Genomic DNA, 66,200 nt, shown 5'->3' with positions numbered 1-66,200 from the left:
ATCTCTTGACCGCCGTAGGAATAGGAAGAAGCCTGTGCCGATGTCAGAGCTACCGGAGGAGGCCCAGAGACTGAAGAGGGCGGCCTGGAGGGCGGCTTCCAGACGCTATTATGCCCGGAAAGTGGCCCGTCAGCAGGCAGACCCTTCACACTCCAGCCCCTTTCCCCACATCCCAGCTTCTCACTATTCACCGCCCATGTCGCTTCTGGAGAGAAGGAGGAGGTCGCTCATCTCTGAGCTGCCTGAAGAGTCTCAGATGCTGCAGAGGGAGGCGTGGAGAGCTGCGTCCAAGAGATACTATGCCCGAAAAATCGCTCGCCACCGACCTGAGTACGGACACCTGCTGCAGCACAAAGAGGCATCAGGGGAAACGCCTAAGACAGGAGGATCCCACACCAACAGTGGAGGAATAATGTGCAGTTGATTCCTGCAGACACTAAACTAAATGTGTAAATGTTTGTATTTTGGTTATTAGCTACTCATAATACAATAAAAACAAGTTCTAGGCTTTTTTCAGGTTTTATGATGTGACGCCCAATAGTTTCGACCTAGTGTTTACATTTGAAACTTCCAAAGTTAAATCATGCAGCTATTACCTGAGAACACTGCATTCACATCATGCAACCAACTCCGGATTCTTCTTTGTTACAGTGACATTGAATACATTGAATGTAGTTGAAGACGCTAAGCTTTTGAACGAGGTAATAAAGAGCTAGAGTGGAAATGCAGCGCCCCTTCAGTCCAACACATGTAACTACAACCCGCATCTAATCCAATGCTCATTCATTCGTTGCTATTTTTTAAATGCATTTGATCAAAAATTAAATCCGATTGTTTTGGTTTTCCTATTAATGGATGCCAACATTTGGCTCTAGTTATTTCTTAAACAAATGCACCAACATTTATTTTCTGTTTGGTAAAATTTGAGTTGATGAACGTGACGATGTATTTTACCTGGAAGTTACAATAAACAAACAGTATTTCAATTTCTCACGCTTCGTTTGTAACTGATGATTCTGCGATGTCTCACAGACGTTAACAGATTTGTGAAGCAATTTTAGAGATAAAGACGAGGGGTTTTACTTCATTAAAGCTTCGTCTATATTAAGATGTTTCATTTGCACACGTCTCTGCCTCTGAGCGTCGATGCTTTACTTGGAACCTGAACCTCTCCTTTTGCCCCCAGTTAGAAAAGGAATCCACACAAGGACGTTTTGCAACAGAGGCTGTTTGTCGGGACACTATACATTAAGCATCACGACCGCAGCTCGACCCACAGCTGATCTTGCACAAGTGTAGTCCAGTAGTATCATATAGGACTTAACATACATGGCTCATAGACTCCAGCATGAAACCTGATCTGTCTGACAGCTGCTGCGGCAAATGCGCAGCGAGGACACGCGTGCGTCCGGTTGGAGCTCCGGCTGTGATGTGGCGCTAAATAAAGGCTGCACATGCGCCCATGTGCGGCGTCAACAGCCGCTTTTGAGCACAGAACGGGCACTTTGTCGTTTCCGACAGACAATCGGCTCATTCACTCCTGTTTTTCCACCACAGACAGCACAGATCTCCTCGTGAGTTTCTGCCGCCCGCGGCTGGGTATTTCTGACGGGGGTCGTTGACCTGCTCAGGACTCAGGTCTGGACACGACAGGAAGGCAAACGCCCTTTGTTTAAGTGCTGTTGTAACACAGGACGTAAACATCCGACCTCAGTTTGGCTGTGAACGGAGCAGGATCCTTTAACGGCAGCTGCCAACACAATTTGCATGGAGGTTTATTATGAGGGAAACCGCGTCAACCGTCGGCGCAGTTACTCCCTCACACAGACGCAGTGAGTCGGTTTGCAGGTGTTTTCGTGGTAATAACGTTTTATATTTTAACGCTAGAGTCGTAGGAATCCATGTTTAATCAACGCTTGATAAGGACTAGACTGGAGGAAGGACCGGCCGGCTGTGGCGCACTGGAAGGGGTGCGTTTTTGTCCGCTTTATGTCTAATTGACGGCCAATTAAACGGGCATTATTTATTCTACGCGACTTTCAGGATGAATAAATATCTATTTGAGCGTAGCATGTTTTAAAAATTATAAAATAGAAACTTACGTCTATGTAGTTCCTTTGCGCCAATTGGTACTCCTTCACACCCGTTGCGTTAAAACGACATTTTTTGATAGCAGTTTTAATTTTTTTGCTATAGCTGGTAAATTTAAGGTCGGATTGTTATTAAAAATACAATTTAAGCTGGACACGCTCTTCTTTTTTGCTCTTGGAGCCTTTGGAAAGCTCTTTGTGTCTTTGGATACACCTGTGCACATTTGGAGATGTCCGTTTGGATCCATAAGTTTCCCGTCGCGTCGCTGGATTTTGCGCTTATTTAAATATTTTTCGTCGAGCTATTTTGGTCAATTCCTCAAGAAAGCAGCCTCTCGGACGCCCAAATCCCTTCAACAGGATGTGTGCAGTCTCCCAGATATTCTCCAGAGTTCAGGAAACGCGCAAAAGGAAACAAAAAGTCTCCGAGAGTTCAGCTGCGCACTGACGGGCGACAGCGGTGCAGTATCAACTGTATGACTACTGAATGGACCAAAATAAGTAGAAATCATAGGGGTAGCATCAAGTATCTATGGGGAGGGGGTTTGCTGTTTAAGACTATTCACATGTCATTTAACCAACGCATTTTGGCGAGTAGGTTTGTCTAAGGCCCAAACGGCTATATTCGGGTTTTGGGGCCTTTCGGGGCTCTTTAGAATCAATTCAGTCCAATTTGATCACCCCCACATATTCATCTTACATGGACGTGTCCTTTTTGCAGGGATTGCTGGGAAGAAGAAGGAGGCTGTCGAGGTTGGGACTTTGGGGAAGGAGGTACTGTACAGACTGAGCCACTGTCAAAAGGTAAGAAATCCTCTGTTCTGGCGCCGCCAATAGAGCCCAATGGCGGCTGAGAGGCCGATGGAGACGGTATATTCCGCATTTAGTGGCAGAAGCGGAGGTCGTCAGGTGTATTTTGGGTTCTTTTAGGAGTGGTTGAACAGGGAGGGTCAGGGCAGTATGGTGTGCATTAACGAGGAAGCACGGACGGACGGCTAGGGGGAGCCATAGCTGCGCTGCCAGGCTCCAGCTGGGCCCCAGCCTTTCCTGCGTGCAATACTCACGGACGGAACGTCACACGACGCTCGGTGGCTCCGTGCCTTCGTTTGTGTGCGCATATTTGAACTCCCTTCGCCTCCAAGGTGAACCTCCACAGCATCTGCCACTCAGCATGGGGCCTGTGGATACAGAGAGCAAAGCGACACGTTGCGTCAGGAAACGGCGGAAACGTAAGAAACGTGTCACAATAAGAGAATGAATGCAGTTTAGGGACGATTCTGGTGGAATATGATGCGCACATTTGGATTCGCCAGACGTGCTGTAGTCATAGCAAACATTCAAGATGGCCGCCCCACAGCGGGGAGACAGGTGAGAGCAGCAGACACTTCCTGGTGAGACACAGCTGCTGCAAACAACAGTCCAAAGCCGAGTCTCAGTAGGAAGAAAGTAAAGTCATGTTTGTAAAAACACGCAGTCATTTAGAAGCTCACACACTCAGTGTCTACTATGTATCTCTTTCTAAGCTCTGATTAGAATTGCCAGCTCTAAAGGCCACAGACATATTAACTCAGGTTCTGACTTAATATAGACCTAATATAGTTTGTTCTTTTAAATTTTTTAGCTTATATTATATTTAATTTATAACCCCCATATTTATTAAATAATCAGTTTTTGTAAAACTGATTAAGATCACACAATATCACGATATCTTTCAAAATAAAAACAATTTTATTTACATGAGGTGGTAAATTAATTAAATTACTGTTAAAAAATTAAATCTACATAGGAATTGATCCTAAAGGTTCAGTGTGGGATCAGTAAAGCTCAGACAGCCTCCCAGTGCAGAAGAAAATCTTACATTTAATATTAAATAACGGAATGTGGAGCAGAAGCTTCTGATGTTTTAGTCAAACATCTTGTGAACTGATTCACCAAAGTGAGTCTCATGAAACAAGCAAGATTTTACAGGCCAAATCTTGTCAGGAGCCTTAGTATTTAAACACATCAGTGAATATTACCCTGAAGATAAAGGGTTAAATCCTCGTGCCGTCAGTCCACAGTGGTGGTGCTGAAATCACTAACGTGCTGTGGGTGTTGGAGGTAGAAGACGGCCCCCTCTAGTGGACAAGAGAATTCAACAGGAAAGAAAAGCAAAACTAAATAGATTTAATGACGTAAGTGTCTGAGGCGTGTTTCACCTCGCTCGGCCTCGTGGGCCGCTGGTTTCAGCCACCGTGACAATGTCAGAGTGGGCTGTGTCCACACATCTAGGCCACGTCAGTCACCGAGGTGCAGGACCAGACAGCCCCCCCCCCCCCCCCCCGACCCCGTTTGTCGCTGAAGCCACTGTGCTCTAAAATCACATTATCACATTATAAAGCTCACTCTTCTGTCCTTCAGTTGATCACAATTTTAACTGCAAGCATTTAATTACAACCTCCACGCGGCTTTGAATCCCATAGACGGCCACTCGTTCCGTTTGTTTTCCCACTGAGCGCCTCCGTCCCCACCCAGTCTCATGCCTCTCCCATTCAGCTCGCTGCCGCTGCTGAGGAGCTATCGGCTGCATCCATAGAAACGCGCACAGAGCGAGCTGGTGCTGAAAGGCTGCAGTGCTGAACTGGGCTGTGTCACAGGAGAGGCTGTTAACTCCTTCACTGCTGAGTGAAGTCAGCAACCCGTTCTTCCTGTTCACCTCCTGCTCCAGAGACTAGATGTGCCTGCTGTGTTTGACATTGTGGGAATAAAGGGAAATAATGTTTCTATTTTCTATAAGTAGCAGAAAATCTCATTAAGACTAACCAAACAAAAGCAAGTAGGCCAAACTAGAACCATAAATAAAGCACCTTGTGTTTTATCATTGCTCACAATGGAACAGAAACATCTAATGTGCTGTAAATTCTACCACTTATTGTTGAAATAACCGAGTGGCCTGTTTTACACAGACATCTGATCATCTGCGACACCACGATGGACGAGGAGATCATCGAGGACCACAGCAAAGTGAAGCAGAACGTGGTCAAAGTGCTCCACTGCGTAGCCACCATCTCCTCGGCGGCGGCTGTGATCAACCCCATTTTCGGCGTCGTCGGGTCTCTCATCCGGGTGGTGCTGCACCAGATCGACGACGAAGACATCCGGAAGCTGAAGCGCGAGTTCAGCTCGGTCAACAGCGCCCTGGACAAGATCTCGCGGCAGAATCGCGACACGCTGGCGCAGATCGAGAAGGGAACGGTGGACAACCAGTTCAGCCAGGTGGAGCGGAACCTCAAGAACCAGTTCAGGAAGTTCATGCAGATGGTGGAGGCGCGGCCGGAGCTCCGCGAGCGCAAGCGGGCGGACTTTGAGGAGAGCTATATGAACGACCTGGACGACCAGAACCTGCACACGCTGTATGACGGCGTGGTGGGAAAACCCAAGCTCTTCGGCAAACCCATCCTGCAGGTGTACCTGAAGCACTCAGACCGAGACCGCCACACCATGGAGCGGCTGTGCACGCACCTCACCTACCTGTTCTGCATCGGCCTCATCGCTCTCATGGCCCACAGGGCCATCATTGGAGACGACGAGGAGAGTCTGAGCGAGGAGTGGGCCGAGAGGATGGAGGAGGTGCAGGAGAAGATGCAGGAGGCGCTTCGCAAATGCAAATAAGGACGCCCTCCCTCACTCTGCTGCTGCTGCTTTCCCGTCACATCCAGCTCCATATTCCCTTCGCTTCTTCTTCTTCTGCACTTTTCCTCTATTTTGCAATCATCTTTGCTGATTTGCTTGAAATTCCAGTGATACAACACTATTGGTCCAAGCTGGTGGACACGAGCTTTGTACTGCAGGCGTGTATATATGTCCATGCAGATTAAGATGAAGACAGCTCTTTAGCATCAATTGGCTCAACGTTTGCTGTAAGTCTGGTCAGCACTTAATGTTTCAACTGAAATCAGCCACAGGCTCATTCCAGTAAATGATAAATAATGTTGTTACTGTGAAATTTTACAATGTGTCTCATAATAGCCACATTGAGTTAATATTTGCAGTTCTTTGCAGACCGTGTTACACTACAGGAATGGTAGGATGTAAAGAACTGTTGTGTATTTACCAACAGATCGCCACCAGAGGGCGACATATAGAAGCTGAAAATGAGGGTGTGTTGTATTTTTGTTGAGGCTAATTTGTCATTCGAGGTAGAAATGGATTATATTTCTAACTCTACAGTTAAATGCATATATATATATATAACCTGTAATATTGTAAAGGAAAATTTAACCAAAGCAAGTAACAAAACCGAGTACTAAGGAAAGAATGTGTCCATCATTGCATGTCCCACCAAGTTTTACCAAAGGTTGCACTAATAATTCTGACGCTGCTGGTCAGAACTCTTATCAACAATGAACATATCCAGTTAAAAGACAAAACACTAAAACCAACCTCTCTCAAACCTCAATTCTGTAACACTACAACAAAACACATATGAAATATTATCTGGGATGAAGTTAAATAATCAAATAATGTTTGTTCCTTTTATGATAATATAATTTGATAATATTTTCGTTTTGAAACAGGTGGTTTTTGGGGGGGTTAAATGTCACTTTGCAGTTATGTCAACACTTTCTACTTTCTGTTTCTATTTTCTGTTTTTCCCCACAGGAGATGCACCAAGTGCTGCTATAATATGGATGAAATGATCAAAGTTTTAACAACATTTTACAGCCTTTAACATATTTTGTATCCATTATTAGATTGTTTTTTAACCTTAAGCTCCAAATAATTTTTGGCTAGATGTTTTTTTTCATGCACTTCCTCATCTGACCAACAGTGCCTAAATGAGTTACATGTTTTATTATAGGATTTTGGCCAATCAATGTATGTTCTTCATGCTAAACTGTAAATGTGTCATTAGTGGGACTGAACATCGCAGTAAAATATGTCAGCAAGCATGTGATCACTGCACCTCATCGGTTTTTGTATTTACCCAGGTGAGATCATTCAATCAGTGGTTTATTGGGTTGGGGGCAGTTTCACAAATCTCTTATTGCTATAACTGTTTCATTATCCTCTATAAATATTTAGGCTAAAATGCTGTTGAGATGGGAAACGTTTGTACAAAACTCTTAAGGCTTGTTTAAAAAGTCATATGTCAGTAAGTTGCTTTTTTGATATATGCACCAGTCTAAATAAACATGAGTGAAATAAACAAGTGTGTTTTATTGTTGTGTAGAGCTCCAACTTCCAGTAGTTGTTCACCTCAGTTCTGTTTTTTTTTTATTATAGTAGAATAATTTAGTGTCTGGTAAAATTATTTGTACTGTTTGTGATCACAAACCATTTTATTGGCATATCTTTAATCTGTTTAATATTTATTAATACATGTTTTATTAGAATGCTTAAAAGATTACATAGCCGTTTGTAATTAGATTAGAGTGTCTGCATTCTATCTGAGGCGCCGGTGTCTTGGATTGAAGTTACATTTTAAGGATATCGCAAACACGGTAAAAAAAGAACATAATACATTACAAACGTACATCTGCGAATTTCGTTAATTAAAGAAAATTACCTGATAATATAAGAGATAATTACATTCTTAATTTGATGTGGTTTTCTGATCCACTTTTACGGCGCATCAGGAAACTCATGACAATTTCCAGACGCGGCCGCCAGAGGGCGCCAGGCCATCAACTGCCTCACTGTTACAGGTTTTATTCTTTGGGGGCCACGGTCGCCACGTCTGCGTTTCTGAACTGATGAGCCAATAACGCTTTTCCTGGACAAGCCAATGTGCGAGAACGCAATAAGCAATAAAATTGCGCTAAAAGAGGCGGCTTTTTACCATAGAATACCTGTGATTAACGTTTGCATTGTGCTGGTGTGGCCCTCATCCATCAATTTCCAGCTTAACAGGTTTGCAATTACGACAGACCGAAGGACGTCCAACAGGAAAATAAGCATTTCAAGCATATGAAACGCAGATTACAGCGATACAAGGGTTTTAGGCGCTTACCTGCCCTGCAGGCACGAGCCAGAGCCAGTGACGCACGTCGTCTGCTTCGTGCTCATTCTTCTCGTGACATGAGCGCGTTTCGGGGATTTTACTTTCACCTGAAAACATGGACAGAATTAGTAAATTGTCTTAAGCAGTTTCCATCTGCCAATAACTCCCAGACATGCGGGATTTCGAACGATTTGCATAATGAGCGTGTTTTAGTAATAGTCATCTTGGGCGCGTCCTGTGCGGGAGGTGGCGACGTTTGCTTTGATTCCTTACAAATGATCATTTCGCTTCCAAATGACAGTTTCAACCTAATATTTATATTCGTGACAATCATTCAGAGGATGGGTGACGCACGCCACTGCTGTGGTTATAAATAAACACAGTGTGGTTGGCAAATTCGCCTCCTGCACACTAACATCTAATCTATTATGGATTTTACCGCAGTCTAAATATTTAGGACGTTTCACGTAGCAAGTGGAACACGAAGATCACTTTGTGATTTGGAATCAGCTGTGATAAAGATAAAAACCGCCACAATTTTATCAAACATTAAAAGACAAACATTAACAAACAAAAGTCAAATGCTGTATTTTTCATGTCAGACCTCACCTCACGTTTGTATCCTTGAATATCCTCAACTGCTGAAGCGCATTGACGCGGTGAGGCATTTGCGCCAAGTGCGCAGGGGACCTCGATCGGAAAAAAACATGGTAAATGAGTGGAAAAAACATTTATGGCTCATGTATTTAAAGGTAGCTCCGTTGTTCCCTATGGGAAGCTGACTCGCGCTTTCACCGTGACATGAACACAGAAAAGAAAATGGAACCCACCTGCATTTTGCGCGCTGGGTCTCCACTCTCGGCGTCTCCCCTCCCTCTCTCTCCCCCTGTCTCTCTCTCCTTTGCAGATATTAAGTGCGTGTGTTTTCTATGGACCTTGCCTTTGGACCCCTCTCTAGTTTCACAGTGGATTCGAGAACCGTGGGAATTTGTTCAAGCTCGGGGGAAAAAACAAGTTGTTTGCAGCTGTTGGTGCTCATTAGGCGTGAAGGAGCAGCAGGGCCATTTATCTGAGGTACAGAAAAAGGAAATCTGTTATTACATTAACGCCAGCATCCGCATGTCCCATCAGAAGGGCTTGAGCTGCTGTAAGGTGTGGCCGGTGCTCTCAGGGGACTGTGCGTAAAAATGCGCTTTTATTTTGGGTGCGCATGACAGGTGCAGTGACGCGGCGTGGAAACTAGTCTTCTATTTATGCATTTCTTAAAGTTACATTATGAACTTGTATGTAATTTCTTTCCTCGCTATTAATAGAACAATTCAAAGTCTAGTCGAAAAAAATAAATACCCGCTTTAAGCGGAGGCGGTCGGTGACGCAGCATCTTCCATACACACGTCTGAATAGAAATAATTTGTGTTTCTAGTGGATCAACGACAATCAGATATTTAAATGTATTTAAATACGGTAGTTTGGTCTTCTTCTGGTTTGAAACGAGTCATACAGACACAGGGGCATTTATTCCAATTCATCCAAATATGTCAGGTCCCCATTTTGTTTACATGACATCATAGCCGGCAGAGCGCTCAGTGCTGCATGATCACATTTAAGTAGCGTTGAACTCAATGCTTCAGGGATAGAAGTTAATGATTAACCTAAAGACGGAGGGAAACTACTTTTTAGTAGAACTGCAGCACGTCCCTTTTTCAACAATGCAGCTCAAAGACCAATGCCACCGTCGCGTGTGTCTGACCAGTTCTGTGCCTTCTGTGTCTCAGAACATGTCCCACTCACTGGAGAGAGTTGTGGCCCAGAAGAAGGAGGCCATCGAGGCAGCGATGGACATGTTCGAGCGGGGGGCGGAGGTGCTGGCGAGCGCCGTGGGCGAGCTCTTCCCTCTGTGCGAGGCCGCCGCCCCGGTCGTGCGTCTGGCTTTGGACAACGTGGAGAGCAAAGAGGTGTTTTACGTCAAGGAGCAGTTCCTGACGGTGAAGAACAAGCTGGACGTGCTCTCCACCCAACTGGAAGACATCGAATGTGAAATCAAGAAGGGAAGACTGGACTCACAGTATTTTGCGGTGGAGGAGAACATTAGGAACCAGTTCCGGAAGTACATGGACATCTTGGAGGCAAAGCAGCAGTTCAGGGAGGTGAAGAAAAGGCTTTTCCTGGAACATTTTGCAAAAACAGGAGGAGAGAAAAACCTGCTGGTGTTGTTTGATGCTTTGATGGGGGCTAACACCTTTGGAGACTCTGTTTTAGAGCTGGTTGAAAGGTAATAATGCATCATATTTATATAAGTGAATATTCCTGTGGAGCCACCAGGTGAAGACCTTGGTGCAGTAAATGGCCGCTCTGCTTCGCAGGTACGTGTCGAGGAACCGCCGGCTCCTCGAGGACTTCTGTGTGCGGATGAAGGAGCTCTTCTGTTTGGGCCTGATCGCTCTGCTGGGTCACTGCGCTTTAACCCAGGGTCCGGACGAAGAGGAGGAGAAAGTACAGGAGTGGAGCAGCAGAATCGCAGAGGTGGAGTCCAGGATGAAGGCAGCCATCGCGTCGTGTGTGGCGGCGTTCCCACAGCAAGCGAAGCTGGATGCACAGCACCTCCTGCAAGAAAGTAAGCAGGAGAGTCTGCAGGACACCACTCAGCAGCTTCTACACTTCCTGGTCAAGAAGTACGACTGGGTCAGCTGGTCCGTGCGCCTCATCAACCACTCCGGCAGCACCTACCGCAACTGGAGGGCGGGCGAGCGCTTCCACCACGTGTCGGGACGCAACTGGTTCGAGGTGCTGCAGGTCAACAACATCAACCTGGTGGTGTCCTTCAGCAGCCGGCCGCAGCCGGTGCCGCGCGGCGCCGTCCGGCAGGCCATGGAGGCCCAGGCCAGGAGGGCCAACGCGCCCGCCGCGGTGGAGGCGCTGGAGAAGCAGCTGCGCGGGTTCGTGGTTCACGCCGTGAGTCGCCACAAGGAGTCTGCAGCCGCCTGGAGCTTCCCAGAGGACTGTCACTACTGGGAGAGACACAGGAACGTGGCCGTGTGCGTTCACTCAGAGTAAAGACCACGCAGCAGCAACAGGGGTGTGTGTGTGTGTGTGTGTGTGTGTGTGGGGCCTGTTCACCTCTGGACAACACGGCTCAGAAATGCATTTATGCACTGATGGAGTCAGTCCATCCATTACTCCTTATCACTCCTTCGCGGGTCACATTTAACAAAGACATGCAAAAATGACCTGGTCCTGAAATAAGAGAAGAATCTGTGAAAACCATCATCCTGAATCTAGAGAGCATTTGTATCAGCTCTTAGACAAAAATCCTCATACACTAAATATTTAATATGACCTGATATTTCTTGGCTTTTATGTTTATTTAACTGTTTGGATGTAATTGTTGTATCATGACGTTCACCACTATATATTTCACATTTATTTATAAACTATAAACTACTTTAACCTCAGACGTCATGTACAGTGTAGGCAGCATATGAACGTATACAGCCGTGTGTCTTGTGCTGCTGCTCCGCTGCCACATCGCGTCTCCCCTGACGAACGCCTTCTGCACCCACTGCTCTGGGCGCTGGTTCTGCTGAGGCTGCATGTGCACGGGCCCGCTCCCCTTTTTGGCCTACATCACTCTGACAGAGCGAGGGGCAGCCTCAGGCGTGACAAAACAAGAGGCTCGGCGTTTGGCACCGGAGTCGCCAGCGTTAAACACTCGATGCTGAGCAGCGGTGCAGGAGCGGTGTCACACTTTGTGATGGTTCCGCCTGGGTGAGAGTGATGTCATCACTGACCCAAAGCCTTTACACTGCTAACGGCCCACCTCACACTCAGCCTTTAATAAGCAGTTACAGCCCGTGGCTGCACCTAGTGGTGACGTACATGTGGATCAGAAGAACAGGAATTTATCCATATCAAAAGTCATGTGTTCAAATACATTAACTTCTACATTCCAGAATAAAATCAGTGCACGATCGATGGGACCATTCTTTGATTCCTTATGACAACTAACGACCAACTACAAATTGTTAATGGTGTAAACAAGTCTAATCTAATATCTGCGTCTGTCGTCTGGTCTAAATGTGATTTATGCAGCACTGTTAGTGCCTGTGCCCATTAAAGCAAGGTAGTGCACCCTCAGCAACAGGGACGTCCTAATTAAATTGATATTTACACGTAAGTCAGCATTTCCAGACCGCAGCGCTGCTTTGAATAACCTTTGGCTGAGCTAATATCCTGCAGAACGGCAGCAAAGTGCTGGGCTTAGCGAGATGCTATCAGCCTGGTGTCGGTGCGGAGGCTGGACATCCTCTTACATCCCAGTGGACGGTCTTTAGCTGATTGGTCTGTCTGTCGTAAATCAAAGATGTCAGAATCCATCAAGTATTATCTGTAGAACACATCGCAGGGTGGGAGGGAGTGGACTGAATCTGCAGAGGTTTCTGTGTTTGCAGGGGAAAAGCTGCAGGTTGTTCAGTTAAAAACAGTCTCAAACAAGAACGGAAATAGAAATAGTGATTATTTTACATTTTGATTTCCTCGTGATGCTGGTTTCGAGGGTGTTTACGGGGGTCAATGATCAAATATCATGAGTGTAAAAGTCATCACTGCTTGGTCCTTAAATAAATACGTAACCCAAACAATGTGTCACAGTCCAGTTATGTCTGGGCTGCATTGAAACAAACAGCAACGCACCTGCTGGAATCCCAGACAGGTGACTAACACGAGCTTCCACCTTTCACATATCAATACTTTAATCCTAGGTTGAAAAGGCAGAAATCGTGCTACAGACAGACACTTGGGCGTGCCAGACTTCAAACACAGCACACAACCCAGACAACAGACAAACAGCAGAAACTCGCCGGCGTGACGCGTTAGTCAACAGCTTGGTTATTTTCTATGATACTTTTGCTTTTACACTTAAGTGATGCTTTGGCCTGACTCTTCTGGTTTCTAAACTGCTCTAAGGAGGATTCAGAGCTGAGGTTTCTCCTCAGGCAGCTTGTGCCGGAGGCCAGTGGATTCATTAGTGGTTCTGTGGGCTTTGCCTCGGTAACAACTATTGATCCAGCAGGCGCTTCGCTGCATAAAAGGCTCTGCCTGCGGGAGCCTGTCAATCCTTACTGTCATTAAAGGGAGGCCAAAGCCTCTGCTCACTGACAGATCCACTGCATCCATCTGATGCCGCAGGAGCTGGAGTTATGCTGTTCTGCGGTTAAGGGCAGGTTAAAGTAAGGTTTTCCCATTGAATGAGTGAAATCTGGTGGTGCCAGACGTGATCTGCAGAAAGAGGGCGCTGTCAACATACGGATCAGTTTGCTGATCTGGACTGAAGAGCTGCTTCTGAAGCGTTTCTATCCAATTATGAATGGAGGAAAACTATGACTGAGTTCAATCATTACCTTAAATTCTATTTAAAAAAACTGGTAAATGTGATGTTTTATTCTTTAGTTTTGAAGATTATAACAAGACAATGCTGTAAAATATTAATCAATAAAAGCATGCTGTAATTCTGGGAATAATAAACCAATTACATTTAAAATGTCTAAACCCTCTTCTTTCTGTCAAACTGTATCTCCTCTTCTCCAAGAGGAGATAGAAGCCAATATCAATATTTCATAAACAAATGAAAGACTGGGTGGAGGAGAGCAGCAGAGTGGCCCTGGAGGAGAGAGTGGATCAATGGTAGGAGAGCTCCGTCTGCTTGTGTCTGCCAATCCTGGCCCACGCAGAATGATGCCATTACCCATCAGGACGAGTGGACCATCGACCAGCCTGCTGCTGCTTGAGTGGGCTAATTCAATAAAGCGCATTAAAACATTTGTTCAGTGACACACCGGCTGCAGGTCCACGCGCTCAGCGGATGCTTTTAAGGTCTCGGCTTGGAGGGTTCTGAGATTCAGGACGTTCATACTGTCGTTGATTTGCTGAATCTGTTGCAGTTGGCTCATGAATTATAATGGACATAGGAAGCTCGCACACATGTTGAATTCACTCACTAACAGCAGGGGGTAAAATAGTCACCACCACACATTAACTTATTCGTTGGCAGTTGTTAAGACCAGTACAGTTAAATGGTTCCCAGCTCAATGACTGGGCCCCACGGATGGAAAATATACAGCCTGCGTATAATACAGTCCTATCTTTATACACAAATACTGAAGTAAAGGATGAAAAACAGAGGATGAGGATGGTCAAAATCAAGCAATGATTATTATTAAGCAGCATAAGTTGAGAGGGGATAAAATTGGTTCCATTGAGTCCCAGTCCGCACAGTCCCAGCTAAGCTAGTTACTAGCCTATCTTAGCTTAGCTTAGCTTAGAATACTTAGCAGGCACTAGCTAACATTAGCTGACATGTTTAAAGCCTCCTTAATGCACAGTCATGACTGCTGAGTGTTGGGTTTTACCTGTTTGCAGGTGAAATCATCCAGCGTGAACGTTACTGTACATGATGCAACATAAACAACTTAGCAGAGCTGAACAACTGGATGTAGAATCATTCTAGTTGTAGTAGGTTCAGCAGCAGAAGCAACGCGACAGGTCCTCTGCAGGAGACGCTACAGAAGTAAAGTCACACAGTCCTTATAAACTCCTACAACAAGATGGCCGCCTGCCTCAATTACCCAATGAGATCCGCTAATGAGGAGGAGGAGCTTGTTGGAGACTGTAACCTTCATTAATTATAAATAGATAAAAGTTTATTTAATTTTTTAGGTTGTTTTTACACAGATACATTTATTAAGTAAAAAACAGAACACATACAAAATGCACAAGATCATCAGTGGAAACAAACACAACCACAGTAAAGCATCTAGTGTTGAGTTTGTGAATTGTTCATATTGTTGGTAAATGCTAATAATCCTAATGGTTTGACAGCTTTGGAATGTGCAGACCCACATCAGCTGTAGCGGCAGATTTACCTGCTGCATGAAGCAGAAACCAGTCTGGAATGTCTGGGGAATCAATCTGTCAGTAAAGCGTCTAAGTGGAAACCCAGCGGCTGGTAAACACGTGGCCATCTGCTGTTCTTCCCCTGCGCCTCTGATGCCATCACTGTCTGGGTTCCTGCTTCCAGAGTCCAAACGTCAGACGTCAGCCCTGAAACCCAGCCGTAAAGGAAAATACACATTCCTGTTGTTTGCCCATCAATACAGACTCATAATTATGATTCCTTCTGTTGACCAATTGTGGACTTACTGTAAATGATTTAAAAAAAGAGCTGTTGACTTCATCACTAAAAGTCACAAGTCTCATTGTGCAACATGAACATATTGAGGTTAGTGTGATTGAGGACAATCACCCTGAGGGAGTGGGAGGTTTATGAGTTGGATGCACCAGAAAGAGGAAATGAAAGGAAGAACGACCAGTGCAATGTCTCATTATCCCAGACCCAACATCTGCATCATATCCCTGCAGATACAGGAGTGGATCAAATTAATTCAAGGAGTTTCCTCAGAGTTTCTGCTCGCAGACACTTCCGCCAAAGTATTTGGGAAAAAAAAAAGACTGACAACGGGACTTTGCTGTTGGAGGTCTGACTGACTGTTGATTTGAGTCTCGCCTGTAACCCCCACAGTGCGCTTCACCAGCGGTCTGATACTGGGAGGCTGGGACTCACTGGGAGCTGCCACCTTAATGAGAGTGCATGTACATAAATTCCCCCAGACGCGTCTGCACATTAGCAAATTACAACAGTAATTTCCTCTTTGATCTTCAGTTTCCTGCTTCATCTTTTCTGTGTGATCACTTTGATGTCATGTATCGGATGTGTGAGCATGTAGCCACACCTAAACCTGGTCTAAACATAATCTCTGACTTTATATAGTTAATTATTTTAATGGTGTTTTAACTTCTATCTGTGTTTAGTCTGAGAAACACAGAGTAAATACCGGTTATCATCATGGAAGCACAACACAACATGGAACTGTCTCTTCAGAAAGTCCAGATGCTGTGACTCAGCTTCCAGAGGTCACAAACAGCATGATTAAACACAGTCTCTGCCAGCATGAGTAATTGCATTTCCAATTTACTATTTTGTGAAGGGGCAAAGATGGACTTCAGAATTGGCGTCCAATCAATAATTTGCCTTCCAGTCGTTCCTGCCAGTTTCAAAACCTTTATCTATTTCCTCAGATCTAAGTCAAACCTGTATCGATCTGTTTCAGTGACAGATGGGCCTGTTTCGAGGCAGACTCCAGCCTCTCGCTGGAATCACTGCTGTTTGTAAAAACCGATGGTGAAGAGATGAGACAAGGAAGAGATGAGTGATCATATGATATTGTGGTCAGGCAAAAAATCAGTGTAGAGGAACTGACAGCAGTGAAGTCACCAGCCTTGAAATGAAGGAAGCTCCCTTCACTCCTTTTAGCCTGTCACTGAATTCGCCGCTCTCTGTGACCTGGAAACATCTGCACAGCGCAGAGGGAAGTGGTACCAGTGCTACGCAGAGTGAAAACACCACCGTCAAACCAAAACTAGAAACACTCCCATCAAACTACACTGTAAGTTAACATTCAGGTAAGAATGAGGTCATCACTGAAATCCAGAAAGCAGAAATGTCATGTTAAAATGCTAAAGCAGGTCAAATGGACCTTTGGCTGTGAACAGATACATGAAAGAGGCAAACAGATGTTATACAGATGTGTTATTCCTGCTACGTTATGTTGGAGTCTTAAGGTCCGGCTTTTCCTTGTTTTAGTTGCTGATGTGTGATGTAGGAGGATTCGTCTCTGGGTTCATTGGACAGATGATGGTGTAGGAGATCCCCAGTGACTCTGCAGCGCACTGCGAAGCAGATAACCACAGAAGAGCGTTGACCATGATGTGCAACCACAGAACGAGCGGAGTGATGAGAAGAGGAGCAGGCAGCAGCAGCAGACTGTTGTCATATTTTACCATTTAAATGCTGTAGCTGGTGATTTAGTGGGCGACTTGCTGCCTGTTGTTTCACTGTCGACTATTCATTAGAGCAGGAAAAGCTTTTCATGTTTACAGTTCAGCTCTGTTCAAAGAACCTGTCTGTCCTGCCCACATTTGTTTTCCCACGGGATTCATCCAAATCCAGCCTGACGGGTATTAAATCCCTCCTTTCCCACCAAACAACTTTCTATTTATGGAGAAATCCCCTGATGCAGGTGGAACACGGGACAACATGCGATTACAAAAAGCTTTGTACAGTTAATCGCACAGCATCAATAAAACTCATTTGATGCTACTGACACAAGCCTTTCCAGAAAATGTTCTGACATGAACCACGAGGAGCGTTTCCTGAGCTGAGGAGACATCTTGTGGTGAGGAGAAAATAACCACCGGTCAAGGTCACGCAGATAAAACCTGTTCAATAGCTTCCTGGGATAAGAGACCATCCATCATTTCAGCTTCCAAGGACAAAAAACAAAAGTTCATGAGCATTATGCTTCATTCTGTCATTTATTATTATGGGACAGCTCAAAGGTAAAAATACGCTCACTCTCTATGATCAATTCTTTTACAATTATTTATTTGAAACTGGAAATATTGGTTTCAGCTCCAGTCTAATAAGAGCAGTACTGTCCAACAGTGGCTCACACACCCCTCACACACTAAACCTCTCAGCTGGATTTGATTAGCTCAATATTCCACTCACCTGGTGAGTCTAAGAACAACAAAGACTTCAACCTTTCCATTGATGCTGCAGCCAAAGCATCTTTAACAGCCTGTGTTAGTTCAGTTACAAGCTCCAAATGTGGGGACCTCATGTGTGTGTTTGTTTTGCACATAAAAGAAACGCCGCTCGTTAGAAATATTTGTCTGGGGAACAAACACTCACGGGACGGCGTCCGGTGCCCGGCGCAGGGTGTGTTTACCGTCCTCAGCCCGTTCCGCCCATCACGGCACCGCCTGCCGGCAGCACGTGAGCCGAGTGTGAGAGCTGTCATTGGGCCGAGACCGGAGCAGAGGCGCGCTGGGCTGACCTCCACCTCCACCAGCACAAACCGGACCCGCTCCTCGTGTTCCGCCTCTTTAGGTCAGTGACGAGAGGTCGCGTGCGTCACGGTCTGGGTTCTTTTTTTTTTTAAACACGTGGAAACTGAGTGAGATCTGTTGGGCACGGTGAAACACAGACAGTCTTTCAGTGGCTGGCGCTGAGACGGGCTGATTCTGTTGGTTCTGGCCCTGCAGGCTTTTGTATTCGCAGCGCTTTGCGGCTCTAATTGCTACAGTTTAGAAGTTTTTTAGTAAACTTAGTTTAGGAAAGTTCTAGATAAAACTTGTTGCAAACGCATGCGCCTGGATCTGGCTGTAAAGCATGTGCAGTCTCACATTAGCTACATGAACCAGTGCGGTAACCATGGCAACCGTGTTCGCCACAACAAGAGGGGTTTTGTCCCGATGTGCTACTTCTGAGTCCCACTGTGACTGCTCTCCTTTTACTTCTCAGTCTCAGTCTCATTATCTGTCCTTCTTTGTGTCTGCATCACACACACACACACACACACACACACACACACACACACACACACACACACACACACAGAAGAAACCGGTCTACGTATTTATTTTCCCAGGGTGCGTGGTGTCCCTGCATGGAGAGTGTTTACAGGATGTTATCTCTGTCAATGCCGGCCCCTCATCCCTCTGAGTGGGTTCCTAAGGAATGCTGAAACGAGATGGAGGAGTTCCAATGGGGGAGTGACAAGAGAGAGAAAGGCAGACGGATACAGGGAGAGAGAGAGAGAGAGAGAGAGAGAGAGTGAGAGAGCCGGTGGGGAGGGGGGAGTCTATATATGCATCCCAAAGAGGCTGGTGCTCACAGGCACAGCTGGACTACTGGATAACTGGACTCTGTGGATATTTAGCTGAGAAGGTGAGTAGATCTTTTATGTTGAACTATTTCCCTTCTGATTCTTAATTATTAGGAAAGAAAGAAAGAAAGAAAGAAAGAAAGAAAGAAAGAAAGAAAGAAAGAAAGAAAGAAAGAAAGAAAGAAAGAAAGAAAGAAAGAAAGAAAGAAAGAAAGAAAGAAAGAAAGAAAGAAAGAAAGAAAGAAAGAAAGAAAGAAAGAAAGAAAGAAAGAAAGAAAGAGAAAAGCGTCATATTTCGTCTTTTTATGATTTTCTATTTTCACAATAGTGGAAGCTGTTGGTTGGAAGCTGAGAGGAACTACATCCAGTTTTCTCTGTTCAGCTATTTTCTGTGACAGAGGTAGGCTGAGTGTCGGGGGGATGTGGCCTTGCTAAAAACTTGCGTATGTCTCTGTTCAGGCTTTGCAGTTGAGCGTCTCACACTCAGAGGGGAGACGAGCTTCAATCACTCCTGTGTCGCCTTTATTGGTTTTTACTTTTGATCTTATTACACAAGATTTGAAAATTGAAGTAAGAAGCTTACGAAAAGATAATTGCTCTGTAAGTATTATTCTTTCCCAGTTTTGATCATTTAGAACGGAACTGTTGCGTAATAATAGGTTGATCATTTAGGTTATTTCATTAGCTGGTTCAGTGGTTTAGAGCTCCGGTGACATGCGCCTGAAGTCAATCCAATTAGTGGATTTATAGGAAAAGCTGAAAAATGACACCATGACTGCAGAAAGCATTAGCGAGGAGACACTCCTGCCTGTTTAATTCTGACCAAACTGTCAAAAACAGAAGATTTGCCTGTTTCTGGTTTGAGCTGGATGATGATGGAATCATGATTGCATTAGTGAACAAGTGTGTTGGAGGGTTTTCTTCTCTGTGGCCGGGGTGTGCCTATTCCTGAAACGGGCTCCAGGGAGCGAGGAGCGCCTTAGGTCATCTCTGACTATTTGACATCATAAACTGTAGCGTCGTTACTCAAGTGAAGCCCCTGCATTCTATTTTGCCAACATCTGTGTTTGCTTTGGGTCTTGGCTATTGTCAGGGCAGTAAAAACATGACATCCCAAAGGGCCAGCGCCGCAGCGTTGCACAATACCTCATGTCATAATTCGTGAGCACACACAGTCTGTTTGATATTTGCCATCTACGTGTTCCTCGTTCGTGTACTTTGAAAAGCTTTTTTGATATGCATCAATGCCACCAGGGCTTAATAACGAGTCGCTGTCGTTAGCAGAGGCTCCGAGGGTGCGGCATGAAACTGGATGCCTACATGTGCTAACACGACCTGCCGTTTGCTTTATGGTAGGGTTTGTTTGTCAGGAAAACGTCCTGTGAGAAAATAATGACTCTGTGTCAGCTGATTGCATGCGTTTGCCAAATCTAGCAACGTAAAAGGAAGAGGAAAGAGGAGAAAATGTTCAGTTCATCTTTACAAGGGTGTCATTTTTCTTATTCTTACAGGAACCAGCACATTATCTGGCTGTGGAAAATTAATTAGGCTAGTTTGTGCAAAACACCCAAAGCAAAGATGAACAGTGTGGCAGACTGGCTCGTGCAGAACAGGGACAAGATCGAGAAAGGTGTGGAGATCATGGGGCAGGCGTCCGAAGTGCTGGCGGCCACCGTGGGCCAGCTTCACCCCGTGCTGGAGGCCGTGTTCGTGGCTTCGGCCGAGCTCCTGAGCAACCCGGAGGGAAAGGAGGCGCGCTACCTGACTCAACAGTTCGAGCTCGTCAACCAGAAGCTGGAGGGAATCCAGGACGAGATTGATAAACTCGCGCTGGAGCTGCAAAAGACGTCCATGAACAAGCAGAACTTTGACCGAGAGGCGCAGATGCTCAGTCAGTACGAAAAGTTCCAGGACTTCGTCAACGCCAAGCCAAAGTTCAGGGAGAAGAAGATGGAGAAGTTCCTCATCCATTACGAGAACACAGACGGGGACTTGAACCTGGACGCCCTCTACAACTCGGTCACTGGGGAGAACGTGTCAGGAGACCCGATGCTGGACACCGTGGTTGCCACGGAGCAGAGGAGCAGGCGGGCGGTGGAGGACTTCTGTGCACGCCTCAAGAAGCTGTTCGTGGTGGGCATCATCGCCGTCATGGGTCACGCCGCTCTCAAGGAAGGAGCGGTCGGCGAGGAGATGGTGAAGAAGTGGCAGGGGCGGATGGAGGACGTGGAGAAGAGGATGAAGGCCGCCGTGGACGACTGCACGCAGAACTTCGCTCAACAAGCCAAGCTGGACATGGAGCAGCAGCTGCAGGAGAGCCCCCGCGCTGTGGACCAAGACTTCACCAAATCCCTTCTGGACTCACTGGTTAAGAAATACGACTGGGTGAACTGGTCCATCAGGGCCTTCAGCGACAGGGAGCGCATTTTCTTTTTCAACTGGCTGGCGGGAAAAAAGTACCAAGGGAGCGGAGGAGCCAACTGGTTTGACATTTTGACCAGTAACAAGGTTAAGGTGGTGATCTCGTTCTGTGTCAACCCCAAGCCCATCAACAAGAGTCAGATCCGGGAGCAGATAGAGCAGCAGAAGCTAAAGGGGAACATGATGGCAGTGGCTCTGGCTCTGAACAAGAGCTTTCCCAACTGCTTGGTCCACGCTGTGAGTCACTACAAGGAGGTGGTGGAGATAAACAACTTCCACGAGGATTGTTACTACTACGGGAAACACAAGCGTGCCTACCTGTGTATCCACCCTGAGTAGCTGCAGTGTGAATGTCTTCACCACAGACCTGGAAACATATAGAAATCAGTGTCTTTGTTGATACGTCAATGTATGCAATCTTTTGTGGCTCTGTAATTCATATCACAGCGTATCTGTCTTTGGCACATGTTGCTACGTGCTCACACTCCAAGGCTGATCCCACACTTTATCCCTTCAGATTCTGGCTGTGGACAATGCTGAGAACCAGTAACTGGCTTTTTGGCTTTATTAGATGTTTAAATCAGCAGATTGTTGCATTCATATGGTCTATAAAGAAATATATAAAGTATTTGGCCACAACACAAAAACGCATATAATGGATAGTGTTTCATTTATATAATCCATCCTTAGAGAGAAATACAACTTAGATTATTATATTATTTCTATAGCTAAAAACCTTAGTCCAACATCTTGAGACGGCTGTACGTATATCTTACTCTTATTTGTAATAAACAAATGATATGAATGCGTTTGTCACTGCTGGTCGTTTCTACAGTCGAATTAAAGGCTCGGTGTGAGCGGATTCCTCTGTTACTACGCGATAACACCAGTTTATCGACTGGGTGGAGGTGACTATCGTTGCGGCAGCGGCCCATTATGATGTGAACTCGGTTTTTTTCGTCTGACTGGGTGTGTCTCCGCTTCACGAGCGCCACATGACCGACGGGAGGACAAACAGTCTGGAAGTTTCGTATCCGCCAGATTGTTGAAGGTGAGTTTGCGTCGGTCATTAGCTTTAATCAGTGGACGGGCTGTTTTAGGGCAGTTGCGCGGTGGCGTCAGATCACTTTAATGGGAAGCGATCGACTGAACTCGACCCGCTTCGCTCCGCGTCTTTTGCCTTTTTCCGCAGCGTTGTACCAATAAAACCCCACGTGCGCGTGAACCAGGCTGCTTTTAGCAAAGTGACGCGGGTGGTTCGATGAAAACGGACTCGCTGAAGCCGTTTGGAGAAAGACCTTCGACTCCTGGGCGTTGTTTGCGCCGCGGTGCCACCGCCGCACTTTTTCCAGGAAGTGTCAAACTTTTTAAAGGCGTAATGCGAATTTATTTAGCCCGTAACAAAAAGCCAATCTGCGGCGTTAACGCGCGATGTTTGTTCCACTCTGTTCCTCGGCTGTGAAATGATACAATTAGACCCTCGGACACGGTGTGATCGATAGGCTTCCCATTAGCAGGACGCATTAACACGAGCCTGAGCGGTCAGCTGCTGCCGGAGGGCTGGGTCCACTCAACTTTAACGGAGCCGCTGGGTTCTGAGTGACAGCCTTTATCTGATGCCTTCACTTTTATCCCAAACACAAACTCTGTCAAGTGTAAATATTTATTATAAAACCAAACATTTTAATCATGTGGCCGCTGGATGCTGTTAATTAAAGTTACCAGGCTCCAGATAAATACATGTAAGACAGCACATACAAATATCTTACAACTGCACAATTGTCTTTTGTAGTATTGTACTACTGTATTATCTTGTATTCTTAGTCAACGGCACCCTCCTTGCTGTTATTTGAGCTGTAGCAGCTCTTTGGCTCTGAAAATGTGATTTCTTCAGGTACATTTTTGTGTAAATTGACTGTGAGGGTGCTCCGCGTGCACTCAGACTGCAGTTACACAACCCATGGGACTCTGGGAAAAAAGCAGAGAACATTAGTGGAAAACACGAATCACAGGTTTACGAAGGTCAAATCAAATGAGTTATGTTAACTGAACATTCTCCAACGTCCTGGAATGTCCTGCACTCAGCACCTGGTTCTCAGCACTTACAGTACACGAGCTTGTTTTACGTTATGGTTCTACACATTTCAGCATCATCATGAATTATGCTCATTATTCTTATATGTGTGTGTGTGTTCTCTCTAAGTCTCAAATGAGAAGTCTGTCTGGGCACATTAATTTCCTCGGCTGTTGACGTCTGCAGATGTGTGTAACATCTGCAGAGCTACACAGTGACTCAGGCTGAGAAATGGGTGCTGTCCTCTCAGTTCGGTTAGATAACCCCCCTTGAGACACAGCAGGCCTCAGCACAGAGACAAATGAGCTGACAGATTATTTTCCATTCTCTTGTTGCCGTGGCAACTTGCTGAGTTTCACTAGAAAGCGCTCCCTTGCCCAGCAAGTCTAACCTCTTATACTTAATCACTTCCCACGCCTGCTGCTTCGGTATTGAGTGGACTGGCTGGGCGAGAACCAGCAGCGCTGCTTCTGCTTCAGCCCACACTCAAAAACCAAAGGCCGGACGACGACCGGCTTGAATTAACCAAAAATTACAGCTAAACGTGATACTCTCCAAACTGCACATTTCCAGTTTTGCAGCAGAACAAGTCTGAACATGCCTGCGACGTACTCTACTCACACACTCAGTCAGACCTCTGGACTTTGGAGGAGTTGTTTGTATTGGATGAATACTTTCCAGATTCTGCACATGTCCTGTGTTGAAGCTGAATAGGTGCAATATGTACAGTATTCCCCTTCGTATCAGGAATTCACACATGCTTTTTTAGTTTTAGTTAGATCCACTGGCAGCAACAGCCATCCCAATGCAAAGACCACAGGCTTCCAGCTTCATTTTAAGGAATAATTGAAAAGAATGTATAATTTAAAATAATATATTATGTATAATATATATTTTTTGATCACACTACTAGTTGAGTGTTTTGACACACTAGTGTCAGATGATATGTTACTGTGTTGATCCACATACTACTAACATACAAACAGTTGAGCCCATATGTTTTCTTTGGAGCATTGGCTCATTGCTCGCTGGGTGTGACCTGCAGCCAGCGCCAGAGCTCACTGGGCCGTTTCTCTCTGTTCTTATCAGTTTTTGCTGTTGTAAGAGAAGCCAGAGAGGAGGTTACAGTCCAACACTGGAACAGGACTGTAAGTAGATCTACAAAAGTCTTTGAAGTCAAATGGTGGATTAAATCTGCTGCAGCTGCGATTGTAGTTAATGTCCCTAAAAGGCTTTAATCTAACTAACGTCCTTCATTTTTTCTGTCTCCTTAGACTCAATCTAATCATGGCAAACCAGCTACAGACGCTTGTAGCAGAAAAGAAGGACATGGTGGAGACTGTGATGGAGCTGTTGGAGCAGGGGGCCGAAGTAGTGGCCAGCTTTGCGGGTGACTTCTTTCCTTTTGTCTCCATCGCTGCTCCAATTGTTAAACTTGCTTTTGACAACGTGGAAAGCAGTGAAGCTAAATTCATGAGGGAGCAGTTTCAGAAGGTGCGGGACCATCTGGAGGTGGTCTCTGAGGAGATTCAGAGGATCAACGATGAGATCAAGAAGAGCGGAGTGGACACTACGTATTTCCCAGTGGAAGAGAACATCACCAACCAGTTCAGGAAGTACATGGAAATCCTCAACGCCAAGCCCAAGTACAGGGAGGCTAAGAAGAAGCTTTTCCTGGACCATTTTGACAAGACCGGTGGTGAGAAGAACCTGGAGACCCTCTACGATGCTGTGACGGGGAAGCAGATGTTTGGCGAATCTGTGCTTGAAATCATTCTCAACTGCGAAGAGAAAAGCCGCCGGACCATGGAGGACTTCTGCGCCAGGTTGAAGAGGCTGTTCTGCATCGGGCTGATCGCGCTGTTGGGCCACGCCGCTCTGAAGGAATACGGCGAGGAGGAGGACCTCCTGAAGGTCTGGGGCGAGAAGATGCAGGATGTCCAGGCTAAAATACACAGCGTGATCGAAGACTGCATCGTCAGCTTCCCTACGCAGGCTGCACTGGATTGCCAGCGACTGGTCAGAGACCAGCCACATTTAACCAACCAGCAGTTAGCCGACGCGCTGCTTGAGAAGCTAAAGAAGAAGTACGACTGGGTGTCCTGGTCCGTGCGCGTATTCAAGCCTTTCAGGGTTTGGTTTCCTGGCAACAAGGACCCCCACTGCGTGACGGGGAAGAGCCGCTTCCAGGTCCCCTCATCAAATAAGACACTTGTGTGGGTGTCCTACAGCTCCTCACCTGAGCCTGTGGATAAGAACCACATCCAGCAGCTGATCCAGAGTCAGAAGAAAGTCACGGCGACAAGCGTAGCAGAGTTCCTGTTTGAGAAGTTGCCTGGTAACTGCGTGGTCCACGCTATCAAATCCAAAGACCCGGCCTGCTCCTCGAGCTTCAGCGACGAGCTCCACTACTGGGAGGTTCACAATGAATTCTCCGTGTGCGTCCACTCGTCCTGAAGCTCTCAGCTGTCGCTGGACCATTTTAGGATTGAACAGATAATCACCACTTCTGTTGCTGCTTCTGTCCTTTTTTTAATTACTGTCTTACAGACACAAGTGATTTTCTTACTTCTAAAACACACAATCACCTGCTATCTTATTAAACGTTGATCTTATGACTCATTGATGTTATAAACATGTGGTGGTTGTGTTACTTTGGGACGAGCGGGGTATTTGTAGCTTTAAAGCGCCTGGTGTCAGAGAGAGATAACGTTTTGCTGGTGGTGATAAGCAGTGACCTCGCCCACCTGAGGTCACATAGATCGAAGTCTTCACAAGCATTTTTATAGAAATCTTTGATTTTACTTTTTGTACTCATCTGACAAAAAACCTTAAACCAATAAAACTTTATTCACACAGCTTGTCATGAACATGCTGAGACGAAGTGATGTTTACATATGTAGAAGCCTTAAATAGTAGAACGACAGAAAGCTACTCTTCAGTGGAAATAAGAGATAAGGGTTTAAGATATTTTGTGATTTTAAAAGGTCCTTTGACCAAAGCAGAGACACTAGGCTGAACCAAAGGAACGTCTGCAGAAACACCTGCAGACCACTAATCTGTATTTGTCTGTGTTAATGTAAACCAATGTTTCATGGGTGTGTTCTTTGTTCGTGTCCAGTATGGTTCCTATGTTATTGCAATAGTTTAATTCATTGCTTTAAAGATCTCCTCTGACCAAAACATGCTTCATATTTAATGCTGGGGTTTAATGTTGCACTAATGTTTTTCTACATTGTATGATGGGGTATCACTGTCTCACAGTTCTGTTGAAACACCAAAGCAACAAATGTAATAAAAATTTAAATAAACTTCCTCAATAACACACGTTTGTAGTTTTTTTAGTCTTGTGAATAATTATTAACAAGTGCTTTTTTGACCTACTCTTCTGAAGCATCGGCGAATGAGGAATTTACCACCGATCTGCGCAGCTCAAGACTCGGCTTGGACAAAAGAAGGAAATGGTTAGTTACGCTGGAAACACCCATGGTGCTCTGTGATTATGTGGTTGTGGGGTTTCTATCTTGGGCACATGAAGACTCATGTTCCTGCAGAACGTCACACTGTCGAGTCAAATGCCCAAAAGCAACGAGCAAGTGCAATGAGAAACAACCGGGTCAAGGATTACAGTCCCAACACCAGGATAGTCTGTGTGAAGGAAACTTCCTCGATAAATAATTTACTTAAAACTTAATTTGACCTCTGACCTTTCATGAAGACACAAACCTTAAATAAAAGAGGGCTTTATTAATAACGATAACAATGGTTTCTTTTGTCTAGTTTTCTCTCTACAATGGAAAATATAATAAAATCCTAGAAAATGTCTGCCTATATGACAAGAAAGTTTGAAAAGCTTACCATTTGCTGTCATGTGACCTGATATGGTTTCAGAAAACATTTAATAATGAAGCTGACATTGAAAAACAAGGAGAAGGAGCCAGTATTCTTCATTTTCCAATACTTAAAAAACTCAGCCCTCAAAACGTCACAACATTCTCTTATTTGTCTTGTGTTGTTTACCTGTTGCTCTCGTGTAGTGGGCTGATGAGCGCCACCTTCCGACTGGGAGGGCTAATGCATCCCCTGAGAACTTTGTCTCTGTAAAAGCTGTGTCGCTCACTTAAATAGCCAGTTTTAGGAGACGATGTTTGATTATTTAGGCTTCACTTATGTTTTGTACTGTGAAACACTGGAGCTTGTACATCAACATTCCACTGATTTTAGATCATATCATCACCTTGACCTTGACCTTGAGGCTTTACAGTCAGATAAAGAGAATGAAGAGAACTAATACAAATTATTATGCACAACACAAGCTGTGACATCTGCAAAGCATAAAACAAGAAGCAAATATAGGCTTTTTTATAGCAGCAAAGGTTTTTGGTAGCAGAGCCAAGGAAAAGGCCGGTCCGGGCTCTGTCCATGTCAGGTAGATTACAGGGTTGCTGACACCAGACTGTGGAATAGACAAAGTGGTGCGTTAATCACACCAAAATTACTCCTCCATGAAAATGATTTGGCCACACAGTCCCGCATTGAACCCGGCCCATCAGGTGACCTCAGGAACGCAGGAAAACATCACGAGGCCGCGAAGAGATTCGCCCGTCGTGCAGAAATACATTGTAGTGCGTTCCATCGCCTCAGTGCAACCTCAACCCTGATTTAATTCACTTTTTTGGAATTAGCATTGATTTTAGTTTAAGGCCACCACATATTTTTGTCAGTCACTGTGTGAGTGGGAGGAGGAGGCCTTCGGAGCAGCTTCGACTTCAAATGCTTCTGTTGAAGACTAAGAAACAAGTATGTGACTTTGGAGAATCTGAACTATATCACAAAGAGAAGGAGGCGTTAGGAAAATTATATACAGTACTAGCTATGTCTGCGAGTCTGTCAACCTTCTGCAAAGGCGACAACCGCATTCATTAATACTCTTCCTAGTGTTCCAGCATTGTGCTTAAAATATTTCATGTACAGTAGCTTCTGACAATCTGTGTGTAACTAACTTTCTAGTTTCCAGTGTGAATTATATCAGCTTTTCACAACAGTGTCCTCCTATTGTGCACATCTGGAATAAGCCAAGAAGAAGCACATCACAGAGACGTCTCGTCAGAGTTCCACAGCTACATGTGAAGCTAATCGAATGAGTAATATTAAACACTCAACAACGTTTGTTACCCAACTTGCAGCTGTACCAAAATAACTGAGCATTTCTGTGGGAGAAACCTGTCGTGGGACACCACCTACCAACGGCTGGTCCCCTGCTCCACCTCCTCACTTCGTCCCCCTGCCTACATACCGAAGCAAGGCAAGACGCAGCAGGCCCGTGTGGCACCACGCTAAAAGACACAGTGGAGGTGGCAGTGTTGTAGTAAGAGCGGGTGTTGTTGCCTAAATGTAACCTGAGGCGTCTTTCAGATCCTTCATTACCTCTCACCCTTTTTAAACACTGTGCCTCCAACATGTGTAAAAGAAAACAATGACACCAGCACAAACTATGCAGACGGTCAGAATTTAAAATAGCTCCAGACTGCTTCTCCCCCAAGTTACCAAACAAAACCATGTGACAGAATGAGGTAGAGCTTTAACCTCCAGCACATTCAAACATACATACATTCTTCTAGTATCTGCTCCCGGATACGTTTCCTGTGGTGACCCTGACCCTCCTACATGTAACCCCTGGGACCTGTAGGTCGTCACTGAATGCAGAACTGCAGAAAGAGAATGTTGAGTCAAATGAACAAATCGGGCAGATCTGTCACATTTATGACATATAATATATTCACACGTAATGATTCACTCTTTGAACAATGTGAACGCTGTCGTCCAACTGAGTGAAACCAGCTGCTCATACGTGGACGTCTTCGTCCAGTCAGAGGTGATAATACATTAAACACAGACATACCTGCGGCTTTGCCCTAATCTGCTCCGTATGTTTGTGACTGTGTTGAGCAACAGGAATTCATGAATCAGCTCGTGCATCGTGGCACCTGCTCTAATATTAAAGCTCACAGATACTCAGACAGGTGCCTCTTAGTGTCTGCTGTTTGTTTAGTGGCCGACAACCTAAACCTTTGAAAAGGTATTTGGACTTTCAGCTCACAACAGATTTCATGTAGGTATTTTATAAAAGTCAGACTAAAGGTGCATGTTTACTGTACATAAGATATATCAAAACATTTTAAACCACATTGAAACGTGTTAGCGGGCCACATAAAACATAAAACAGTTGGATGGTTTATGACGCAGGAACATGTGACTTTAAGAGAATGTACACCACCAAGTGGTCAATCATGTCATCACAGACAGAGCTATTGAAAACAGTTATTGGATATTATGTCTTTAAAAGCAGAGTCAAAGAAAAAACAATACATCCTAAATATGCAGATGCATCATGGTTGTGTTATAATAACCAGTAAAATCAATCAAGTCAACTCTATTAGATCCTTAGATAGTTTCCTGTTTATTTAAACTATAAAACATAACGGACACGCTGAAAGATCATTTACGGAAAAAGCAATATCAATCACACCAAATGACACCAGAGTTAATACTTAACATATAAACATGCGTCTGATTCCGTTCAGCAGTTACAATAAATGATTACAGCTTCTGTGTCTCATGCAGAACATTGTTGTGTTTTGATTCACTGGTTCTGGTCCTCACACATCGGCTGGAAATCGTCTTCAACCTGCTCATACAGAACAAAGTCAACTTTTTTAAGTTCAGAAATAAAATTCAGAATTCAAATCCAGCTGTTTCACTGTCCTTCTGCCTCCAAGGTGAATATACTGGTAGCACAGAGCCAATAGTAAAACTTCATACCTCTTCTTCCTCCAATCCGACCAAAGCCCTGATGCACAGAACAGCCATGCTAATGCAGACACACAGCTGGAGCACAGCCAGGACGATCAAGGTGATGTCCATGGCTGTCAACAAACTCTGACAACAAGCAGAAGGCACAAATCATTGGATTAGACTGAACTTCACATATAAAGACAAACAAGAAATACGATCTGACACAGAGAATCTGGTAAGGTTTATAATGTTACCAATACCTGGGCAAAATGTGCCACATACACACAGCTGCCATCATGATCATGAAGACTGCGGCCGCTCAGGTTACAGATCCAGACAAGAGAAGCGTCTCCCAGGTCGATGACGTACAGCACAACGCCAACGATGGCAAAGATGGCTGCCACAATGTTCACCAAGGCCGTGAAGCCGACCTGAGGGGAAAGATTCATCAACACTGCGGTTTGTGTAGAATGTATTATTATTTACTGTAACGGTGCATGGCTTACTGTACGCACCCAGCAGGCGGCAGCAAACTGTCCAGAAATAAGTGATACGATTCCAGCAATGATGTACTAAAGACAGGACAGAAGAGCTCAGGTAGCTTCACTTTGTGCATGGAGCAGAGACGCTGCTTCCTTTTAATCTATAATCTAATATTAAATTACCACAGCGCCGAGCCAGTAGGCAGCTCTCAGATCAGCCAAATCTCCAGGTCGTGTGCTTGTCCGTCCCGACCCCAGACCAGCGTTAAACAGTCCCACCAAGACCTGTATCGTCTGCAGCATCATCACGCGTCATCCTCTACTAATGATCTACCAACCTTCATCCTGATTCCATTCAATTTATTTCCTCTCACCCCAAGAGCTGCCATCACGTCCGTCTGCATCGGGCTCTTGAACACAGTGGAGCCAATGGGACCAAAGCGAAGGGCAGCCAGGACCTGGTCCAGTGGAAACATGCTCACACCGACCACAGTCCCCTCTGGGTCCTTAGCGACGGGTCCAGGCATCCTTTACACCCCTGCAGGTAAAACAAGTGGAATATTCTAAACTGCACAACTCTGGTGAAAAATCAGAAACTCGCTACAGAGAGAAAACATCTGAAACGAACCGCAGATACGTCTTCATAGAAACCAGCTAATATTAACTTTATTGTGATGGTTGTTTCTCTGAGACGGTGAGTCACATTCACAGCTGTATCAGCAGCTCCTCCTGAAGGAATTCCAGGCCTGTGATAAGGTTTCTGTTCATTGGTTATGAAATTGATCAAACAAAACCGTTTTGTAGGTTTGAGGTTTAACGAAAGGTTCGGACATTTAATGTGATCGTTCATCACTGTTTTGAAGAAGGTGCTTCCAATTCCCTTTATACATCCTCAAACTCTTAAGCCTCTTGAAAACATATGATGAAAAGAGTTGAGTTTACTCTCAAACTACCCCTTTAAGCCTGTGGACGCGAGGATCACCCTCAGTCATCTCATATTAAACTCAAACTGGTCCTCACCCTCTGAATGAACCCAGTAAACACACACGAGCTGTAGAAAATGATGGAATCAAGCTCACAACACATTTAATTGTTGCTGCAGATGACACAAAGTGAAGCGAACTCACCTGCTCTGCTGAACTACCTGCAACTACAGCAGTGATGTGACTATGAGGAGTTCAAGTAGCAGCAACGTGTTTCCGTTGCGCTGATTCCTTCAAAATAAAAGCACCTTGACAAAAAATCCCCTTAAAATGCATTTTATACTGTTAGGGAAATCGTTAGTTCCCTTTGTAAATCTGAAATAAAGCAGACACAATCAGTTGAGACCTTCTTAGGGATTTTACTTGCAAGGAGTGAGCAGTTTACAGCAAAGGCAACTTCCTCTCACTGAAGAGAAGAAAAGGATTCAGCTCATAATATGTATTGCATTCTGGGAGGTGCATAGTCACACAGAACGTGGGAAATATTTCCTGCACAAAGCATTAGGCTCATCAGATAAGGATGCTACACACCGGTACTCCCTATTTCTTGCAGAGCAGAAGGGAGGAAACGTCAAGGACATAGCACAGCTAACGAGGCTTCAGCAAAATATGTTTCAATGATTAAATGCAGTATTTTTCCAACATATACAAAAAGCAAATCTTCCTCACAACCTTTAAAATAGCAGCAATAAAGTCCATTTTTTCATCTTTCATCTTGCAACTAATGCTGCATAGTTAGATTATGAAATCTCCTGACCAGTACAGAGAGATGAGATGTTTTATTTCCATAACATTTTATATGTGTTGAATCAGACAGTTCATATTTAGAGCAACAGAAGTAAAACTGATGCAGAAACAAGCAGGCAGTTTGAAATAAAATGCTGTTAAGTCATTGCATACATGACAATGACTTAAGCACCAGGACTGGACACGACTTCCTTCATCAACTCCTTTTCTCCAACCTGCTGACACACAACACAGTCAACAAAGCTGAGAATGGGACAGTGCAGGCACAGAGCTGTAATGCACAGAATGCGCTCGTACCGCTCCCTCCTCCCAGGCGCCTGAAGCCACGATGTGAGACAGAGCCACGCTGCTGCTGGCCCACAGCTGGAGCGCACTCATCACGGCTAAAGCGATGTCCAGGTCCCTCAACAGCTTCTACAGCATGAGAACACACGAGCTCAGGCTCATCGCGGCCCACGTGGTCCAAAGCTCAGTAAAACAGCTGAAAGCTCACTAACCTGGGCGAACTGTGCCACGAGGAAACAGTCGTGATCATAAACATCAACGGCGCTGCTGGTCTGGTTACACATGGAGTAAACTGGAGGTCCGTTCAGGTCGGTGACGTACAGCACAATGCCAACGATGGAGAAAATGGCCGCCACTATGTTCACGATAGCCGAGAGCTGAGAGGAAGGAGTCCTTCCATTAAAACTGGACGAGACCGAATAAACACAGGGCTCCGGACTTCACTTACCCAGCAACAACGATTGAACACAAGGGAAACTATTCCAGAGGTGACGAACTGAGGACAGGACAACACACAGTGAGTGAGTGATTCATCTCTTAATTTGATCATTGTGGCTTCAGTGACGTCACTAATGGAGGCTGAGCTGCTCGCCCTGTTCCCCGAGGCTTCGTTACGGTATTCCACCACCGTAGCCTTACCACAGCACCCAGCCAGTAGGCTGCTCCCAGGTCAGTCAGGTCCTCAGGGTGCGTGCTCGTTCGTCCCGGACCCAGGCTGATGTTGAACAGACCCACCATGATCTGCAGAGTCTGTGGGAGACTCAGGTCAGTCACGTGGCATCAGATAGACCCTTCACTCCGCTCATACGTGAGTTCATCCTCCTCTCACCCCAAGAGCCGCAGTGAAGTCGATCCCCATCAGCCTGTTGAGCACCGTGCAGAACCTCTGGCTGCAGAAATGGGCCCCCAGGATGTGGTTCAGCGGTGGAAACATGAGCAGCTCTTACTGAAATCCTTCAGACGATCGACGGCTCACACCTGCAAATAAAATGATCTATTTTTTTTCCAGTCACATCAAAAAAACTTCCAAAGATCACTGTTGATCACTGATCACTATTTACTGTATATAAACTATATTATAAAACCTCCTTAACCTCCTAACCTATACTGCAGAACCCTTCTGACTGCTGGTGCTGTAGACTTGTCCCTGCAGGTTTCTAGTCCCACCCACTGCCAATCAAACCACAACACAAAAAGCATAGTCATCATAAATTTTACATTATTTTGCTGATCAGTCTTTTGTCACTTTAAGCAAAAACACCACTGTCTAGTTTCACTTGATTTTATGTGGTCACTTTTTTTCTTCTTCAGTTGCTCAATCAAAGGGAACCGTCAGATTTAATTCTCTTTCTCTCTGGAAAACCTTTGTGGTCGCTTCCTGCTTCTTGTGTAAAACTCACTGAAGTAGTGTCAGCAGCACATTCAAAGTGCCTGACCCCTGAGAGACATAGATCACATGATGATCAGATTTCTTTGGGCTTTTCCCTGTCAGCGGACGAAACAGTGAATGATGGTTGTTATTGGCAAGTTTGCACAAGGCAGAGACAAGGATCAGATGCTGGAGCTTCATACACAGGTTCTTTTACTTCTAGTGGTGTAATGAGTGGTTACCGAAAGTGAAGCTACTTCCTGGTTTGCATTGTGATACATTATATTAAACCTAACCTGGACCTGGACCTGGACCTGGACCCTAAAACAAAGTCCTGACCTCCAAAGAACCGTTTTTACAGGTGAGACATGTGAGGATCATCCTCTGCCAAAACCCTCACAGGTTCAGATTAAACTCAAACTCTTGTAATGTAAACAAAGTGAAGACCTCACCGTGGCTGTAGTCAGTGTGACAGTCTGTTCTGGCAGCAGCAACAAAACACATGTTTCCTGTTGCCCTTTTGATTCTTTCAAAGTAAAGTCACCATGTTTAAACATGCCAAAACTTTACTTTCACGCCAGACTCCTATTTTTGTCTGCCCACTTCCTGTTGTGTTCCTTCAGTATCCAGTTTCTTAAAGATTGAATAACGAAAAGGTTATATTTCAGTGAATCAAACCAACTATTTATTAAGTGCAAAAACAGCCTCAATGAAACAAACAGAACCCCATAAAATTGCCCTACAGTTGTGTACAAAAACACGTCCAAGTCGTCCAAAGTGTCCTTTTGTAAATTTTGGGAATATTGTGAGAAGAATATTCATCACACATATAATAGCTTTCTTTGTTGATGTTTATTTCTACAAAAGTGTCACTAGTTTAGTGACTAAACAAAAAGTGTCCTAATAGAAGATGGAAAGCCTGAGCTTCAGTGACTTGAGATTTGTGATATTGTGATTGTGGGAAATTTTGTTGTTGAATTGAAGTTGTAGGTTCCTTAAATCTCAACACAGCAGTAAATCCAGCATTGGCACTTTTACAGAATAGTAGTTAGACTCTAAAATCTCTAACCCAGTAGAGCTGAAGTGGATGAGTTTATTTCTGATGTTATTTCTGAACATCAAAAGTACAGCGAATACAAACCAGCAACACACTCAGAAGCAGAGAAACCGTGAATCCAGATTTACACATGGACAAAAGTCACTGTGATGTTCTGTGGAAACATTTCGGCTTGAAGGCATTAAAGCAGGAGCATCTGCAGAACGTAGTGATATCTCACTTTTAGGCACTCATTAGTTAAGCAATGGGCTGGTCATGGCTTCCTTTGGCGCCTCAGAATCTTCTTCAACCTGCTGAAACAGAACAATGTCAAATTGTTTCAGTTCACAAACTTTACAAACACTAGAAAGTACTGTATATACTCTCAACTGTTAGTTTAGTAGCAGTAAGACTAGTATTAATAAGTTTGTGTTGTGTTTGTCTGGTACCTCTTCTTTCTCCCTGCGGATCATATCCCTGATGCAAATCACAGCCAAACTAATGCAGATGCACATCTGAACAACAGTCAGGACGATGGAAAAAATGTCCAAGCGATTCAAAAACACCTGAAGGATGTGAAAAAAACATGAAGGGTTCAATTAAAGGAAGAGTTAAGCTTGACCTCGCTTTTAAATGTTCATTATCTACTACAATTCATAAATGGTGATTTAAGAGAAGCTCACGGTGAAACACCTGAAATATGATGGTAAAGTGGTCAATTTAATAGCAACACACTAGTGATTTACTGAAGGTTTAACTCACCTGGGCCGTGGAGCTCAACGCCACGACATAAAATATAATTCCAACAGTGGTCCAGGCCACAGTGACCAAGTTCATAAAGGCAGTGAAGGCAACCTGGAAATTTTAATTTAATATTTGATTGATCAGATAAAATGCATATATTATTTTAGACCCCACTCGTACTTTACTTACCCACCAGATAGAGGGATGCAACAATAATGGAACAATTCCACATGTGATGTACTGAAGATAGGACAACAGAGGTCAGTTCAGAATTCAATTCATCAGTTTTTCAAATGTTATTTAATAAAATTCTCCTGAAAAAAGTAACATTGTTGTGTCATTACCATTTAATCTAACCTTTATTTCTTTTTAGTGACACCGGAGATGAGGTTATGTTGATAGTAATAAAAGTTTCTGCTCTCTTTTTTTCCTAATTAAAATGTTTATGTTTTTATTGTCTACTTTAAATGATTTAAATCTGTTCAGGGGTTCCACAAGGATAATTTCTGGGGCCAGTACTTTTTAGTTTCTACATGCAAGTTTCTTCCTGGCAGATTCAATTAGTCTGTATTACTGTATATATCCTTTAAACATACATCTAAACATATTAAACATATATGACAGACAGGTGTGTTTCTACAGTCTGGGATCTTCACCACATTAGAAGCTCAGGAGAACTGTACCAGAACTGGATCTTTAACACCTTCATGTATGGAAAGTGCTTTGCAAATTTTTTTTTCTCAAACTACTGTAATTCCAAGGATGTTCTGCTGCCTTATACAGTAAGTATAATGCATTTATTGAGGCAACTGTGGCTAAAGTCTAATAAATAAACAATAGGTATTACCAGAGCACCAAAGATGTAAACAGCTCCTTGATAGGATAACCCATTATTTCCTGCCACCAGTTTCAGTCCAATGATGAACAGGCCGATCATGATCTGTACAGTCTGAAAGAGACTCCAAACAATTACACACCATAGTAACAAATAAACGTGTTCAGAGCATCACTAAACTGCTCATTTAATGTCCTCTCACCCCAAAAGCCACAAGCAGCACCGGGTTCTTGCGTAGCTTCAAGAGCTTTGCCTCGTTATAAACCGCTGCCAGGATTTGGATCAGTAGAGGAAACATGGCCACAGTCGCTTCAGAGTCGTCACCAGTTACAGAAATCCTGTGCACACGCCTGTAAATAAAAGGAGTAGTTGGTCGCTCTGACTCTCAGATCAACTCCTACAGTTACTTCCCCATAACATAAAAGTGAGATGAGGCTCATTGAGACAAAGCAGTGTGTTGTGTCAGTTGCTTGTTTGGCATCGAACCAATCTAAACTGGTTATTTTAGTTTAGCCATGTTTCATTTTTCACTTTTAGTTCTGAGAAACTTTAAGGTGAAAAGGATTCTCAGAATGCTTTGAAGCCTTTGCCTCATGGTCTTAACTAAATCATTCAGACTAGTTTAGAAGAGGAGGACAAAGCGGTTCTGTCAGTTATTTTCCATTGCTGGAACTTCCTTATCTTCCTTGTCTTATCCTGAACTACTTACAAACCTGCTTACAAAGACAATGACATAAAAATGTGTTTAACAAAGAGAAGCACTGAGGGCCAAAAAATCACCCATATGAACTCTATGCGTTGAGATATTTACAGCAGCCCTGGCCTTCAACCCAAACCCTGACCCCAAACCCAAGTCCGAACTGTCAGACACCTGAGTGAATGAGGCTCATCCTCTCATCTGACTCCTCTCAGTATCGTATTAAACACAAGCTCACACGTGACACATACGATCAAGACCTCATGATGATCATAACTTGTTACTGCTGCAGACAATGTGAACAAAGGAAGAGGACTCACCTGCTCCGTGGCTATAGGCTACTGTACCTGATTTCACAGCAGTGATTTGACACCAGTAGTTTAGGCAGTTTCAAAAAAACAATCCTATTTCCTGGTGCTTTTGACTCCTTCAAAATAAAAGCATCCTCATTTTTGTTTGTTAGCTAAAGGCCAAAAACTTTATTTCAGTGAAAGAATTGATACAAGGCTTAATTAAATTATTAATCTTTTAACTTATACATTAGTAATGAGTAAAATAAAAAAAACTCACATATACTGTAACACAACCGTGAGCACTTATTTTAATCACTATGAAAATAATAAATCAAACTGTATGTGCATGCTTCCACAGTCAGTTGTTGCCTTTAAACAAAGTCAAAACAATTCCAGTGTTTCTTCAGTGTGTCTGATTGGGAAAGTTCAGCCGTAACATTCAACAATCTTCATGCTTGAACCTAAAGTCGGCAGTAAAAGCAGCAGTAACACCAACTTTTGCATTTTTACAGAAAAGACCAAGTCATTAAAGCAGGAGCATCTACAGTATGTAATGTTGACACCATACAGTATCATAATGATATTTTACTGTCATTCTGTGGCTTAAGCACCAGTCATGACTTTCTTCACCATGGGCTCATAAGAATCTTCTTTGATTCTGAAGTTCTAAAACAGAACAAAGTCAAACATTTAGAATGTGACAACATAACAACATTGAAAATTTGAATGCATTTCATAAGGTTTTCATAAGGTTAACCTATTTACAAACTAAAATCTACTGTTAGTTATCTCCTCCAAGACCCCAGATGCTGTTAGTTGAGCATCAATAGAAATACTGAGGGTATTAATACATGTGTGTTCTGATGTTGTGTGTTCAGACCTCTTCTATCGGCCCACCACATAAAGCCAGGATGCAAAGCACAGCTGAGATGATGGAGATGATCAGCTGCAGAACAGCCATGATGACCAGGGTGATGTCCATGCCTGACAACAGCTTCTACAGGAAGAGAAAACCACAGCATTCATCTGATTAAAGACTTAAACTTCAAATCATCTTCAAATTTAAGTTAAGCATTACAAATTCACACGGTACAGGAAAATATTGATTTAGGACAAACAAAACTTATACAAAACAAAACAAAAACTTATAATACTTATAATCTTAACATCAAAGCAGCTGTTTGTTACCTGGGCAAAGTACGCCACATTCACACAGTTGTCAACATCATCATCAGCTCCTCTGTTGTTACACATCCAGGTAACGGAGGCGCCTTCCAGGTCTATGACGTACAGCGCGATGCCAACAATGGACAAGATGGCTGCCACGATGTTCATTAAGGCCGTGAAGCCGATCTGAGAGAAGAGTCCTTCCTTTAAAACTGGATGAGACAGGAAGAGCACTGTGCTCTAGACTTCACTTACCCAGCAAATAGAAGGACAGAACACAAGGGAAACTATTCCCGAGGTGACGAACTGAGGACAGCACAACACACAGTGAGTGAGGGATTAATCTCTTAATTTGATCATTGTGGCTTCAGTGACGTCACTAATGGAGGCTGAGCTGCTCGCCCTGTTCCCCGAGGCTTCGTTACGGTATTCCACCACCGTAGCCTTACCACAGCACCCAGCCAGTAGGCTGCTCCCAGGTCAGTCAGGTCCTCAGGGTGCGTGCTCGTTCGTCCCGGACCCAGGCCGATGTTGAACAGACCCACCATGATCTGCAGAGTCTGTGGGAGAGTCAGGTCAGTGACGTGGCCTCAGATAGACCCTTCACTCCGCTCATACGTGAGTTCATCCTCCTCTCACCCCGAACACTGAAGTTAAGCTGATGCTCATGGTGCAGGAACGAGCCCCCGGGGTTTGAGTCAGTGGTGGAAGCATGACTGCAGTCGCCTCAGCGTCTTTAACAGCAACTGGAATCCTTCACGACGGCACCTGCAAATGGAATGTTTGTCTTGTAACATTTAATTGGTCATGTGATTCATTTAAAATTCTTTTTTACAGTCATTTCTTACTTAGATCAGATTAATCAAACAAACAGTCTTCTGAGGGACCTCCTTCAGCCCTTTCATTTATAACAAATGATTTAAAATCCTGCTGTTTCCTTGTTGACAAACTATGATACTTGCAAAAAAGTAACAAACACAAGGAATAACCACAAACAAAACCAACTCAGTTATATGTTAAGTTATTTAGTAAAGCATCAGGGACGTGGTGAAACCATAAACATTAAACCTAATAATTAAACAATGACATGACATGACCTGATCTGCATTCTAACCCTAAAACCAAGTCTGAACTGTCAAACAAGTTTTTAAAAGGTCAGAGCTTTATCATAAAAATCAAACTGAGTCGCACAAATAAACACAGGAGAATTAAAAATGTTTCAAAGATCAAAAAGAATGAGACAAGAACTCACCTGATTTGCAGCTGTTCACTATTTGTTCCTGCAGCTGTGGCTTGAAATAAAGCATTCAAGCAGCAGCAATTAAATAAGACTTTCTAAAGACTTCCTGTTGCACTGTGAATCTCTTCAAAATAAAAGCATAATAATAATAATAATAATAATAGAAAACTGACCCGTCCCCCTATGCATTGTCATGACAACTTTTTGTGCAATAATTCTGCCATTTGCCAATTCTTTATTTGTATTTTTGACATCCAGATGTGACCCAGCTGTTTCCCAATTAACAATTTTTTTATTGATTTTTTTAAGAAGTGGAAAAAACAACAAAAAAAGAATCTTCCCTTTTATTTTGTGTGATTTGTTTTGAGATGTGAATCCAGTGACCTGCTGCACAGTGTTTGTGTTACAGTCAACGTGTCTCATTTTTTACCACTTCTCCCTGTTACAGCTGAGATTAACATAGTTTCATTTCACACAAAAAGTCCTGAACTGAATGGTTCTCACATCTTACAACGGTCGGGGGAACTTCAACATTTCCTCATTCCTGACACAGTAAAAAACACACAAACAAGATCAGTTTCAGTGTCATACATTGTGTAACTCCCAGTGTTCTGACAAACAAAGCGAGGAGCTGCAGCTGCAGCTGCTGTGGCTTCACATCTTCCTGCTTTGGGCCTATTTCTTCTTCATCTCACCGCTCAAAGCCCTGATGCCCAGAATGGCAAACCGAACGCTGACGACGAGCAGGAGGACGGTGAGGGCAATCAGAACAACGTCCATGGACCGGAGCAAATTCTGAGAGAACAAATGCAAGCGTGATCTGAGACGAACGCTGCTAATGAGGTTCGACTGTGACTTTAACGCACCTGAGCGATAAGAGCCACTCGCTGGCAGCTGTCACCGTCTCGGACGCTGCTGCTGCTCCGCCCACACAGCCGGTCCAGGGAGGCGCTGGACAGGTCTATAGCGTACAGCACGACTCCAGTGATGGCAAATATGGCTCCAACTATGTTCATGAAGACAGTGAAGCCCAGCTGACAGGGACGAGCGATTACACAGAGCAATGGACACAAACGCATGTAACCAACGATGAGTGAGCTGGACCTACCAAGCAGGAGGAAGGAAAGCGTCCACCCAAGATGGAAAAGATCCCAGTCACAATGAACTGAGAGGAGATGGACAGCAGCTGTCAGAGCCAAGCCAGTGTGGGGATGTGTGAGCTAAAGGCGGAGACGTTACCACAGCTCCCAGCCAGTACGCAGCTCCCACACCCGTCACGTCTCCCGGGCTTGTGCTGGTTCGTCCTGGGCCAAGTCCGATGTTGAACAGGCCCACCATGATCTGCACGGTCTACAGGGGAGTCAGAACCATTGGACCCATCACCCGACACGCAGCATCTTCACATGTTTCACCTCAGGCCCACTCACCCCAGTGGTTGCAGCGACACTGGACTGAGGGGAGCGATGAAGCCAGTTCACAGAACAGCACAGAGTCTCAACAACGTCCCACAGCGGAGCAGACATGTTAGTGTCAGTCGGGTGATGCCTTCAGGGCCCCACACACGCAGCAGAAGAGTAAAAACGAGAGCTTCCTTCTAGAATCACAGTCTTCGCTCCTGGACGACGTCCCTTTGCTTTCTGTGTGTGTTTATAGAGGAGGACGTCGCGGAATTCAAGTCTTTGAGTCTAAGCACCTGCCAAAGCAAACAGTCAGTGGTACCGATCAACAATCTTATCACGGCCAAATATGCAGCTGCACTGTGGCTTTCATGGTATGAGGCCCAAAGATTAGACGTATTGTCCTGCGCTTGCAAAATAAAACATGTTTGGTTTGTATTAACATGTCTTAGCTTCATTTCCTGTTAGAATGAAAAACAACCTGACTCAATTTCTTGTCTTGTCAGGAATAGGTGACTCACTGTCGTTTGTGCCTACGGGCCAAACGGTACTGTGGAGTACCCGGCCTTCTTGGGGTCTCTGGAGGGAGTGTTGGAAAGCACCCCGCCTTCTTTCTTCTGGGGGATTTCAGTGCCCACGTGGGAATGACAGTGATACCTGGAGAGGCGTGATTGGGAGGAACGGCCTCCTTGATCTGAACCCGAGTGCTGTTATGTTATTGGACTTCTGTACCAGGCACAGTCTGGCCATAACAAGCACCATGTTCGAACATAAGCGTGTCCATCAGTGCACATGGCACCAGGACACCCTAGGCTGGAGGTCGATGATAGACTTTGTAGTCGTTTCACCTGACCTTCGGCCATATGTTTTGGATACTTAGGTGAAGAGAGGGGTTGAGCTGTGAACTGATCACCACCTGGTGGTGAGTAGGATCCGCTGGCGGAGAAGGAGGCTGGAATGACTTGGCAGGCCCAAACGTATCATGAGGGTCTGTTGGGAACGTCTGGCTGAACCCTCCGCCCATACAGGTTCGCAGTGCTGGCAGGAAGTCAGACCTGTTCCCGGTGCAAGATGGACTTCGGCAGTTCTGCCCTTTGTCACCGGTTCTGTTCATTATTTTATGGACAGCGTGCGCTGGTGCTGTTTGCAGCTGAGTGTGAAGCGGCTGGGATGAGAATCACTTCCTTCAAGTCTGAGACCATGGTTCGCTACTGGAAAAAGGTGGTTTGCTGTCTCCAGGTTGGAGGAGAGTTCCTGCACCAAGTGGAGGACTTCATGTATCTTGGGGTTGTTGACGAGTGAGGGAAGAAAGGAGTGAGTTGGACGGACGGATCTGTGCAGCGGCTGCTGTAATGCGGTCGGTGTACAGATTCGTCGTAGTGAAGAGGGAGCTGAGTCGAAAGGCGAAGAGCAAGATCACGGATACAAGCGGCCGAAGTAAGTTTCCCCCACAGGGTGGCCGGGCGCTCCCTTAGAGATAGGGTGAGGAGCTCTGTCACCAGGCAGGAGCTCAGAGTAGAGTCGCTGTGGTGGAAATTTTCCATAAAGAAGTAGATGAGAGAGAGTTGTCCTTTTGTGTGATTTATTGAAATAATAAAGAAAATAAAAATAATGGGGAAAGCAAATAAAAAGCATGGATGTTGATCGTGCACATCAACAAACCAAAAACCAGCTGGGAGATCAGTGCACACACCACGAAGGTGTGATGCAAAGAGCCCACGATCCTCAAGTTGCTTCTGCCTTTTAGCTTCTCTGTCCGACTAGGGTGGAATGTCTTTCTAACCCAATCAAATTACATGCACCATCTCCTCCCTGTCGCAGTGTGTGTGAAGATTTTTACTTTCTCACACCTGCATCGCTGACGTCCAACTATCTGTGAGAAAGGAGCACCAAGTCTCAACAGACAGAGACACAACTCCCCGACCTTGGGTTTGGGAGCTAGAGTTGAGAGTCTATCAGGCAGAGACAACCATTGAACAATCTAGGTGAAATGTCAAATGCATACAGTAAGACAAAACATAAGATATTAATTGCAGAACATAAGTCATAACTCGTATAATAACTGCATAGAAATGCATAGAAATAAGGAAGAGACATAAAAATAAGGAAGAGACAATTTTTCCCATAACAGTCGCTGCTCCTCAACATTGAGAGAAGCCAGTTGAGGAGGCTCAGGCGTCTGTTTAGGACGCCTCCCTGGGGAGGTGTTTCAGGCATGTCCCACCGGTAGGAGGCCCCGGGGAGGACCCAGGACTGGAGGGACTATGTCTCCGCTGGCCTGGGAACGCCTTGGGGTCCCACCGGACGAGCTGGAGGAAGTGTCAGGGGAGAGGGAAGTCTGGAACTCTTTGCTCAGACTGCTGCCCCCACGACCCGGCCCCAATAAGCAGTCGAAAATGGACGGATGGAATAGGAGAAGGTGCTAAATTAAAATATGTTGAGAAAATCCCAGGAGGTCAAAAACAATAGTGATAAAGTGAAGACAACACTGAAACTGATTAATCATAAAGCATTTTCCCAGTACTATGGATCCTCATACGACCAAACACCTGAAGGCTGAGTTTAGTTAGTCAAACTCCACATTTCAGGCCAACTAAATCAACACAATGCAGCTTTCTGTTAACACCTTTAATCCTTGGAAGAAGAAAATTATCAGAGAAAAACACACAAGGAGGCACAAATACAGAATGTTATGATTTCAGTTCAAGAAGTTACACATTATCCTGTAAATAATGTTCAGGTTTAGTTTCTGGGTGATTTGATTTAGAAACATAATTACATTCATGTATAAAAATAATCCAGATGTTTGTGTCTCTTGCAAAGCAGAACTGAGTTGCAGCTACTTTACAATCTGTGTGAGGCAGTGACCTTTGTATCTGCAAACACGCTGCCACCGTGTCATCAACATACGCACAGAGACGATTTATTACGATTAATGGTAAACGTCCTCACCTTACAGCTTGTTTATACCGAGTCACGCAGAAAGAGCACAAATATTCATGGTTGTAATTCTCAAATATGCCACACACCCTTTATCCCCTACAATCCACAGAAAAACACACTATTGCAGTGGAAGCAGTGAAAATGAACACAAGTGATTTGTGAAGGACGGAGCATGATGGTGCACACAGGCCCACCAGCTGAAGGTGCATATGATGACGTCACTGAGCAGATCATTCGGTGGCCTCATTCTCCGTCAGTGGTTTGTAGAGTTCTGGGTCCTCGGTGTCCTGCGTGGGGGAAGTCATGCTCATTAAGCTCATACAGCAAAGTGGAGTCATGTCCAGCCCATCGCCGAGTTCTGACAGACAGAACCACAGCGGGGTGGGATTTTAGATTTCACATGAAGGTGGTTCTGTACCTTGTTTTTATTCTTGCACAGAGCTTTGATGCCTAGGATGCAGCCGCTAATGGTGACACAGAGCTGCAGGGTGCACAGGACGATCAGGACCCCGATGATGCCTCTGAGTAACAGCTGTGTTTGATTCAAATACAATGAAAGGTGCAGGATTAGTTTTTATTTAGATTCCTTCCTGTGTGACGTTAGCGAGGCTACGCCAGTTTTCCTGAGACCATTTTTAGCTGCTTATTCTCAGGGCAACCATCGATTAGAGTAATTGTTGTAATTTCATTCTTCTCTTCAGTGTGTTTTACAATTGTATAATAACTTACAGCTTTCAATTTTCCATTACACAATATGAGTCAATGACCTTTTAAATCTTACCAGAACTTCTGACTTGTACCACAAGCATTTGTCCGTGATTTCCCTGACAGAAGAAGATGGAGTTGGAGAAGGTGTCGGCCATCTATCGTAATACCAGGAGCGAGCGCTACAGTCCCTCCAGAAATAAATGTCTCCTATGCTGATGCAGTAGAGAACAATAGCTGTGATCGCAAAGGCAACTCCTGCAAGGTTTGAGATCACATTGATGGTGACCTAAAAAAAGAAGTCACATGGTTTTATTTATACTAAATATAAAACAACATTAGAGATGACGCTTGTGAAGAAAAGTTACAATGAATGAACTCACCAGACACGGACTGGGGAACTTCTCAGACAAAATGCACACGGTGCCAAATAGCATGAACTGCAAACAGAAACAAAACAGACGGGATGTTTATTTGGATTAGAGCTGGAACATGAAGTACAGTAACAAACATGTGTGGGTTTTCATCAGTCCTAGTTTCCTCCACGATGTTTTAAAGGCAAAAAACTCAACTGGTATGTAAAGGTCAAAAAATAAAGAAAAAACAATCACAAATACAGCACAGTGTTACTCACCAGTATCCCCAACCAAACTGGACTTAACATGTAAGTCACTGAAAACAAATAGACCTCAGTGACACGCAGGATTATTCCAAGTCCAATGTTGAGCAGCCCAACGATTATCTGCAAAATCTGAGAAGAAAACACACACACACACACACACACACACACACACACACACACACACACACACACACACACACACACACACACACAACATAAACACACTGGACCACTTTCTATGGTTTAGTTCATATTCAGGCAGAACTTTACCCCCAGCGACGTCTGAGACGATCCCTGGATCCTCCTCAGGCGCTCAGACACGCTGCAGCACACTGGGCTGTAGCAGAGCGCCTTCAAGATCTGGCACAGTGGAGGCCAGGAACTTTTGGTGTCAGAGGTCACGGTGAAAACAGCGACTCCATCGGCTTTAGACATGGAGATAGACATCCTGACTGAAAAGGCACGAAAATGCAGATTCAAATGCTTCATATTGGATTTAGACAAAGATTGATGTGGTTTATACTTTTACTTAATATGAAATAGTATATTGTGGATATATAAGAATTTGTATATAAATATATAAAACAGTGGGAGGGAGCCAGAGAAGCAGGACCGTTTCGTTCTATTGTTCCTCTTTTCTAAGCTCTCAAACGTTGCAGTAAATGCAGTGGAACAGACTAGAACACACTATAAACACACTATAATACAGCCGTGATGCAATAAAACCTACATTTAGAGAGAAACTTGATCCGAGTTGGATTATTAAGTTGTTATTTGTAAAGTACTGTCAGTTTAACCAAGCTTTTGTCTTTGTTTGGACGACAACGCAGCAGAGGCCACTGGATTTTAGACACTGGTTAGTTTATGTGGAGGAATTGTGTGAATTATTGTCGGAAGCAGAACGTTGGAAATTTCTCATCGGTAGAAATCAGTTTTATCCGAAGTCTTTGAAGTGACGCAGTTGTTCAAAGAGGCGCAGCTTCCGATTTCCAGCCACGAACGAGCAATAAGTACATTTACATGTTTCGCAGACGCGTTGTCTTTTCTTTGTCTTTTTTGGAGGTAGTCACAAAAAGCTGAACGTACGTTTGACCACGTTTGCTGACAACAACACAAACAAAGACCTACCTGCTGCTGGTAAACGCAGAACAACTGTGAAACGGAGCCGAGCGGAGGCGGAGACAGAAGCGCCCACCGGTTCCGAGAAGTCCATCCCCTCATGGAAAGAATAAAACGGTTAACCCTTTGTTCACCCACCAGGTAGAAGATGGAAAACAGGTTCTACACGTTGAATGAATTTTATCATTGCTGATAACGTAATGCATTTCCTTTGCGTTTAAATGTTTGGGCTGTAACTTTCTGCAAGTGTCTGTCGTCCTTCGCTTGCGTTTACGTGACTGTGACGTCACATCGTTCTAAAAAGACTTAGATGAACAAGGAGTCAACAAAACAGGCTTTGTTATGTCATAATTCAAACGAGAACATCTTTATTTCATTTTAATCCAAATGCAGGTCGGATGCATAACACAGGGGAGTCTCTACATGGGAGCGTCAGTGACGGCTCATCTCAACAACTGGTTAAAGCGTTTCATACTCTTTAGATCCCAGCCCTCATCTTCTCAAACCTCTACCACCAATTTAGGTTGATAATAGTTTGGATGAGGTCAAAGCCGGGGAAGTCCATGGCGACGATGCCAAAGCACGGTCTGGGGTGGTTGGGGTAGAACTGTCTGAGGTACTGGTTGACCCACGGGTTCACCTGCTCCGCCACCCTCTTTGGGGTCAGAAACATCCCCCAGAAAGTGCCGAAGCCGGTGCCGCTGGTGTAGGTCAGCAGGGCGTTGTCGCCCCCGCAGGCAGCGCTGGCCCGGTTCATCTGCTGCACTATCTTCTTGTCCTTGTCCTTCACATCAGTGACCTCGTCGCTGTTTTTCTCAGCTGTGTCTATTAGGGGGATCCCTAGCGTGAAGGTGTTTTTCTGCAGAAAGACAATCTTGCCCCTGACCTGTCCCATTGTCGGCATCCCAGACGTCACCCACACGTTTGGGTCGTTGCCAATCAGGCTCTGCACCATTTCACTGACTTTATTCTTCTCAAAAAAATGTGGTTTCACCCTAATGAGCACAGCCTCGGTCTTGAACTTTGACAGGAAGTGTTTGACTATGTCTAGGACCTCTCTGAGAGTGCTGTGCTGGTACATGACCCCGTGCATGACGTAGAGCGTGTTCTCCATCTCGAACACCCTGAGGTCCAGGAAGCGGATGCCAGCTCGCAGCTGATCCATGAGGGACAGGGCCTGGCATTCGGCCTCTGGGCCCCCGTAGAGGGCCATGCTCTGATGGGTCCCAGGGATGCTCAGCAGCGAGAGCGTGCGGAAGTCCTGGACGGCCGCCATCCATCCCACGCTGTAGGAATCTGGGAGGACGAGGTTTGTGTTGTCGCTGAAGTACACGTCTTTGCCGTGGCACAAAAACCTGGTGTTGTAGACAAAGATGTAAGGATGGAGCGGAAAATACAGCTCAAAATGTTCAGCATGTACTTACGCAGCGGAAAACAGCACGGAAAAGAACAGCGGACACTTGACAACTTTCATTGTTGCAGGTAGTTGAGGACTATAACAAGGAGATTAGAAAAGAAAAGTTAGGCAGCTTCCAAAGTCTGTCGGTTGAATCAACTACAAATCTAAAACAACGCATTTTCTACTTCACCTCAGGGCCCAGACGATCACTTAAACCGCTCCAGTGCTCAGAATTTAGGCAGCAAACTATCCACAATTTATATTTTTGTCTTATCTGGAAAATGGGGTGTGAGCCACTCAGGGTAAAACATTTGAACTGAATTGTTTTTTGTGTGGAACAATAGAACATGTGTTTGATCTGACTGTGATGGATAGGGTGACTCGCTTGAATGGAAACGTAAAATATGGGTCAAGATTAGAGCTGAACTGAAACAGGAATGACTCAAAGTGCAAGCAGCCACACCTGATCAAACAAGTTACAGCAGAGCCAGCGTAGGAGCGTTTCCTCATTAAAACTGGGGTTAGAATGAAAACATGAAACTCCTCTGAACTCTTAGATCCTATACAAATACATGACATTTGTATCAGATCACAGACAATTCATTCAAGAACATGTGGCATCATGAAGAACAGATTTAATGCAAAGAAATGTATGAGATGTTTCTGTACATCTCTGAATTCAGCCTGAAAATCCCAAGCAGAAATCCTTTGTATGGTTCGGATCACGAGACGATTCTGTCAGTGTTAATCTTAAAGTATCCGTGAAGTATTTAAATACAATTTTTAGATATTTTAGTTGCTGGAGCAGTTTGATGTTATTTTGCATTTACTTTATATTTACCACTGCTCAGGAGAAAATACAGAATTCCAATATAGAATATAATAATTTCTTTGTTGACTTCCTGTTGAAAAATCCTGTCCTGACGTTTGAACTTAGGAAAATAGCATTTCTGTAGCTAAATAAGTAAAATCAGGTTGATTCCCAATGTTACGTGAATATGTTTAACCTGGAACCAAGTTAGTGTTTGTTCACTTTGCCAAAAAGCGATAACGATTTATCGCAGGGACGATGGTTGAGTAGATGGCTGATAGGTGAACCTAAGTCTACCAGGTGTGGCGTTATACAAATCTAATCTGTGTTGATAAAGTCCACCAGTACTTTGACCTTTTTACATAACCAGTGCTAACCATCGCCATAACGTCTATCAGCTGCCTCTGCTGTTGGTGCCTAAATGAACGTGTTTGATGGCCGTGAAGCAAAGCTTTCGCCATCCGTACAACTCCTCCAGCTTTTATTAGCTATATGTTTTCTACAAAGCTCAGGAATAAACGTTGCTGACAGAGAAGTAGCAGGACCCTTATCAGCTGATCCAGGCCATGCCATCAAAATCATACCAACCATAAGCCTACATTTGACTGATGCAATTTTCTGTTTATTGCAAGAATGTCTGTGATTTAACAGTCAAATAAATTATTTGGACTACTGTCTTCGAATTTGCAAATAATAAAATAGATAAAATATAGTAGCAATAACACGCGCCAATCCAGAAGGGAGCACTAATGCACCTTTAGAACGAGACGAGATGGAGTAATGTTGACTACGTTCACCATGATGCATTGCAGCCGGAACCGATAAATAATATTAGCAATCAGCTGACTCGGTTGTTGATGGGAGGTTTTGTGACAGTTTGAATATAACTGTTTGTTCACGCAAAGCGCTTGACGTGATCGCAGGCTAGAATTGAAAGCTATGTTGCGGCCAAAGGCGTTAACGCAGGTTCTCAGCCAAGCGAACACAAACGGAGTCCAGAGCACGCTGTGAGTACGGTTAGCTAGCTAGCTAGCTAGCAGCATGCTAGCGCTGTCACGGGTTAATGATGTGTTTAGCTAGTTTAGCAAAGGGTCCTTACAGAGAGTGTTTTTTTTTTACAAAATGTTGGAAGCTCGTGAATTACTGTTGTCAGTGTTTCTGTCAGAGTATTGCTTAGAGTTGCTTTACGTACCGTTGTTTTTATAATTGGTGATTATGAAAATGGTCGATATACAGGTCTCAGTTAATCAGAAAGTTTTTTGTGACCAGGTTAAATCGTGTTAAGTGACAGTTCTTACTTTGTCCTGTACCTAAAGCGACGAATTGACTGATCAAATAAAACTAAAATGATGACGCCTAAAATGCCGCATTCACAAACTGGATGAATTTAACAGATTGACAATACTGAATATGTATATGAGAGGCATTAACTAGGATTAGTATTAAGTGTACCACAGAACAGAAACACTTAACATTTTAGGACCAAGCAACATAAGACATAAACATTTTCCACATTTGCATGAAGTTCATACATTTTTATGACTATTAGACAAAATAATGAATGATTAAAATAACCAACTCTTCATTTTGACCAGCTTGTTGAACAATGAAGGGTCCCTTCTGGCTTATTCTGGATATGGAGACACTGATGCTCGAGTTACAGCTGCCATCGCCAGCAACATCTGGGCAGCCTATGACAAGAATGGCCACCTCGCCTTCAACGAGGACAAACTCACGTTCATACTCATGGACTGCATGGTAAGCAGTGAACCCACCCAGGTGGACATTGAACCCACCCAGGTGGACATCGGCTGTAACACTGGCTGAATCTCTCTCATTTCTTTTCTCAGGAGGGCAGAGTGGCCATCACCCGTGTAGCCAACCTGCTGCTGTGTATGTACGCCAAAGAGACCGTGGGCTTTGGGATGCTCAAAGCAAAGGTGAGAATTTTAACCCTGATGTCTTTTGTACAAACAACGCCCTGCGTTAAATCATGTGGCATTCTGACTGCTGTGGTTCTGAAACCCTGACACCCTGATGTTGTTCAGGGTTTAAAAGGTGGCCCTGTTTTTTTGTCCGCAAAAGAGGTTGTAACTGAAGCCAACAGTCAAGTGTGGTAGAATGAAATATAATGTTTCACTCTAATACTGAGTAAGTTTAAAGCTCTGTACTTGGATTTTTTTACTGCAGTTCAGATTGAATTATTACATACAAAGGGTGAAAGAGAAGTGATCACAGTTAGTGATTTATTTTCTATTGGTTATCTTAACGACTCATCAACTAACCACTGCAGCCCTGTTCTTTGTGGTGATTTGTATGATTGTATGGCTTTAAACACCTGCATCGCTTTACTGTAGCATGACACATTAGTTTACTCTGTTTTGCAATGATTTTCCTTCTTCCAGGCCGAAGCTCTGGTGGAGTATCTGGAGGAGCCACTAACACAAGTAGCTGCGTCATAGTGGAGACGGGAGCATCACTGCTCTCTGCCTGGTGAAGGAAGCATCATTCGACCCAGGTCATTTAGGAACTACTGTAACATTCTGTTTATTCACAAAGTGCGCCGTGCATTTTTATCTGAGTGGTGGAGTGAGTTTGTGTGGGCTGGGTGACTGCCACTCTGTGTATTTATAATCATAGCATTGAAACAACTTGGCTGAGTTTTTCTCTCTTCGCTCTCGTTTGTGATTCTTTCCTGAAAGTCCGCATAATATGTGGACTCCAGTACGACGTGTGCATGTACAACTGCCCGAGTGACTCTGTAGCAGTTGTAAATCAGGCATGTCAGCCAATGTTGAAAAGAAAATTGAATATTTTTTTGAGGTATATGGATGTATGAAAGAGTATGTGTCTGATAAAATGCAGTAAACATGATTTGCTACTTGTTGATTTACAGATGTCAAATAAACACATTTTGGAGTAACTTTTATAGTTTGGAATTTTTACTTTTACTAATTAAACTACCTACATAATTAACAATTACTAGTTAGTAGTCCAAACCTATTATTATTTATTGTTGCCATAATAACATGATGTGCGTTTCATTATGGTACAGTTTCATTTCAATTCTTAAACTTTCTGGCAAAGAGAAATCAGAAGAGCACAAAATATGCCTCATTAATAGTTAAGTGAAGCTGAAGTATGAGTGTCATCTTTAATTAAGTGAAACTATTTTTTAATCTGATGCATTTCTGAAACTTTTACAAAATGTCAGAGCTGCAACGTGTAAGAAGTGAATGTGACACTACCAGTTACAGAATTGATGTTTCTAAGTAAGCGTGTGCTCAGACTCCCTTTAGTTTGGCAGTGATGGTTTCATGGACTGTGGTGTTCTGCTGTGGGAGTTAATGTATCGACACTGGCCTGTTTTTAATATATAGAAACCCAACGTGACTGTATTTCAGGGAACATTTCCTGTATAGTCCAGGCAAAACCCCAGACTACTTCCTGCATGCATTACTTAATTTGGCCACCAGGAGGCGCATGACAGCCCTCTCAGCTCCACCTGCCACCTGCCCCACCTGTCCAACCTGCTCTGCACGGGCTCTGCCACCAAGCCACACCTCCAGCGCTGCTGCCCCACTCCCTGACACAGACCCCGCCTGCTGCAGCAGAGCAACCTGGAGACACGCTGCATGTGTTGTTCAAACAAGCCAGCTCTGTGTTTCCGTGCACAGGGAAGGGTAGTGAAGGGCAAACGCTATCAAAACGTTTTCTTGCTGCTTTCTCTCCCGAAGCCTGAGGATCTGAAAGGCAAGTTGGCTGCGGTGTGAGTCAGTGTCATCTTACAGCCTGCAGTCAGTCTGTGAGCCCTGGAGACACGGCAGCCGACGGGGGAAGAAGCACTGGATGGACCGAACATGGGCTCAGATGAGGCCTACAACTTTGTTTTTAAGGGTGAGTACTGAGCGTGTCCTCCTGCTTCGCTGACCTCATTCCCAGGGTGTTATTTTATAATGGAGCTTTGTCCTTGAAATGAGACTTCCTTGTTTATTATTAACCTGCCCTAGGATAGGGAAAAAGTGTCGAGTAACAATGGAATTCAGTGTATTATGACTAGTAATTACACATAGTAGTAGGAGTTCACATGCTTGGTAATTAACATGGCGTATTTCCCTTCTGATAGACTGACAGGTGTGCTGACAGTGCGATCGCTGCTCCAGTTTAGCACGTTTCTATCACACTGCATGCGGTTTAAAGCACGTTGGGGCACAAAGTGATTTTAGCCCTAGTGTAACTCAGCTGCCAGGACTGATTGCTGTGCGGTAAAAGCGTTAGAAGTGCATGAGCGCGGGGTGTGGAAGGGTCTCTGGCTTTATGTTGGAAAGCAGCGTCCTTCTGTGAATTATTCAATTTATTCTGCACTCACAGAGCAATCAGTTCTTACACCTGGTAGCAGATGATAGGAATGCAGTGAATGGGAAGCAGGTGGATGAGGAAGCCCAGAGTTAAACGTACCTTAATGTAAGGTTGAAAGATGTAGATGTTCTATTCAGATGACTCAACATAATAAACATGCTGGGAAAAAACATTCTGGGAGGATTCACAAGAAATGTAGATCAAATGTGAGGTTTGACCTCGTATTGGATTACCTGCAGTAAAAGAAGTCTCCAGGATTCTTTCTGGCTGCAGCTGCAAGTTCTTCACTATGAAGGTGCAAAACAAAGAATTCCTGTAACTAATACTTTCACCAGTGCAGTGGATTTCAAACGCTAACATGCTTTGTTCTGTCCACCTCCTCCAGTCTGTGAATTATAAACATGTCAATCAAATTATTTATCATTAAATGAACTCATAGTGATAAATTATGTGACTACGCTGAAACTGTAGGTTGCTTTATAAACTAACAGGCTCAAAGAACGAGCTTGAGGATTCACCTGTCTTTGCATTTGGTAGCTATAAAACGGGATCTTATCTTCATTCAGTGTAAACAGACACAATGTGCTTTAGATGTCAGCTGACACAACTAATCAGATTAGTTTACCTGAAAGTAAACTTTCAGAATCCTCCCTTTGACAGCTTTTATTGTGGCAGATTACACCTGCACCAAGTTCAGCTTGACTTGAGTCCAGCCATGAGCCGTCAGCTTGTTCCTCAGCATCCTGAGTCAAGCTGCAGGTTTACCACTCCAGTTTACTTATTCATGTATGCATGTACACATATATAGATAGATAGATATGAATTTTTTTCTTCTCCTGTTGATGATGGTAAAGTCCTGCCACTAATCTCCCCTTTGGAATAATGTGAATCAACCAAAAAATCTGATGCTTCCTCCATCATTTATTATTTAATATTGTTTTGTGGTTGCTCATTTGTGATGTCCTGATAAAAATAAACCCTGTCATTAAAATGAAAACAGTCTCATTAGCTCCTCATCTGCTTCAGTCTTAGCTGTAAAAAGAAAACCCTTAACTTTCAGCAGCTTGTTCTAAACTCTGTGGCTTTGAAATCAGCTTAGCTGAACTGACTTCTGAGGAGAGTGGCCACTTTACCAAATTGTCTCCATTTTGGGTAATTTGTCCAGCTGATGGACAGGAGAACATATAAATTCTTGAAGATTACTGTGAAAGTCTTTCAAATTTGAATCCAGGCCTGGTCTTCAGACTCCTACTAATAATAAGATTTGTTTCACCTTAGCAGCTTCTTGTGAATAGTCACCCATAAGGTACCTTACACCTGGTCTTACTCATTAGACTCCAGACTGGTTCGTCCCAGTTAATTTCAGGCCTGTAAACAGCAGCAGTTCTGCTTTTAGGACTGGACTCACTTTTCCAGTTTTGATGGTCATGACAACAAACAGAGGGAAAATTCTGCCCTCGCTGCGACACTTCCAGTTTGGCCTTATTTGCTCAGAGTTGACAAACCAGGCCACCAAAGAGTGTGAAGGCCTCTTGTCCTGCGTCACCATAGAAACCAGGAGTATTGTTTGCATAAGAAGTTGCTCAGTCGTGGACGAGAAGAGGAGGAGATCAGCGTTCTCACCTCACCCACTGAATAAAAGCAGTACAGATGTGACAAATGCAGATGAAGTGGCAGCAGAACGTTCAGGCTTGAGGTGGTTCTGAAAGGTGAGCAGTGACCAGGTCAGTGCTTAGAACCTGGTTCTCGGCTTGGTTTCATTTCCAGTTCTTGGTTCTTGGTTCTCAGCATCTCAGACCTTTTAAAGTTTAATCGAACAATTTAACGGGTTTCATGAAGACATGTATTTACAAGATGTTTAACTATTCATTTGACTCCCACCCTGACGCTTTAATGAGGAGATGTCATAAGACCCTGGATTATCGCTCCCACGCCTTGTCCTGCTGCTGTGGTCGCACTGTGTCAGTCAAGCCAAGCCTTGCTTCTCTCTTAGTCAGCGGCTCACAACCGAAACCCAAACATTAGTCACTGAAATGCTCAGAGGGGGCGTCAGCAATATCATCCAGTCGGCTTCTCTGAAATAATAAGAAAATACATATCACAAGGCATTTGTGCTTCTGCTTTGCTAAAATATGATCCTTTATAATAAACTTAACATAACTGAGATACAGTATGACTGATCCAAGACTGAGTCTCCTGTAATGCATGGTTTCACTAACGAATGATTAACGCTCTCACATTCTGTACAATCAAAGAAAACAAAGTTAAACACTGAGAGGCTGCACTCCTGCGTGAGTCCCCCACTGAATGCTGGGAAAGCAGACGATCCTCTGCTGACGACACGGGTCACATGGGTCGGTGGGTCATATTATTTTGGGGTCCTCTGTCGCAGGCTCCTTCACTCAGCATGTTCTCCCTGCTTCTTCTCTCTGCATCTCTAAGTTCAAATAATTAAACCATTTACCGTGAGGGTGTGTTCTGTTTATAATAGGAAGATGCATCTCTAATAGTGTAATTAGGCTCAGACTGAGACAAGTAAGACTGTGGATTTATGAAGCAACAAAGGCAGACGCGCCCAGACTCAAAGCTTATTCACACAGGCTTTAAGGATGAAGTGGATGTCACAGGATCGGATTAGTTGAGGCTTTGTGAATATGTTGCGTTTGTTTCATTTTTCTAAGGCCTGATTTTGCAACAGCCAGTCCAATAAGACTCAATAAAATGACTTTGTGGTGTGTGTCCTGCTCAGTGGTTTTAATAGGTGAGTCGGGGGTGGGAAAGAGCAACCTGCTGTCCCGCTTCACCAAGAACGAGTTCAACCACGACAGTCGCACGACCATCGGGGTGGAGTTCAGCACGCGGACCGTGCAGCTCAGTGGCCTCACCATCAAGGCCCAGATCTGGGACACGGCGGGGCTGGAGCGGTACCGAGCCATCACGTCAGCGTGAGTCACAGTTTGACCCGTCCAGGGAACGACAGCGGCCGGTTGAAGGTTAAAGACGGCCTGACGCCGTCCAGTGGCAGCTCGTACAGGCGCACGTCAGGCCTCATTTCTTGCTCCATAGAGGTTGAGCAACCTGTGTGCGTGGTTGGCATCTTCAGGTGGTGTTATCAGCCAGAACACATGCAAGGACAGGCACCGATCCTCGCCTTCCCTCAGCATTAAAACAACCCGCTCCCGTCTGCCGCCACTTTGTTAATGGCACACTTGGGTTCCAGAATCCAATTGGTGGGAGCGGAGCGTTCCGTCTGATCACGCAGCCCTCAGCGGGTCTCTGCTCTCGCTGAGGGTGCCCCCGATGCAGTTTTTAAATTAAACTAGAAGGATTACTAGTGTGGAAACTGGTTTTAGAACAATAGAACCATGTCAAGTTTATTTTTGCGACATGGAAAAATCTGAGGATATTCTTCAACGCTGGATTAGCTCTTTTCTCACTGCTCAGCTTTTTAGTAATTACTTGCCGAATTGTTCCAGTATGCAAATTTTTATTCCCATGGAATTTCTCATTTATCCGTAATAAGCAGCTAAAACCTATTAAAGTAGAATTAATTATGCTGCTGAAAAAGAGGAGCAGACATGTAATTGTGAAGAAAGTATTGATTAGTTCGTACTTCAAAGCAGTCATTAATTATTTTTTTTCAATTGACAGCAAGCAAACAGCTCAATGAGTCCAGACAGCGATTAAAGCTGTTATGATGCTTTTTACTCTGTTAATGAAAGTAATTAATAATGAACTTATTCAGCAACTTGTCGTTCTTCATGGAGTCTTTCAGCACATTTTTTGGGATTTTCACCTGCAATTCGACTAAAAAAACAAGACAATAAACCAAATTAAAACCAATTTTGCCCCTTGTCTGCCCAGTTTAACAAGATCAGGAGGGTCGGGCTTTGTAACAATAATAGTTCTGGGTTCTGTTTTACCAGGTATTACAGAGGCGCTGTTGGAGCCCTGCTGGTCTATGACATCACCAAACACCTCACCTATGAGAGCGTGGAGCGCTGGCTGAAGGAGCTGTACGACCACGCGGACCCTCACATTGTGGTCATGCTGGTGGGCAACAAGACTGACCTGGAGTCAGAGAGGTCTGTGCCCGCGGAGGAGGCCCGGGACTTCGCAGGTACAGAGTTAATAATTGTTACCGCTGCGCTGAAAACCACGACTAGCAGCAGTAGCTCATCTGCAAAGGTGGACTTCCTTAAAAGCACATTTCATGTAACTAATAGTGTGTTTGTGTTTTCCAGAAAAGAAAGGACTTTTATTTCTGGAGACCTCTGCCTTGGAGTCAACAAATGTGGAGCTAGCATTTAATAATGTTCTAGCAGGTAAATTCTTTCCTTTTTCCACTTTGTCAGTAGCTATTATGCAAAAATATGTAAATGCCCAAATCGGCAGAGATCCACAGAGAAGCATATCCTGTCATAGTTGACTAAATATGTGGGCTGCATTGTTGACTGCTGTTTGAGCCCTTGCCAGGTTCGCTCTGTGTACATGTTCCCTCCAGCCTGCCCCCTTACATGTCTCTCCCTTCCTGTCTGTCCTCTCCAGAGGCTTAGAAATGATGTGGGCTGAATACACACATTTGCTTAAAATGCTCAGATAAGACTCCTTTTTGTCATTCTGAATTTAACCTCACATACTGTGGCCAGACCTCCATCCCCTCGGCTCACAATGTCTAAAGAAAGGCAGGGAAAAGCTCCATAATAACGTGAAGTCAGGGCCAGGTTCTGATCAGCTTTGACCTTAAATGTTCTCTGGAAACAGCAGCTCTGTTGGTATGTGTCACTATAGCTTAGTGATGTGTTCCATCTTCTTTATCCACTCTTATCTATGAGGTACTTTGCTTTGCTGCTGTAGTAAAGGGATTATGCTATTTTTCGTCTCAAAGCAATCAACCACTGCATGTTCTTCCTTTGCTTTCATGATGTCATTGCATAACTTGTCATTTTGTTGCTTCAGAGATTCATAGGAAGGTCAGCAGTAAGGAAGTGGTCCGGGGCTCGATCAGTGCTGTGTCATTAAACAGCTCCAGAGAAGAAACAAGAGAGGAGAAAAAGCCGTGCTGCAGAAACATCTGATCACTCCCAGCCTCGTGATGGCTTCACTTCACCCACACTCCTGAGTCACAGCTGGGTGAGAGGCAGACCATGCGTCGGGTCATGAGTGCCAAAAGGTCCTCCCTGGTCCTCAAGGGTGACTGTTCCGCCTGTTACCCCGCCCGCCCGCTAACTGGATCAGGTGTGTTCAGCCAATCAGAGGCTTAGCAGGGGCTGCTGGGAAGCAGGCAGGCCAGTGGCCCATGAGGACCAGGATCGGCCGGTCCTGCCCAACCGATGACTCTTTGAAACAAGTACATGCTGCTCAAAATGAAAAACGCGCTCCCTGAGGGATATTGGACAAAGGTCAAAATAAAATGATTTATAATCCATAAGAACTTTGCCTAAAATGTAAATGGCACATCTGTTTTTTATTTCTTAAAGTAATTGGTGGATGTTGCATGTACAGAGTGTGCACACTGCTTCGCTTGTGACTGATGATCTATAATGAAAGTGACTGAATTCCTGCGTAAGAATAAAAGATTTACTACTGCACATATATTTTTATTTATATAGTAACTTTATTAAACCCCAAAATGTCATAACAAAAAAACATTTAAACCACATAAGGCAAATTTAAAGAGTCCGTCAAATTAATCTCAATCAATGCATAAATAAACACTTACACGGTCCTAAAAACGTCAAGTCTCACTGTGAAATGTCACTGCAGGAAATGCTAAAAGGCTCGACTAAAACATCCTGAGAGCACTTTTCACCATGAAGCCGTCAGTAATCACACATTATTGAAAGCAATAAGCAGAGGATGAGAGGAAGTATGGTCTGTGCCTTCCTACTGGTCCTTTTCTCAAACAGAGTCTAATGAGTCGATACAGAAGCAGCTTTTTAGTGAACTTGTTGGACTTGTTCCTGTCACCGGCCCTCATACTATTTCCACAATATACAGTAAGACTGTACAAAACTGCTGGCCACAAAGACCTGATACAAATCATGTTTTGCATATAAAAAGATTTTTGTTTATTTGTAAAAGGAAACTATATGAATGGGATGATTATTGCTTCAGCTCCAACTCTGTTTCTTATAAAAATTAGTTATAAATAGTTAACCTTACTGTTATACAGCTGCTATAAAGTGCAGCCTTATTACAGAAAAATGTAACAGAACAGTTTCCTGAGCCTGAGTTTCCCTTGAGAGATCCCGTCAGCAGTATCTTGGATGTTATCATTCCCTATGATAGCTTTCACTTGCTGTCTTACATTTAGGACTTAGCTTTATTGGGGGCACAATCTTCCAGGAGCTCCATAATGAGGTCTAATTAAAAGAAAGGAAGATTTAAAATAGGAGAAACGTGGTAATGTCACTTAGACATATAGGAAGCATCTCAGTCAGACAGAACAGGTCAGAGGTGGACAACCTTTTCAAGCTTGACATGTTTCAAGCTTCTTTTTGCGCTGACTGGGCTGAGATAATAAACGAGTCTAATTAATGCTGGCTAAACGCTGCCAGAACTATTATTCAGGCTTTGACCTGTTGTGCGGACCTCTTTACAGTAGAATTCTTCCTGTAGCAAATTTAATAACCATAAAATATGAAGCTGATGCTGACAGTTTTAATGATAACTGGTGGATTGTCCCATAGAGACAAAAAGCTGAGGCCGTAATGGACATATATAAAACATCATTGGCATTAAAATTAATTGTACTGTGAAAAAGTCATCATTTTCCAAGTATTGATTTGTTTCAAAACTCACTCTTTAATGAGTTGTTCCAGGAGCTTTTACACTCAAGAAATTGGACTAGATGTTTAAAAATCATAGTTATACTTTACTTTGTAAATTGTATCATTTTATCAGTTTAACACAAACAAATAATTAAGGAAATTCACTATATGTTGGTTATCCATATTATCTTCAGAGTTTCGTCAGTTTATTGCTTTAACATCTTTCAGTTATAATTAATTCATTTTTGTTATTATTAATATGTGAAATGTTTTATTTAAATGTTTGATTTAAACAATGCGTTTGGTGATGTATTATCACAGATTAATTGGATGGTGGACAGTCAGGTACTGTATCACTCTGCGTCTGCTCTGGTAGACGGAAGTGACACGTGTTACACTCAAGCTCTTCCTGCAGGTAACTAACCTGGGGCTCGGCACTACCTTGGGACCGCAGACGTCATCCTGGTTAGTGACCAGGAGCCAATCATGAAGGGCGGCAGGGCGGGCCAATCGCGTCAGAGATAGTGACAGGTGTCGATCAATTGTTGACCAATAGGAGCGCGCGCAGGGCGGGGCTACGCATTAGACGTTACGTTGCAGCCTTGGTAATGGCAAGTGACAGAGGGTGAGGAAGAGGAGGCGAAACTTTTCACTTAGTAGTTGCTGTTAGTTTTTAATACTTTATAGCAGCAGTGGTACTATTTATTTATTCACTAAAGCACCGTTAATGTCGTCTGAGTGAAACTTAACTGAATTTCTAAACGCTGCTCGGTCTCGAAGTAACGTTGACGCTAACTAGCTGAACACACGGCAAGTTTCTTCGACTTCACGTAAAGTAGCCGAAGAGGAGAAACTATGAGCAACAGAGAGGACGAGTATGATTATCTTTTTAAAGGTAAGTGGCTGCTTTTATTATGCCCCAGCTAACCTCTAAGGTCGAGACCGGGGCTTCACCTGTAGGCGGCAGTTGACAGGCGCGCTGACCCGCACTCCTGGAAACAAGGTGTCGCACGACGTGTACCAGACCTAGCTAGCGAGAAGGGCACCTGCCCGGAGAGCTGCAGCTGGCCCTGGTCAATGAACAGCCCAGGTGTAACATGGCGGGGTGGTTAGCAGCACTGGCAGCCACTCCGTATTGTTAAGCACTTAAACTGTCAGCGGCATCTGCTATTAGTCATCGTGTAGCAGCCCGGTGATGCAACCATGTGATGCATCCATCAACAAGGGGGCACAAACTACAGCAGGGCGACAAATGAAACCTGCGCCTCTGAAGGAGATCCCAAACCCTGATAGACGAGTAGCTCTACTGGCCTTGCATCTTCTAAGTTCCTCTCATCACGCTTTATCCGTAACAGGCAGCAGAATTAACACAAACAGTGAAAGGTGACTGTAGATTAAAAAGAGAAAAACTATGGGCTAAGTAATCTTCTATTGAGCTTAATCAGCATCTAATGTCGAACGTTTTCTGATTCCTGCTTGGTCACATGTCTTGAGTATATGTTGGGGGATTTAGACTTGGACAAACTAAAAAACACATTTGACATTTCTTGTTTTTAAGTAATCATCAATTCATTGGCGGTGCATTTGTGTGGTAGGTGGCTTTTTAAAATGAACCTGTCTCATGTATACACATCAGCACCATTGACTGGTGACCAGATAACATTTACAGTCAGCACAATTTGCCGAAACACTATCCTACAAAGTGTCATCTGGTACCAAAGACACTGTGCTAAAAAGCTACTGCCACAGAACAGAACCTGGCCAAAAGCAGGAGGAAGGAAGTGTTCGTAGTTTGCTCAAATACAAACCTTTAAACAAGCGTGTGCTGTCAAACTAGAAAAACCAGCATCCTAAAAGCTCTGTGAGGCCACAGATGAGATGAGTTCTGTGTCATCACAGAGGAGATGAGATTTGTTCACTTGCTCAGGGATAAAGTGATATGAAATGAGTTCTGGTGACCAAATAAACTAATCTGAATGGTGCACAGCGGCACAAGGACACTGGTAAGGTCTTTCTTATTTGCTTAAACCAGGAAAGAGCTAATATTATTGTGGCCCTCCTTTCTTCCCTCTACATTCTTTTGTTCCTGCTGTTGGATGGCATGAGTCAAGCTGGGTGAGCACACTATGAGTCACACTCTCAAGCATTTTTCCTACCACTGGAGACATCATGGCAGGAAGTCATCCCATTTTTGTGCTGAAATCATTTAGGGATGTGTATTTAAGTTGTAATGATAGGTATTTTTGGAAGCATCACTTAAAGTCCTTGTTCTAAGACATGTCCTTTAACTGTATAAATCTTCAAGCAGACCAAATTATAATAATAATTTTTTAACAAATTAATTCTAATTCTAGTGTGTAGATAGAAAGATATATTCTACTGTAATAGAAGGTTTCTCTAAACCTTCTGTCTTTTTGATAGCCAGCAGCAGCCAGCTCAGTATATACCGGTAAACGAAGACATTTCCAGGTATTCAGAACATGTCATTTGATGAAATTGAACAGAGAGGCGATACTCAAATTCTCTCTTTTGGTTTCCCGTGTCATTTGTACATTCAGTCATTTGTAGGCTCGGCCACGCCACTGGGTGCAGTGTGTACAACATAATGGAGAGGTGTCATATTTTTTTTAGGTGAAGAATGTAAACCCAACAATGGGTCAGAAAATGGGTGTGTAATGCAGCAATATTACCTGTCTGATGGCACAGGACCTTCAAATAGTTGCTTAATGATTTTTGCCCTCCACCCAAGATCTTTTGTGTTGGACTAAATGCAGAATGACAGCAGTACCTTGGATATGCACAGGCTTGTGTTAATAATGTTGCACCACATGAACACTAACAAACTTTATTACACAGTCTGTGCAGAGACACAGCTGCATTGCCTAAATGCATGTGTAGACAGAGACTGTGAGATTTCAGCATTCCATAACAAGTTCCTGTTTCCTAACAGAAGGGTGGTGTTGGTGTGGGAGGCTCTTTTATGACAGACTGGCTCATCTCACAAATGTGGAAGTGGGTCCCGGACCAATGGTGATTCTAGTAAAGGCTGTTTAGATCCTATATAGTTATTACAAGGGGTGTTAACAGGCGTGGTAGTTTTTGTGTTGTGTTTGTGTGTCTTTAGTTTTATAAATAAATAAACAAACTAATAAATAAATAAATAGGTGTTTCATTTATAGTATTATTATTTGGTATATTAAAGTATTAGTATTTAGGTAGTTAGTAGTTCACCTACTAGACTTACTGTGTAATCCATATCTCGCTTTTCTGGAGGTGAGATATTGAAATACTTCTGTGACTGAAGGATATCTGATTAAGGAAATCTGCCTCATACGCCTGAGCTCCCCTGGTTCTGTGTGCTCAGTCTGCATGTGTTTCCTGTAAAGAGCAGGTGGTTCTAATATTTTGCACTCTGTGGGAGTCCCCTGAGTTTCTGCTCAACCGTGGCTGCGACCCACAAATGCGCATCACTGGCAAGATGGACTATTTAATGGAAAAGAGAATTTAATTTTAAGTCTTGCTCAATGTCACTTTGTGATTTAATGAACTGTTACATCATAGGTCTACCTTCCTTCGGTTTATTTTTATAGCTGCAGCCATAATATACTGCTGCTCAGACACATTCATTAGATATCATACTAAATAGTACTAATACAAAAATGAATATAAGATTATGTTATATAAATTATTCATTCCAGTCTGAACACCGTTGTTTGCAGGTGGTGTGATACTGATAATTTTTTGTCTGAAATCCTCTTGTTTTCCTGGTAGTGGTGTTGATTGGAGATTCGGGCGTGGGTAAGAGTAACCTGCTGTCACGCTTCACCCGAAATGAGTTCAACTTGGAGAGCAAAAGCACCATCGGGGTGGAGTTTGCCACACGCAGCATCCAGGTTGAAGGCAAGACTGTCAAGGCTCAAATCTGGGACACAGCCGGGCAGGAGAGATACCGAGCTATCACCTCTGCGTGAGTACAAAAGAGTTATAAATATATATACATTTAGAATAACAGTTTGATTATGCATAATGCACTGATATTAAAAATAGATTATTGGATATGATTAATACAGGCCCTACCTTATAACCTAGGGGCAGGAAGTATTTTATTAATCACAGCTTCATCTGTTAAGTTCCCATCCAAATATTCATTACTCTTTTGAATTAAAAACTGCTGTCAATCAAACACTGGTATATGTTTTTGACTTTATACGATGCTTGCGTGGTCCAGATACTACCGTGGAGCGGTCGGCGCACTCCTGGTTTACGACATTGCTAAGCACCTGACTTATGAAAATGCTGAGCGTTGGCTGAAGGAGCTGCAGGACCACGCGGACAGCAACATAGTCATCATGCTGGTGGGAAACAAAAGTGATCTACGCCACCTGAGAGCGGTGCCCACAGACGAAGCCAAGGCCTTTGCAGGTTAAATCACATTGCATGTTTGTTTGTGTTGTTGGATCGGGACCCAATATTGAAATTGTTGCACTGATACTTATAGAGCAGCTCGGGTGTGTGTGAGCAGTCAGATGTCTTTGAATGGAGATTAATTCAGTTTCTGTTATCTTAAGTTGGAACAAACGCATGTTGTTGAAAATAAGTAAACTTGGTCAACTTCCAAGGCTTTGTTACAGTATTGGTGACATCTTCTCCTGTCTGTTTTGTCCAAACTGACTTGTTATTCTACCACTCACCCCAACATATGGAGCCTAATTTACATAAACACTTTGTAGTGGACACTCCCATGCAAAGTGTTGGTGTGTATTAAAATGGCCTGACAGAATGGCATGGTGTACATCCTTAGAATCCCAAGTGTTCCTCATACTCAGGCTTTAAGTAACATCACTATATTACATGGGATGGTGAATATACAGAGCATTATAAAGCAGGTTATGGTGAACAGTTAAACAGGAAGCAGTTGAAATGACTTCATTTCTGGAGCAAGCCCTAGAGGCAGAGGAAATCTAACCCATTCCGCTCCTCATGTCGGTGCAGGACAGTAGTGTTAAATATTAAGAGTATTTGTTCTGTGTTTTACAGAGAAGCATGGCTTGTCCTTCCTGGAGACATCAGCATTAGACTCATCTAACGTGGAGCTGGCTTTTCAAACTATTCTCACAGGTGATTTATTTCATTGTTGAAACTGCATTCAGCACTTAGACCAGTGGTCTTAAACCGGTTCCATCGAGGGCCACTGTCTCTGCTGGTTTTCCAACTCTCCCTGCCCCAACTCCTACTGATTACCTAGACCAGGTGTGTGAACTGAAACACCTGATCAAGGTAATCAGCAGAGAGCTGGAAAACCAGCAGAGACACCGGCCCTGGAGGACTGGACCTGGACATCCCTGACTTATACCATCTGATGGCTTTGTCCAGACCGATCTCCACCACTAGATGGCAGCAAAATCCATTAAATAAGTTGTCTGTGACTCTCGCTGATGTGCAGTGTGTGACACCACGTGTTTATTTATTTTTTTCATGTGAGTTATTCTAAACCAGTCGCCCCTGCTGAAGACAATCACCAGCAAAACACTGAGCACTGGCTGTTATCTGTGGTTACGATTGCTTTTGCCCACTGTACCCGAGCCTCACAGTTATGTTTTTCCAAGCAAATGTTTACAGACAGTTTTCCCAGGAGGCATATAGCCATGCTAACAAGTGTGTGTGTGATGTTGGAGATTAGGTAACCTAGAGAAATAAGCAATTGTTGTGAATGAGTCAACCCTGGAGTGCCTGAAGGGACAATCCACCAGTGAGTGGCGCTTCCACTTCAGCTGCTCTAGGGGCTATCAGTCCGCAAGTATGTGCCACTCGCTGTTTGTATTCAGCTTCTGCTCTTTGTCCACTTCCCCTCTGTGTAATGGCTGAAGCCATTCTGCTCAAACCACAGCTTTATCAGTAACATCTAATTCATAAAACTTCAACGAGGCGCATGCAGCCAACACTGCACATTAGCTCATAGGGGAGGTAGCAGAGCATTAGCAGGCCAGTAAGGGGCCCAACTTTAGACCCAGTGGAGCAAAGAAGACGACTTGGCTCGCTCGGGTTTTCCT

At 44.0% G+C, this 66,200-nt stretch overlaps 11 protein-coding genes and 2 long non-coding RNA genes across 19 annotated transcripts in view; 8 read left to right on the top strand and 5 right to left on the bottom strand.

The window, feature by feature from the left end:
- LOC114842719 (uncharacterized) overlaps positions 1-990 on the top strand; it is a 4,669-nt gene extending 3,679 nt beyond the window's left edge. For both annotated transcript variants that reach the window (XM_029128521.3, XM_029128519.3), the window contains exon 6: positions 19-990. In XM_029128521.3, coding sequence (XP_028984354.1) covers positions 19-424 — 406 coding nt within the window. In that variant the 3' untranslated portion in view covers positions 425-990. The remainder of the gene's footprint in view (positions 1-18) is intronic.
- LOC114842722 (uncharacterized) overlaps positions 1-9,038 on the bottom strand; it is a 9,790-nt gene extending 752 nt beyond the window's left edge. Inside the window, exons 1-4 of one of the 2 annotated variants that reach the window (XR_003783485.3) lie at positions 8,904-9,038; positions 8,683-8,763; positions 8,083-8,180; positions 1-3,268 (exon numbers count right to left, since the gene is read on the bottom strand). The exon at positions 1-3,268 is cut by the window's left edge and continues 752 nt beyond it. This is a non-coding gene — a long non-coding RNA (uncharacterized LOC114842722). Of the gene's footprint in view, positions 3,269-8,082; positions 8,181-8,682; positions 8,820-8,903 lie in introns of those variants that run through there. The other variant, XR_003783484.3, reaches the window with a different exon arrangement.
- On the top strand, positions 2,812-7,281 carry LOC114842721 (protein rapunzel-like). Its single transcript, XM_029128523.3, has 2 exons — positions 2,812-2,894; positions 5,036-7,281. The coding sequence occupies exon 2, from the start codon at positions 5,061-5,063 to the stop codon at positions 5,739-5,741; it is 681 nt and encodes a 226-aa protein (XP_028984356.1). The 5' UTR covers positions 2,812-2,894; positions 5,036-5,060; the 3' UTR covers positions 5,742-7,281.
- Positions 8,875-13,609, top strand: LOC114842718 (uncharacterized). Its single transcript, XM_029128514.3, has 3 exons — positions 8,875-9,147; positions 9,849-10,345; positions 10,437-13,609. The coding sequence occupies exons 1-3, from the start codon at positions 8,875-8,877 to the stop codon at positions 11,125-11,127; spliced, it is 1,461 nt and encodes a 486-aa protein (XP_028984347.2). The 3' UTR covers positions 11,128-13,609.
- Positions 13,610-18,761: 5,152 nt separating this feature from the next.
- On the top strand, positions 18,762-22,080 carry rpz5 (rapunzel 5). 2 transcript variants are annotated; one of them, XM_029129466.3, is made up of 3 exons: positions 18,806-18,916; positions 19,314-19,454; positions 20,366-22,080. In XM_029129466.3, exon 3 carries the CDS (start codon positions 20,433-20,435, stop codon positions 21,612-21,614), a length of 1,182 nt encoding a protein of 393 aa, XP_028985299.1. In that variant the 5' UTR covers positions 18,806-18,916; positions 19,314-19,454; positions 20,366-20,432; the 3' UTR covers positions 21,615-22,080. The 2 variants fall into 2 exon arrangements, with proteins under 2 accessions (XP_028985298.1, XP_028985299.1); XM_029129465.3 differs by lacking the exon at positions 19,314-19,454 and having other exon boundaries at positions 18,762-18,916.
- Positions 22,081-22,197: 117 nt separating this feature from the next.
- On the top strand, positions 22,198-26,674 carry rpz4 (rapunzel 4). 2 transcript variants are annotated; one of them, XM_029129467.3, is made up of 3 exons: positions 22,242-22,326; positions 24,439-24,497; positions 24,624-26,674. In XM_029129467.3, exon 3 carries the CDS (start codon positions 24,637-24,639, stop codon positions 25,804-25,806), a length of 1,170 nt encoding a protein of 389 aa, XP_028985300.1. In that variant the 5' UTR covers positions 22,242-22,326; positions 24,439-24,497; positions 24,624-24,636; the 3' UTR covers positions 25,807-26,674. The 2 variants fall into 2 exon arrangements, with proteins under 2 accessions (XP_055359220.1, XP_028985300.1); XM_055503245.1 differs by lacking the exon at positions 24,439-24,497 and having other exon boundaries at positions 22,198-22,326.
- On the bottom strand, positions 22,925-27,373 carry LOC129603170 (uncharacterized). The gene is made up of 2 exons (XR_008692857.1): positions 27,208-27,373; positions 22,925-23,243 (listed from the first exon to the last, which is right to left on the bottom strand). It is a non-coding gene; the product is annotated as an uncharacterized LOC129603170 (long non-coding RNA).
- Positions 27,374-29,096: 1,723 nt separating this feature from the next.
- On the bottom strand, positions 29,097-31,881 carry LOC114843143 (membrane-spanning 4-domains subfamily A member 12-like). Of its 3 annotated transcripts, XM_029129395.3 has the most exons (7): positions 31,754-31,881; positions 31,001-31,164; positions 30,810-30,920; positions 30,660-30,716; positions 30,405-30,575; positions 30,172-30,288; positions 29,097-30,037 (listed from the first exon to the last, which is right to left on the bottom strand). In XM_029129395.3, the coding sequence occupies exons 2-7, from the start codon at positions 31,151-31,153 to the stop codon at positions 29,993-29,995; spliced, it is 654 nt and encodes a 217-aa protein (XP_028985228.1). In that variant the 5' UTR covers positions 31,154-31,164; positions 31,754-31,881; the 3' UTR covers positions 29,097-29,992. The 3 variants fall into 3 exon arrangements, with proteins under 3 accessions (XP_028985228.1, XP_055359229.1, XP_055359228.1); XM_055503254.1 differs by having other exon boundaries at positions 30,660-30,677; positions 31,001-31,804; XM_055503253.1 differs by having other exon boundaries at positions 30,810-30,911; positions 31,001-31,804.
- A 12,151-nt stretch (positions 31,882-44,032) lies between these two features.
- Positions 44,033-46,966, bottom strand: LOC114843576 (membrane-spanning 4-domains subfamily A member 8-like). Its single transcript, XM_029130252.3, has 7 exons — positions 46,818-46,966; positions 45,960-46,141; positions 45,702-45,818; positions 45,451-45,507; positions 45,144-45,356; positions 44,781-44,894; positions 44,033-44,649 (listed from the first exon to the last, which is right to left on the bottom strand). The coding sequence occupies exons 1-7, from the start codon at positions 46,900-46,902 to the stop codon at positions 44,593-44,595; spliced, it is 825 nt and encodes a 274-aa protein (XP_028986085.1). The 5' UTR covers positions 46,903-46,966; the 3' UTR covers positions 44,033-44,592.
- Positions 46,967-47,144: 178 nt separating this feature from the next.
- Positions 47,145-48,484, bottom strand: LOC114843575 (1-phosphatidylinositol phosphodiesterase-like). The gene is made up of 3 exons (XM_029130251.3): positions 48,398-48,484; positions 48,233-48,301; positions 47,145-48,163 (listed from the first exon to the last, which is right to left on the bottom strand). Exons 2-3 carry the CDS (start codon positions 48,280-48,282, stop codon positions 47,317-47,319), a joined length of 897 nt encoding a protein of 298 aa, XP_028986084.1. The 5' UTR covers positions 48,283-48,301; positions 48,398-48,484; the 3' UTR covers positions 47,145-47,316.
- Positions 48,485-49,815: 1,331 nt separating this feature from the next.
- lamtor2 (late endosomal/lysosomal adaptor, MAPK and MTOR activator 2) lies at positions 49,816-51,941 on the top strand. The gene is made up of 4 exons (XM_029130466.3): positions 49,816-50,025; positions 50,614-50,776; positions 50,869-50,958; positions 51,424-51,941. The coding sequence occupies exons 1-4, from the start codon at positions 49,958-49,960 to the stop codon at positions 51,478-51,480; spliced, it is 378 nt and encodes a 125-aa protein (XP_028986299.1). The 5' UTR covers positions 49,816-49,957; the 3' UTR covers positions 51,481-51,941.
- Positions 51,942-52,617: 676 nt separating this feature from the next.
- rab25b (RAB25, member RAS oncogene family b) lies at positions 52,618-58,968 on the top strand. Its single transcript, XM_029128312.3, has 5 exons — positions 52,618-52,915; positions 56,127-56,322; positions 57,304-57,497; positions 57,622-57,702; positions 58,337-58,968. Exons 1-5 carry the CDS (start codon positions 52,879-52,881, stop codon positions 58,453-58,455), a joined length of 627 nt encoding a protein of 208 aa, XP_028984145.1. The 5' UTR covers positions 52,618-52,878; the 3' UTR covers positions 58,456-58,968.
- A 1,759-nt stretch (positions 58,969-60,727) lies between these two features.
- The window catches only part of rab11al (RAB11a, member RAS oncogene family, like), a 7,877-nt gene continuing 2,404 nt past the window's right edge, over positions 60,728-66,200 (top strand). The window contains exons 1-4 of the mRNA XM_029128311.3: positions 60,728-61,045; positions 63,922-64,117; positions 64,379-64,572; positions 65,188-65,268. Coding sequence (XP_028984144.1) covers positions 61,006-61,045; positions 63,922-64,117; positions 64,379-64,572; positions 65,188-65,268 — 511 coding nt within the window. The 5' untranslated portion in view covers positions 60,728-61,005. The remainder of the gene's footprint in view (positions 61,046-63,921; positions 64,118-64,378; positions 64,573-65,187; positions 65,269-66,200) is intronic.

Source organism: Betta splendens, chromosome 16, assembly GCF_900634795.4.
Source record: "Betta splendens chromosome 16, fBetSpl5.4, whole genome shotgun sequence".
Taxonomy (NCBI): domain Eukaryota; kingdom Metazoa; phylum Chordata; class Actinopteri; order Anabantiformes; family Osphronemidae; genus Betta; species Betta splendens.
The sequence above is the reverse complement of the archived record's forward strand: the minus strand, read 5'-3'. Positions and strand labels throughout refer to the sequence as shown.

What these genes read in the sequence shown, in the direction of transcription:
- lamtor2 (XM_029130466.3), top strand. Translation starts at nt 49,958, where the DNA reads ATGTTGCGGCCAAAGGCGTTAACGCAGGTTCTCAGCCAAGCGAACACA. An exon ending in AACGGAGTCCAGAGCACGCT is followed by an intron (nt 50,026 to 50,613) that starts GTGAGTACGGTT and finishes CATTTTGACCAG; the next exon opens with CTTGTTGAACAATGAAGGGT. An exon ending in TTGGGATGCTCAAAGCAAAG is followed by an intron (nt 50,959 to 51,423) that starts GTGAGAATTTTA and finishes TCCTTCTTCCAG; the next exon opens with GCCGAAGCTCTGGTGGAGTA.
- LOC114842721 (XM_029128523.3), top strand. Translation starts at nt 5,061, where the DNA reads ATGGACGAGGAGATCATCGAGGACCACAGCAAAGTGAAGCAGAACGTG.
- rpz5 (XM_029129465.3), top strand. Translation starts at nt 20,433, where the DNA reads ATGAACAGTGTGGCAGACTGGCTCGTGCAGAACAGGGACAAGATCGAG.
- LOC114843143 (XM_029129395.3), bottom strand. Translation starts at nt 31,153, where the DNA reads ATGCCTGGACCCGTCGCTAAGGACCCAGAGGGGACTGTGGTCGGTGTG. An exon ending in ATGTGGCACATTTTGCCCAG is followed by an intron (nt 30,289 to 30,404) that starts GTATTGGTAACA and finishes GCTTGTTGTCAG; the next exon opens with AGTTTGTTGACAGCCATGGA. An exon ending in TCGGATTGGAGGAAGAAGAG is followed by an intron (nt 30,038 to 30,171) that starts GTATGAAGTTTT and finishes CTGTATGAGCAG; the next exon opens with GTTGAAGACGATTTCCAGCC.
- rpz4 (XM_055503245.1), top strand. Translation starts at nt 24,637, where the DNA reads ATGGCAAACCAGCTACAGACGCTTGTAGCAGAAAAGAAGGACATGGTG.
- LOC114843576 (XM_029130252.3), bottom strand. Translation starts at nt 46,902, where the DNA reads ATGGACTTCTCGGAACCGGTGGGCGCTTCTGTCTCCGCCTCCGCTCGG. An exon ending in GGTACAAGTCAGAAGTTCTG is followed by an intron (nt 44,895 to 45,143) that starts GTAAGATTTAAA and finishes AATCAAACACAG; the next exon opens with CTGTTACTCAGAGGCATCAT. An exon ending in TGTGCAAGAATAAAAACAAG is followed by an intron (nt 44,650 to 44,780) that starts GTACAGAACCAC and finishes TCCCCCACGCAG; the next exon opens with GACACCGAGGACCCAGAACT.
- rab25b (XM_029128312.3), top strand. Translation starts at nt 52,879, where the DNA reads ATGGGCTCAGATGAGGCCTACAACTTTGTTTTTAAGG. An exon ending in TACCGAGCCATCACGTCAGC is followed by an intron (nt 56,323 to 57,303) that starts GTGAGTCACAGT and finishes CTGTTTTACCAG; the next exon opens with GTATTACAGAGGCGCTGTTG. An exon ending in ATTTAATAATGTTCTAGCAG is followed by an intron (nt 57,703 to 58,336) that starts GTAAATTCTTTC and finishes TTGTTGCTTCAG; the next exon opens with AGATTCATAGGAAGGTCAGC.
- LOC114843575 (XM_029130251.3), bottom strand. Translation starts at nt 48,282, where the DNA reads ATGAAAGTTGTCAAGTGTCCGCTGTTCTTTTCCGTGCTGTTTTCCGCT. An exon ending in TCCGTGCTGTTTTCCGCTGC is followed by an intron (nt 48,164 to 48,232) that starts GTAAGTACATGC and finishes CTACAACACCAG; the next exon opens with GTTTTTGTGCCACGGCAAAG.
- LOC114842718 (XM_029128514.3), top strand. Translation starts at nt 8,875, where the DNA reads ATGAACACAGAAAAGAAAATGGAACCCACCTGCATTTTGCGCGCTGGG. An exon ending in AGCAGGGCCATTTATCTGAG is followed by an intron (nt 9,148 to 9,848) that starts GTACAGAAAAAG and finishes TCTGTGTCTCAG; the next exon opens with AACATGTCCCACTCACTGGA. An exon ending in GTTTTAGAGCTGGTTGAAAG is followed by an intron (nt 10,346 to 10,436) that starts GTAATAATGCAT and finishes TCTGCTTCGCAG; the next exon opens with GTACGTGTCGAGGAACCGCC.